The following is a 60,897-nucleotide window of genomic DNA, read 5'->3' as shown; positions in this document are numbered from 1 at the left end:
ATCATTACAAAGACCACTGAAACTTACAAAGATTGGCACGAGAAGTTACCTTTTGCTTTATATGCATACCGAACTACTGTTCGAACATCTACTGGGGCAACGCCTTTTTCTTTAGTCTACGGGATGGAAGCAGTCTTACCAATTGAAGTTGAGATTCCATCGCTTCGAATTTTTAGAGAAACAAAATTGGATGAATCTGAATGGATCCAAGCTAGATTTGATCAATTGAACCTTATTGAGGAGAAAAGATTGAGAGCTATTTGCCATGGACAGATGTATCAGAAACGGATGATGAAGTCTCATGACAAGAAAGTACATCCAAGAGAAGTCCAAGAGGGTGATCTAGTACTAAAAAAAGATCTTGCCTATACATAAAGATTTCCGTGGGAAATGGATGCCTAATTGGGAAGGGCCATACGTTGTAAAAAAGGCTTTTTCCGGAGGAGCGTTGATCTTGGCAGAAATGGATGGAAAAATTCTGAGAAATCCAATAAACTCGGATTCTGTCAAGAAATATTATGCTTGAAGAAAAAATGAAAAAAAAATGAAAATGAAAAAAATGAAAAAAAAAGAAAAAAAAGAAAAAAAAAGGAGGGTCAAGATGAAAACCCACAAAGGGCATCTTGTAACCAAAGGAAGGATTTGAGTTGAAAACCTGAAAGGGTGGCTCAAATGCATGTTGATATTAGGCATCTGGCAATTGAACCTTCTTAAGATTTTGATAGTTTGGGAGGAACTTCACATCTACAAGCATTCTGACAACGTTTGAGATCTTTCAGACAAAAGCTTACATCAGTACTCTAAATTATGTCAATTTGATTAATTTAGAAATACTTATGCTAATAATTTGTTGAGTCATTTGAATTTTTATCATTCCTATGCTTGCCATAACTTTGAATACAATTCTATATATTTATTAATAAATTCTAAGTTTATTTTCTCTAAATTCAATTTATTTTCGAAAATTCAACTTATTCTTTTATTTTGTAAATAGATTAACATAATTTTGAAATAAGTTAAAGATTTCTGAATATCACTTTATGTTAATACTTTTAAAGGCATGGAATACAAAGCAAATCTTATCAACGTCTGCAATCATTGTTAAAAAGCAAACAAATTATTACCATCATAGAGTTATTTGGAAGCGGAACAAGAAGAAATTTGTTCTCAATTGGCAGATTATGAATATAGCCCCTTTTCAGTGTAGCAGCATGAAAATGCTTCAAATCTACAAATTCTGGCTCTATATCGAATAAGTACTGTGATACTCCAGTCCAAACATCAACTGGAGCAAATGCCACGTTATCATGGTAGAAATAAGGAGACCCAATAGCATCTTCTGGAAGTGTTCTTTGAGTTATCTGATCTGGTTTGGTATGAACCCCAAAACCAATCATTAGATTTGAAAGATGAATTTGCTCATAGTAGAAATAAGGAGACCCAATAGCATCTTCTGGAAGTGTTCTTTGAGTTATCTGATCTGGTTCGGTAGGAACCCCAGAACCAATCATTAGAATTGCAAGATGAATTGCATGATCGTCTTCAGTAAGAAGCTTCTTTTCAAGCTTCCTCTGCTTCTTTTTTAAGAAAATCATAGCCCAAGTTTCGCTTTTTCTTGTAATTGGGATCATTGTATAATGGCTTCCTATCTTTTACCGGAAGAAGTGTGTCAGCAGCCTTAGCCATTTGAGCAGCACATATAAAATCTGTCAACTCTGCAATTGATGAATCAGGATTATATCTCTATGACTATTGAAGACATAGCATTTGAGTATCCCATTTTCGTCAAGTATAACAGTTTACTCTCCTCATCAGAATCAGAATTCAGGATTTTCTCGGTATAAAAAAAAACTATCGATATCTGTGAAATCATCTTGATAGATCACTTCATAATTAGATGAGTAGTTATCAGAATCAACATGTTACATGAGTGCAAACTTTTCAAGAGCCTATGCCATTGAGTTTTGTTCTCAAGAGATTTTGTGACATTATATCTACATCTACATTTGTCAAAGATGATAGATTCTCCGATTTGAAGAAGAAAGATTTATTGGATTTCTACACAACTGAAGAAATACTCAGTTCACTAATTTGAAATCAAATAAACTTAACATTCATGCATCATATTTAGGCATTTGCAAAAATAGGTGCATTTTCATTCATTTTATCCATGTTGAATTTTAACAGGAATTTCAAAGATTTTAGCAAAGATTAAAATCCATCATTCAATGGATCAACATTTCCAGTTCGAGTTCATAATGAGAAGAACTCATCTGAAGAAGGAAGAAGAAGTTCATAATGAGAAGAACTTGTTCAACTTTTTGCTTAAATTCATCACTCGATGGAACAGCAGTGCCAGTTAGAGTTCATAAAGAGAATAACTCATTTGAAGAAGGAAGAAGAAGTTCATAATGAGAAGAACTTGTTCAACTTTTTGCTTGAATTCATCATTCAATGGATCAGCATTACCAGGTCGAGTTCATAATGAGAAGAACTCATTTGAAGAAGGAAGAAGAAGTTCATAATGAGAAGAACTTGTTCAACTTTTTGCTTAAATTCATCACTCGGTGGAACATCAGTACCAGGTCGAGTTCATAATGAGAAGAACTCATTTGAAGAAGGAAGAAGAAGTTCATAATGAGAAGAACTTGTTCAATCTTTTGCATGATTCTATCACAGAAAGAGATAGATCAACATCAACATTTCCAGATTACATCACAGAAGGAGATAAATTGTCATCCCTAGTGGAAAAGTTTATAATTAGAAGAACTAATCCCAAAGAAGAAATTATTCAACATTACCATTATAATCAAGTGAAGTCAAATGGATAAAAAAAATTTATTATCTTTTCGTCTTTGCCCTATTCTTATTAACACAAGAATGAGCAAAGAGGGGCAGCTGAAGATACTAATTTTTTACCCATTTTATTTATTTATTATTATTATTATAATAATAATTATTATTATTATATATTATTATTATTATTATTATTAAAAAATAATTACATGCCCAATGAAAACTGGACCGGCCCAGTTACAAACAACCAGTTGGCCCAAACTAGATGGAAACCCTAAAACATTTAGGGTTTCAGCTAGGGTTTTCTAACCCTAGCTCCGTGCGCCAGCCGCCTCAATCTCAGCCGTTGGATCTGAGAGATCCAACGGCCCACACTCATTCAGCACAAACCCTAGGGTGATGATACCCTAGGGCCACGCGGCCGCCGCAGCTACTCCCACCATCTCCACCGCTACCACGTCTCGTCGAAAGCTTCCAGAAGAGCCACTCCAGCCGCACACATGTCGCCCCAATGGTGAGTCACCACTGGAAGTCCGGTGACTCACCAGACTCCACTCTTTTACCCGGTCCGATAGCCACACCGGTGATGGCTATAAAGCCATTGACAACCTGCAAAGAAAAAAAAAGAAGGCAACCACGGCAACCAACAGAGAGAGAAAAAGAAAAAAAAAACAAGGAAAAAGCGAGCAAACCAACAACCACAAACACCACAATAAGCAAAGAGAAGACGGAGAGATACTTACTGAGGAAGCTGCAACATCACATGAGCCTTCACACGTCATCGGAAACCTTCGAAAACCGAAGGTATTTTCGAAGATTTGCTCCGATCGGGAATGTTTTAAGGGAAACGGTCATCGGAACCATCAATAGGATGGTCCGATCTATATTTAGGTGTAAATTTTTTTTTTCGGCCACCGGATGCGGTGGCCGGCAGCGGGGTTAACGTTGGCAAACGGCTGCCGGCCGTTGCTTCTCTCTGTTTTAGAGAGAAGCGAGAGAGTTTTTAAAACTCTCTCAAAGAAGAGAGAGAGTGAAGAGGAGAAATGAGAGCTGGCCCTTCGGGCCAGCCGATTATAGGACTTAAATAGCCCTCCCCAAACGACGTCGTTTTGGGGAGGGGTCTGTCTGTAATTAACTAAAAGTTAAACCCTTTCCGCAGCCATCCTAATTTATAATCCTTACATTTTAGTCACTAAATCAATTTATAATCCTTTTAATTCGGTTCTTTAACTTTAATTTTATTTATTTTAGTCCTTTATATTAAAATAATATATTTAGGATAAATATCATATTTAGTCCTTTAATTTTAATAATTGATATTTTAAACCCCGAACAACATATTTCAATTTATTTTAATTTGATATATGAATTTTATATAATTTTATTTTAGTCACCAAATTAATAAATAAGGATAATAGCATGTTTAATCCCTATAATTTTAAATAATTAATTACGAATTAGGTATTTAATTTTATTAGATTATAATTTAGTCACTAATTTTAAATATTTTCATTTATTATAAAGTTTTACTGCTTTTAAATATATAGTTCTAATTTTATTTTTATTATTGTTTATTTATGTTTTAATTTTACTTGTTTATATTTAAATATTTTTTATTATTATATAGTCATATAAATATATATAATAAATAATAATTTATTTTAAATATTAATTTGATTTTACATAAATTATGTTTTTATCATATTTTAATATTTATTTATTTTTCAATATCAAAGAAAATGACAGTCTTAATACAACTGAATGTCCTATTCTTGTATTTTAAAATTAAATATTATGATAAAAAATTATAATTTAATTTTATTATTATAATATTTATTAATATCGAAGAAAAGAGCTGTCTTAAGGCACCTAGAAGTCATTTTCTAATATTTCTAAATAAGTAAATATCTTATTTATGTTTGATTTATTTTCTTAAAAATATTTGAATTAAATAGGATTATAAATTTAATATATTTTGAATTTTTAATAATAGAGACAATTTATAATTAAAAAGTACCATTTTTGGGCGTTGTAGGGTTGCTAATCCTTCCCTAAACGTAACCGACCACGAATCCCTTTTATTATTAAAAAGAATGAATTTTTGCTTAAAACGCAGATCAATTTATCTTTTAATCGATGTTTTCTTAAAAGCTCTTTTAAAAGATGATTTTTAGGTTTTCGACCTACCTGACCCAAAAGGCCGATGGCGGCTCTCAAAATATTTTAAAAAAAAATCAAAATCATTAATTTATTAACATCACTTTTCCCGCCAAGTAAAAATTTGTGCCCGGGCGAAAACCGGTTACGACAAGCATATTGTTGTACCGCTTCAATTAATGTTCTTGTTTGTTGCCCTGAAAAAGTAATGATTTTACCATAAGTGTACAAAGTAATGTCACAACAACATCAAGATCCATCATAAAGAGAGCCTGTGAAAAAGACAGAAACAACAAAAGCCACCATAGCAAACCTTTTCAGTTCTAGCTGCTAAAATTTTGTAATATTTTTATCTGATTAGAACGAGATCCCATCAAAGATATTAAAGAACTTTAAGAAATAGTAAAAAGAGGGTGGCAAACTCTAAACATGGGTTAAAGTTGATACATTCCCAGAATTTTCTATAAAATTAAGTTCATGATGTAACAATCATAAAATAATTAAATCACGCAGACATACAGGCGTCAATAATCTTATCAAGAGAAAAACATGCAGCCACACTGCCAACAAAGTCAATCACCAAACAAATAGATTGAACTAAAAAAATACCAAGATAAGCATTGAATAAAAACATTATCAGCACAAGCATAAGGAAGAATTGCTTCATCAGCACCTTTCAAAAAAAGTAAAATTTTTCCCTTCTGGCAATCTTTAACAACCACTGACATTCTTTTCCTATCAGAAGTGAACTCCAAAGTCTCCAACACTTCATACTTAATTACTGAACTGTTGAACCTGATCTCTGTACAGTATTTAATACACGAAACCATAAATGATCATCTGTAACATCTCAAATATCGGGTCAGTGACCAAATTGTAAGAATTCAAAACTTAGTGGTTTAATTGGAATAACTTGAAAAGTTTAAGGATTTATTGTGGAATTTTGTTTAGGACTTGATAGCAAAATTGGATTATTAGAAGGTCATTATGGTCTTTTCACAAGAAGAATTTTTTATCTTCTGTAACACCCCCAACTCGTACTCGACCCGAATACGAATCCGAGGTGTCACATTGACATTTCAAAATATTTACTTGTACAAAATAGTGAATAATTTTAAAATTTTTATTAACACACAACTATATTTACATAAATTACAATCATATGATTTTACAAAACCGATTAGAGCATATCAGATTCAAACCTTTATTTACATGCCAACTACAATCTATATTATAAAATACATACTATTTGTTTCTCTTCTGATCTGACCTTCAGTAAGGAGAAATTGACCTGTCTTGCTCTTTATCGTTCCCTAAGCTTGTCAAAACCTACGTATGAAACACTCACACACTAAGTCATATAATGCAAAACCATATAAAACATATAATTTAAACTCTTACTTATAACAATGCATATACAATTAATACTATCATATGCATGCAAAACCATATAACATTTCATATAATCCAATATATTCATATACATAACTCATCTTTTCCATCTTTACCTCATTCCATTATCATTTATATCTTTTAGTCATTCTTAATTAAACAATACACACAAAACAACTTATATTCTATCATGCATAGCATCATATAATCCTTGTAATCCATTCCTCATAACATGTCACACATACATATATCACATATAATATATTTATATTATTGCTTGATTAGCCCTTGTATATTGTAGAGAACTTAAGGTATGTGAGTACGTTGAGGTTGTGCACAAATACTGTCACCACAGCTCGTATAAATGCACCGAAGTGCCACGTAGAATTTGCACCAAAGTGCCGCGTAGAAATGCACCATAGTGCCATATAAGATTGTCCATAAGGACCACATAGAAATTCCTTAAGAATCATATGCATATACCAATGATCAAGTAGGTGTCTCAAAAGACCTCATACATGTTCCAAAGAATACATATATGTCCCGAAGGACCACGTAGAATTGTCCCGAAGGACCGCGTAGACCCTCGACTCTTGGCATGCCAACTATACCTCTAGATCTCATGACACATAACATGAGCATTATCTTTATACTTATCATTTCACATAACACGTAGTTCACTTTCACATATCACGTAGCTTATGTCACAAAACTTGGATCACATATACATATAATCACGTAGATCACTTTTGCATAGCTTATATTTTATTATTATGACTTCTCAAAGTCATAAATTCATGTGTTCATTTTCTTCTTCTCATAATCTCATCTAGTCACGTAGTTCATTTTAATATAATTCACATATACCTATATTATTTTTCATACAATCACATAGTCGTATAATATTTCATATGACCTCATATATCACATCACATAGATACATACTCCAATACTCATAGTTACATATTACTTAAATTATTCATATTTACATCATTCAAGGTCATATAGCTTCTATCACAAAATCACTTGTTTTATCTGTTGTTCTCATATGTTCATATTTATTATAAAACACATAACCTATGTCATATTTATAAACATATATGTTATATTATATGTGCATATCATCACTTTATATTCAAGTTTCATAAGTGTTATATTATTCTTAGTTCATTCTATAATTCAATCTTCTCTAGTTTTCTTCAATTCTCCATAAATCATATAACTCTAATGCACTAATTCTCATAATTAATCATACCACTATGTACTTGTCTCATCCATGTTTCTATTATTTGTATAACCTTTACACATGTTTAAGTTCCTATTGTTCTCAGGAATTCACTTTCATCATATTCTCATATTATTACACACTTTATTGTTGAATGATGTTCGTTATAACAAATTTAAGGAAAGAAACGTTTTTATGAATAGTACTATACGGTATGAACATTACCGTGAACAATAATAAACAATACTATAAACAGTAATGAACAGTACCGTTAACAGTAATAAACAGTACTATAAACAGTAATAAACAGTATCGTGAATAGTATCGAATGCTAAAATTTTCCAAAATGCTACAGGGGTATCGATACCCTGCTACAGTATACCGATACCCTACTACAGTAATTTTGGCAAAACATGTATAAAACTCATAAAATTTAAACTTTCATCACAATAAATTATCATTTACATAAATACGATTAAAACATTACGAAACTCCATCATATAATTTATATTTATTCTCTTATAACTCTTAATACTCATATATTTTCATTTCCATATATCACATAGATTTTATCACATGACTTATCTTTTATACTCACATAAAACACATAACACATACCATAACCTATCAACTCATATAATCAAGCTTACATACAAATCATGTCATTCACATACTTATAATCATAAATTCATGCATTCTAATATAGGAAATAGACTTATCGAAAGTCTTAATTCCATAGCATAACTTACCTTTATTATCATGTACTCACCTTAGCTACTTGCCAATACCAATTTTGTTCTCTCTTGAATCTTACTCTGATGACCCATTCGAACTTTACTGTCGTTTTAAAACTTGCTTGTACTCGATATCTACATAATCATACATTTTTAAGGTAATTATCAGATATCTACACCTTGTAATTTGATGCTAATAACTTAAACAAATTTAATAGACCCATATTCATTTTTCCTTTAGGGTTATCGATACACTCCTTAAGATATCGGTACCCTTATTGTATTCTGAAATTTTTCGTTCAAGAGGGTATCGGTACACATACATAGGGTACCGATACACTCTGCCCAAAACATGTTTTTTCACCCGAAATTCATCATTTTCAGCTTAAATTCTTCATGTTTCATTCCCTTTTCCATTCTTAACTCAAGTACATATATTTAAACTAATTTCTACTCATTCAATACATCCTTAACCTCAAAATTCCATATTTCATGTAGAAATCAATAATCATACCAAATTTTCAAGATGCTCTTAATCCAATTCTATCACTTCATTTCTCTTAATTAAGTTGATAACAAGTCAAATTTAGTTTCAAATTCAACTTATCAACTCTTTTCCATAAATTCACTTAAAAACTCATTCTCTTTAATCTTTCATAACTCTTTTATCTTTTGATTTTAAGATAACTTAAGCTTTCATTAAGCTTAGTTATCATCTAATGATCAAAACCCGACTTAAATTTCAGCTAATAATCAACAACAAAGAAATCTTACCTTTGCCTGGCTTTCACGGGGAGGAGGAAGAAGAAGGGAGAAGAAGAAGAGAGTTTTCCAGATTACTCTCACCCTACGTGTTCTCTCCTATTAAAGGAGAAAAAATATCTTTCATGTCAAATGACCAATTTGCCCTTTACTTCATTTAATAATTACTAAAAACTTTCAAGAAATATTTCCAAATAAATCATTGAACTATTCAACTTTTCTACTTTAATCACCAACTTCTGAAATTTTTACAATTTAGTCATTAATCCGGTATTGAGGATGTTACATCTTCCTTTTTAGGGGATATAAAACACGTGGAAAAGGGAGAAAGGAAAAGAAAAGTCTGGAAACCCTGTAGCATATGCCAGTAGCATAAGCCAATATACTGGAACGAACCCGCATCGCCAAAAGAAGGAAGTAAAGAACAAAAGGGTATTTCCCCAATATGATAGTTTTCATATCAAGACATGCATGCAGCATTATAATCAAAGCAGCAAAAGCAGTCCTGCTTGATAACAAAAGAAAATCATGTTTTTACAAGGTCAACTAAAATGAAGCACATACTAGCATTTTACGGAAAGAAAACCACTCCCCCCAAGTTGACTGTGAACCTATATCATTTTGTGAATCTTATTTTATCATTTCAGTGAAGGCTCGTGTATGTAGAACAACTACTTACGGTGATAGTAATAGGCGATCACAATGGTAGGGATCTAGTGTCAATAAACCCTTCCCCAAATGTACTAACCTTGAGCAATTTGTACCTGTGAAAACAATGAAGACTTGGCTTTTATAGCAAAAGCACAAGAATCGTACAAGAAACTATTAAGACAAGCACAAAATGACGTACACAGAATAAAAGGCAATCAACTCCATAGTAATAACTTGAAAGATTGCCAAGCATGAAAACTATGCGAACATGGTTGGTTCCAGCGCCTATCAAACCCAAGGAGATAACAGCAGCCTGTAGCATCCATACATTAGTGCAAGCTGAGGGGAAGAACAATAACTTAGAGTCTACTATTACCGTCTTACCATTGCAACTTCTAAATCTGTATCATGACTAAGCCTACTTAAAATGTCCATCACATTAACCTGTAGAATAAATGCACAACCAGTAAAAAATAGTGAGAGATAGAGTCTTTTAAAAAAGAAAAGAAGATAAATAATCTCTCTGCAGCTTTCTAAACATATTGAACTTAAATCTAGGATTTTGGAGCTGGGTTAGCAAATAGTGAAATAAGTTGTTCAGCAAAATTTAACAAGGGTACCTTTGGGTTTGATATACACAGAAGACCAAGAGCAAAAGGAACTGCACGCCTGATATTCAGTTCACTGTACTGCAAAAGACGCTCCAGTAAACGAATTGACATCTCAAGGCCCAACTCTTCAGCTATTGCTACCATGGCAATTCCAAGCACAGCAGGACCCTGGTGGGTTTCACCATTATTGAGATGATCAGAACAATGATTGAGAAATTCCTGGACCTTTATATAAAATAGTTTAGCCAAACTTGTAGACTAATTTTAGTATTGAACTGCATTTTAATGGATTTCAGAAATGACTTTTAAGGTGCGTTTGATTCACGAAATGTAAGATTACCAATGAGAATAAATGATTACCAGATAATAGGATTATTGAAAATGTTGTATTTTGTGTATGATTGGTTTAGCAGGAATGTAAGATTAACGTATTTGGTTAAAAGAATAAAATATTATTAAAATATATATTTGACCAAATTGTCCTTATTATATATTTATTTTTTTAATAAATTGAATTCTACTATAATTAATTTATATATATATTTTTTAAAAATTTAAATTCATAAAATTTATATAATTTTTTTTTACAAAATTAAAAATATAAATAGATTTAATGAAAGAGTAAAATTTTATTTTAATCCCTGAACTTCATTTAAAATTTTAATTATAGATTTTTTTTGTAAATCTAAAATAGTTTAAGGATAAATTTTTAATTTAACTTTCGTAGAATTTTTATTATCAACGACAGAAGAATGATATTTTTGAAAACAAAAATTAAGGGCATTTTAGTCCAAAACGCCAATAATTTAAAAATACTTAAGGGAAGGAGTAATCACATTCCCGGTAATATACCTAAAAAAATCTACAAAAAATAAGATACTAACCAACCCAATAGGGGAATGAGGATTTCATTCTCTCGGTAATACAATATTCTTTGAACAAAACAGGGCTCAGAACATTCCGTGTTCCAGCATAGGCACAAGAAAGCAGTGTTACATCCCAGTACTTTCTTATCTTTTTATTAAACCTTTCTAAGAAATCAGATTTAGCCTCCAAACGTTCCTCCTGTTAGAGTAGCATTTGCTGAACAGTCAGGAGCAGACTACTGCTTTCTGAAAAAGGTCTATCAGGAACCGAGAACAACTTATTTACCTGCTTCCCAAGGAATATAAGACCACGACTAAGGGAAAGAAGTCGAGTTAGGGGACCTCCAATTCCGGCTCGCTTCTGGCAATTAAAGCATCTACAATAGCATCTGCAACCTCCGCATTGCTGGAACCCACATAGATCAAACCCAATGAAATTGCAGTAAATGCTATCACATCAAGGGGGTTTTTCCATCGTTAAGTATGGCAGTCAGTCGCCTACGTATCTATAAATAACAGTGGTAAGTTTTCTTTAGAAACAAATGTCACATCCGCATCAGCTCCCCACTTCCCCCCCCCCCCCCAAAAAAAAAAAAGCAAAAAATCGATAGAATTGTTAGATGAATCTCATCCAATGAGAAAATAGCACCCGAACTGCATTTCTCATAAAAGTGCATAATGGCCAGATCCATGACCTACCAGGTTCGCAGACAGGAGAGAGAAATGTATACCTGCTCGCTTTGGGCACCTGAATATGCAATTCCCAAACCCATAATTGCGCCAATTCGGATTGAAGAATCTTCATTACCTATGTATTCGCGCAGAATTCCCCTTGCCTGAAAAGAAAGACAGATAATAGCAAACGTTATACTTTGTGAACAAACATAGAGATGAAGAGGATAAGGAACTCACTGGATCAAGATCATTATTAACATTGCAGTTGACGAGTCCAATTCCTAATAGTGCTCCAGCAATCACTAAGTTATCATTGCTATGGATATACTTGTGAATATGAGCAAGCCCAAAGTCGACATCCCACAATAGAATCATGCCCTGTTATAGAGAAAGTGATGGAAATTTAAATTTAACTAAATTCCTAACAAGTAATCAAGTAATGGCTTATGGCCTTATGCATGCCCATACCGAGGCAATTTTTTTTTTTGGCTAATCAAATTTACCGAGGCAAATTTTGCAATCCGATAAACATACCAAACTTGCTTCAGCACTGCTCTTCCCATGTTCTTTGTTTTTGCAATTTCCAGATGAACCACCACTTGAAGAGTCTGCTGGGACTGTCATTAACTTGTCCTGCAAGAGAAAAATATTAACTGATATAAAACAACTAAGCTCCTATGCTTTCATATTTTTATGTTTGCAAACAATACCTGGTGCAAGCCTGCATTGACAAATGCATTGACGAATGTAGCAGCCAAGACTTTTCCAGCTGAACCAAAACTTGCACCAGCACAAGCGTGACCATCAAGAAAGTCAGCCTAACAAAACCATTCACGTAATGCATCAATTTGATGAAGTGAAAAATAGTAAACACGGGCAATGACAATGTAAAGTGAATAGATGTCACTGTAATAACTAAGCATGCAAGTAAGCGCTTCCTCCATTAGGAAAAAGAATCAATAAGACTACAGGGAGAAAAAGAAGGGGGCAGGGGCATTATACAGCGCCAGATTTCATCCACTATCCCAAAATGTTTACCAAGTCTTGAAGTCGAAACCTTATAGATTTCTTCTTGATATTTAGGTTCCATAACCTGCATATCACGGGCAAGAGATAGATAACTTTCACTTAATTTAGAATTGTTGATGATATCCTGTAAAAGTATTCTGTCGTCATCAACCCTACACATCTCATCATCAAGCTGAAAATCAAACCCTGCCAAAAACAAATAAAAACCCATACTCATACACATGCATACATGGGCTAACAATTCTAAAGAAATTTCAACTTAAATTCGAAGTACCCAATTTTGACCATGAGAAAATAAAACTTCGATCATCCATAATTAAAAGAAAATCTAAACCAAGTGACGTACTTGGCTATAAATAGTTCAAATGCTTTTAGACACAGAGAATAAAGCCAGAGAAAACCTAATACTTACATGTCGAGCAAGAATGTAGCAAAATTGTTTCTTCTTCAGCAGATCATCACAAGAAGTGAACACTTGTTCCACATGCTGCAAGAGCACGTTCCAACTTGTTAGGAAGAATTAAATTTGTTATAATCTAAGGAAATAAACCAAATGAGAGGGAAAGAATAAAAGAGGCAATGGAAGAGAAACTGATTATTGAATTTATGAGATTACAATAGTTTAAATAAACCCACATGATGACTTTTAATAGGACTTTTTCTGCTAAAGATAAAATTCTATCTAGAAATAGAGATTTCAAAGACTCCTAAGACTTCTTTTTTCTTATCATAAAAGACTCCTAAAAAAACAAGACTTCTACATTGCCGATTCTAATAAAATTCACAAATGAAACACACACTGATATCTTAAGAAGGGAGTTTCTCAAATATGCCATGGGGAATGAAGATAGGAACATAACAGAAGAAAACCTGCAGGTCGTCAAAGAAAAGTGCAATCTTAAATGCATTTGCAAATTCCGCAAACTGAAGAAATGTTGTGTATGCAATATTCAAAGCAAACTCGTCATTTGTTCCAGTAAGATATCTGCGAAGTATTGTCAGTATGAAATGTCAACACAGGGAGAGAACAGGAAGAACAACATCTACGGATAACGCTACATGATATCAGGATGTCCAGTTGAATTTTTTTACTTCAGCATTAACATTTGATGAATTTCAAAGATGATTGATGGGGAATACTCAATTAGAATTTACCAAAGAAGTGTAAGCTAGGGGAACAATATATAACATCAGCTAGGTGTTTCTATGATGAGTGTTCTGAATCGATAATATTTGCTCGTTAATTCTTCGATCTTATGGATTTATTGCTGTTGATTTGGTTGTGTTATGCTTATTTTCATGTAGGGTCTTACTTTCCAGAATTAGTAGTAAAACGGGTGCATTCTGTATTTTTTTATTATTTAGTCACAGTTGGAGACATGAGGACGACTATGAGCATGACACAGTCTGACGTGACAGTTTATAGAAGGTCCAATCAATAATAGTTTTCTAGAAGATCTAGTCAGTGCCTTCTGGAAGGTGGACGGGCAAAATATATTAGGAGACTTATTTTTAAATTTTTAAAGTTTGAATTTAAAAAACATTTAGAATTATCTTTAGGATTATTTTTATTTTAATTTCTATGTTTATCTCTAGGGTTTTAGAGGTTATAAATACCCTCTTGGGGTAAGTCTAAATTCACAACTCATAATTTACTCTTCTTCTTCTTTCTAATTTTATAAAGTTATTTCTTTTCTTTTCAAGTTTTCGTTTTCGTTTTCGTTTTCGTTTTCGTTTTCATTTTTATTTTAAATTTTATTTTTAAACATGCTAAGTATGACGTTTTCATGCTTAGCAAATTTTCTCATAAGCCGAGAGCTGAAGTGATAACTTAATTCCAACGTGAGAATTGAAAAGCACTTGAATAACTTCGGAATATCTCTCTTAATCTCTGCGCTTATTTTCAAAATCAAAACAATTTTTAAAATCAAAGATTGACTTTGGTCAAGATGTTGTTGCAATTAAATGTGTGAGAGGAATGATCGACTTATTGAAAGCACATTCGACTTCCTAGGAACACACTTGGCTAGATTGTCTTGCCAAGATGGAATTAAGATCGGAATTAGTAGTTATTGAAACAACAATCCGAGTCGATCTTCACGAACTTAAACAGTTATTGATCTACGACAATTGATGTTGATCAGATCAATTTTCGAAGCCAGAATCAAAGATTGCTTTGGGTATTCGGTATACAAAATAGAGTCACGAGGATTGCTCTTGTAGACAAAGTAACCGACGTGAATCCCAAAGGGAAAATCTATTTCGATGATCCGAAGGAAATTGATTCAAAGCGAGGCTTGAGGCTGTTTTACCATATTCATTTTCAACCTTCAATTTTTATTTTCTTTATTTTTCTTTAAATCAATTTTTATTGTTTAATCTTTTTACCAAAACCCCCTTTTTATTACTTATCGCTTAGTTTAAGCAATTCAAACAAAAATTTAGAATTATCTAAGTCCCTGAGGATCGACCCTTACTTCTCTTTAGTACGTATTTTCTTTATTTATTAATTGAGAAGAAGGAATTTATTTTGACATCAAAACAACAGTTGTTAAATTGGCACCGTTGTCGGGGATTTCGCCAAAGTTACTAATTTTTGTTTGCTTTTGATTTATGATCGGGACAAACTCGGGTGAATTAGTGGAGTACGACTCGAAAATCGAAGCCAGAGCTAAGAGACTTCACGTATAGACACTTTGAGAAAATAATGAGACAATAATCAGATCCAAAATCAAATTTAGAATCAAATTCAGGTGAAGTTGTTAATACCGAACCAAATCCGATGGTCGATCCTACTATCAGAGAGCTAGCCGCATCTCGTACTAAACAAGAGCCTTTGTGCATTGATTTTTCTCAAGGCGAAACTCCATACTAGTTAAAAAATTGGCCTTATTCATCTCATTCATACCTTCCACGGATTACCAAATTAGAATCCACATAAACATCTCACAAAATTTCACATGGTCTGCTCCAGCATGAGACCACAGGGTGTAACTGAGGATCAAATCAAACTTAAAACTTTTCCTTTTCCCATAGCTGATTTGGACAAAGAGTGGTTATTTTATCTATCGCCAAATTCTATTACTACATGGCCTCAAATGACTCACCTTTTTCTTGACAGGTTTTTCCCTGCGGCGAAAGCAAATGAGTTACAAAGAAGAATACTTGGAATCAAGTAACTTGATAGGGGAGTCACTCTATGACTACTGGGAGAGATTTTAAAAATTATATGCTAGTTGCCCATAACATGGGTTAACCAAACAAACACTCATTCAATATTTTTATGAAGGATTAACTCCACTGGAAATAAAGATGATCGATGCTACCAACGAATGAGCTTTGGTGAACATGACTACTGCTGTGGCTAGGGATTTAATTTCCACAATGGCCATAAATTCCCAGTCGTTCTGCCCAACTAATGAACCTCCTCGAAGGGTTCATGAAATAATTTCATCTTCTTTAGAAAGTAAAATAGATAAATTAACCGAATTAGTCAACTCTCTTATTACAGGAAAAATAGGACCCAACAGATTATGTGGAATATGTGCACTACCTAATCATCAAACAGACGTCTATCTATTGATTCAAGATGACACAAAAGCTTAAGTTAATGCATTAGGGAACTTTCCAAGACCTTCCCAGAGGGCTTATAATCCCTACAACAACACTTACAACCCATGATGGAGGGATCATCCAAATTTTAGTTACGCTCAAAACTCAAGGCCAAAACAAGTTTATCAACCAAGGCTACCTCTACCACCCCAACAGCTGCAGAAGTCATCTTTATAATCAATTGTTGAAAGATTAGCTCTTTCCTAGGAAAAGTTCAAGATTCGTAAAGAAGCCCACTTACAATAGATGAACAAGAAAATGAGCCAACTGGCTCAGATCGTAAGACATTTTGAATCACAAGGTAAACTTCCATCTTAAACCGAGGTAAATCCAAGGGAGAATGTCTGCGCCATCACTCTTTAGAGTGGTATAATAGTCGCACCACCTATTCCAAAACATGAAGCAATCCAAAAAGGAAAGAAATCTGTTGATTCAGGATCTCAGAAGAAGATTGACGAAGTAAAAACAAATCCAACACCATCTCCATATGATGTTCCACCACCTTTTCCATCAAGGTTAGTAAAAAGAGAAAACAAGACGAGGAAAAGGAAATACTAGACGTGTTTCGGAAGGTGTAAATCAATATACCTCTCCTTGAGGTTATCCGAAGGGTTCCAAGATATGCCCAGTTTCTAAAGGTTATTTGTATGATAAAGAGAAAGCTTTTTGGGGTCGAGAAGGTGAATTTGGGAGAACACGTCTCAGCTGTCTTCTAACGAAAGTTACCACAGAAACTGAAAGACCAAAGTATGTTCGCAATACTCTGTTTACATTATGATTACTAACAAACCTTTGAATGATACAAAAATATCAATTCAACTTGCCGACATATATGTGATCTATCTGGAAGGACTCTTGGAAAATGTGCTGGTGGAGGTAAACGATTTAATATTTCCCGCTGACTTTTGTATAATTGATATGGAGAATGATTGCACAATCACATCTTCTGATATTTTATTGAGGCGTCATTTCCTAAGTACCACACTCACAAAGATTGACGTAAAAAGCGGGATTTTAATCATGGAGTTTGATGTTGAGATCGTGAAGTTTGATGTGTATAAGGCAATGAGATATCTTGACAAAGTGGAGAGTATAAATTATGTTGATATAATGGATCCATTGGCTGGTGAGTTTTTAAGGACTATTTTTTCCTTTGATCTATGTAGGAAGTTAGAAGATCATAATGAGGAAATCAGGAAGTTGAAAAAAATATATATTCTGATTGTGTTGAATTAAAATTGATTTTTTCTAAGCCTAAGGTTCTGCCTTCTGTTTTGCAGGCGCCTAAAGTTGAACTGAAAATGTTGTTGGATCACTTGAATTACACTTTCCTTGGGGAAAATAACATTTTTCCAGTGATCATATCGAAATGATTATCCAAAGAAGAAGAAAAAGATTTAATAATGGTTTTGCGCACACACAAGGAGGCTATAGGATGGACCATCGCCGACATAAAATGATTAAGTCCATCTATATGTATGCACAAAATTAAAACTGAAGAAGATGTAAAACTAACTCATGAAGGTCAACGCCAGCTAAATCCACCAATGATGAAAGTGGTAAAAAAATGAGATACAAAAACTCCTTGATGCAAATATTATATATCCAATTTCATATAGTAAATGGGTAAGTTCGATAAATGTAGTTCCTAAAAAATAGGAGTTATTGTGATAAAAAATTCTGAAGGAGAATTCGTACCAACACAAGTTCAGAATGGATAGAGGGTCTACATCGATTACAGGAAGTTGAATTCATTAACCCAAAATGACCATTTTCCTCTTCCATTCATAGATCAAATGATAAAAAGACTAGCCGGTAAGACTCACTATTGTTGTCTTGATGGATTTTTAGGTTTTGTCCAAATTCTAGTAGCACCTGAAGATCAAGAAAAGACGACATACATATGCCCCTTCGACACATTTGCTTATCGACGAATACCTTTCAGACTTTGCAATGCACCTGTTATATTCCAACGGTGTATGATTAGTATTTTTTTTATTATATTGAGAAATGTATTGAAGTTTTCATGGATGACTTCACTGTTTATGGTAATTCATTTAATGAGTGTCTATTAAACTTAGCAAATGTTTTGAATTATGAAAAATGTAATTTTATGGTTGACAAGGGTTTAATTCTAGGCCATATAGTTTCTTCAAAAGGAATTGTAGTAGACAAGGAGAAAACCAATATAATACGTTCACTTCCATACCTCACTACTGTGAGGGAAATCCATCTTTTCTTGGTCATGCAGGATTTTACCGCAGGTTCATTAAGAATTTTTCCAAGGTGGCGCAACCATTATGTGAATTGTTACAGAAAGATAAAACCTTCAATTTCGATCAAGAATGCAGAGAATCATTTGACGTTTTAAAAGAAAAGTTGGTTTCGGCACCCATAGTCCAACCGCCAAATTGGGACTTCCCCATTCGAAGTAATGTGTGATGCTTCGGATGAAAGTGTTAGAGCTGTACTCGGACAAAGAGTCAGAAAAGAACCTCACATTATCGCCTATGCGTCACGCACCTTAGATTTCGCATAACAGAATTATTCAACAACAACAAAAATATTATTCGCTATCATTTTTGTATTAGATAAATTTAGATCGTATCTTCTTGGCACTAAAGTTGTTGTTTTCTCTGATCATGCAGCCTTGAAGTATTTGCTTAGCAAAAAATAGGCGAAACCACAACTAATTCGTTGGATCTTACTCCTCTAGGAATTTAATTTGGAAATCAAGGATAAGAAAGAATATGAGAATTTGTTTGCCGATCACTTAAGCCAGCTTTCAATCACTACAGTTGATCCTCCCATTCGTGAGGAATTCCTGGAGGAAAGCTTGATGATGGCGCAGAAGTCAATGCATTGGTTCGCAGATATAATTAATTACTTATTTACAGGTAAATTACCATCTGATTTAACGAGAGTCGAAGTAAACCACATTAAAAGAGAATATTGATTTTTCATTTGGGATAATCCGTATCTTTGGAAGAATTATTCAGACCAGGTAATTCGACAATGTATTGCTGAAAGTGAGGTAAACTCAATTTTAAAATTTTGCCAATCTTATTCGTGTGGTGGATATTTCGGACCAAAGCAGACTTCTCATAAAATTTAGAATGCAATTTCTTTTGGCCTCATATTTTTCGTGATACTTACTTGTTTTGCAAATCCTGTGATAATTACCAACGTGCAGGTAATTTGACTCGAATAAACAAAATGCCCTTTAATCCTATTCATATATGTGAAATTTTTGATGTTTGGGGACTTGATTATAAGGGTCATTTTGTTTCTTCATTTGGCAATTATTATACAATTCTTGTTGTTGACTATGTTTCGAAGTGGGTAGAAGTTATAGCCGCTCAAAACAATGATGCCAAAACTACTGTTCAGATTCTAAAAAATTGTATTTTTTCTAGATTTGGCACACCGAGAGCGATAATAAGCGACCGAGATATACACTTCATCAACCGGGTAATTGATGCTCTTATGAAAAAGTATGAAGTAAATCACATAATTGCCACAAACAAGCAGAAATATCAAACCGTGAAGTGAAGACAATTCTTTAAAAGATAGTCAAGCAGAAATTAATTGATGGCTTATGGGATTATCGAACTTTATATAAAAGACCTATCGGCATGTCGCCATATCGCCTTCTATTTGATAAGCCATGTCATTTTCCAATCGAGCTGGAATAGAAGGCATATTGGGTTGTAAAGCAATGCAATATGGAATTGGAAGCGGTTGACGAAGCACGGAAGTTACATATACAGGAACTTGAGGAAATCCGGAGAGATGCTTACGATAATGTCGGGATATATAAAGACAAAACAAAAGAATTTCATGATCGAAAAATTGCTTTTAAATCTTTTTCTGTCAGACAAAAATTTCTACTTTTTAATTCATAGTTAAAACTTTTTGCAGATAAACTTCAATCAAAGTAGAGTGGACCTTATATGGTAATTGAAATTTTTTCTCATGGCGCAGTCGAACTTGAAGATGATTCAGGCACTCGATTTAAAATTAATGGACACATAATAAAACCATATTATGTGAATAGTCAGGCTTACTTAATTGAAGATCTAGACTTAGAAGAACCTATAGTCTGAATCAGGTCGTCGAGCTATCGATGTTAAATAAAAACACTTTATTGGATGCAACCCATTTTTTAATTTTGTTGCATTTATATTATTTTATTTTGATTGAGCAAGTTTCATTTAATTTTTATTTTTATTTTTCAGGAAATAAATGTTCTTAATCAAGCTTAGACGATGAAGGTTCGCACAAATTACATTCGAACAGTGCAAAAATTAGACCTCAGGAGTAGTAAAAATCGCGCAAAGCATTGGAAAAATTCGTCTCAGTGTTGTGCGCACCGTTTCACTAAAAACGTCACACGTTAGCATTCCTCTCTTCACCTTGGATCGAGCACTGTTCGTCGTCCATCCCCGTCGTGCTTACCTTCTCCATCATTCCAGTCCATGCCAACTATGGCCACTTAATCATCTCGTCCACAACAACCGATTTTCCTGACGTGTTCCATGACTTCGGCGGTATCGAACAATACTCTGGAGGTAAATTCTAATCATATTTCCATTCAAATATTGTCGAGATTACACATGAACTTGATGTTTAAAAATGATTTGGGCACTTTAGGATTAACCACTCCATTTTACCCACTAAATTGCCTACCCATGCATTTCCCCCTAGTTAACCACTCTTTAGCCTATTCTCACTTCTTTGTTTTTCACCACATTTATAAACTCGAGCCTTTTTATTTTATCTCTATTTTCTATCCTTTTCAGTACAAGTGAACAATTTATCCGGTGTATGCTCCATGGATAGAAGATTTTTATTTTTTGTATGGTGTGATGTGAAAAAGAAAAAAAAAGGTTCTTCTTTCATTTTTGAAAAAAAGAAAAAAAAACACAGTTCGAAAAAAAAATACATGAGAAAAAAGTGAGAAAAAAAAAACAAAACAACAACAAAAGTGTGAAACATTCAAATTCAATTCGAAAGGAAAATGTGTTGTTTGATGGGTATTGTCTTCTTATATTGTTGTACTTAGTTGATTGATGGAGTTGTACTTATTATTTCTAGTTCATTGTCTTGAATTTTAGCCATATTATTGTTGGGACCGTCGGCGCACCCTATGGCGCAGCGGAAACAAAACTTGACGGTCTCACCAGCGATCCAAGTACGAAAAACTGAAATCGGGAGGAAGAGATGCGAATACTTACAGTGGGTTCCTTGAAAAACAACAAGGAAAACAGTGAATATTGGTTGTGTAGATCGGTTCGAATCTTAAGCATCCACAAAATCACGTCTCAGCCTCTACTCAGTTCACCCGATTGAGAGCTATCTTTGTTTTCCCTAAAACTTTTTTGAGAGAAAACAGCAGAATGTTTTGAGTGTGTGTTGTACAATGGCTGCTAGACCTAACACACCCTTTTATAGCCAAGTTACCCTAATCATATTAGGGTTTTATTATTTCAAATTAATTAAATCTATATTTAATTAATTGGAATTTAATAATCCTCTTATATCCAAGTTACCCTAATCATAGTAGGGATTTTATTATTTCAAATTAATTAAATCTGTATTTAATTAATTGAAATTAAATATTCAGGATTATTAAAACATATATTTAATTAACTCTAGATATATATTTTAGTAACATACAACAATTGTACATCTTTGCTCGTTTCAATCCTAGGGTGTGACCTTTTAGGTTCTTGTAACGTTAGCAATAATTATTAGAACAATTCTAATATTACATACAATGAGTGACATCTAGCAATATATCATTGTCACCTAAGTTACAAGAAAATATGATTCGACATATCATCTTGGTGATTACTCTTTTATGTATTACATCCTTATGTCCTTTATATCTAGAATAGGCACAAATCTTGGAATAGTCACACTTGTGTAGCCCATCTATTGTTTCTTGATATCTAGAGTAGACTTTAATTAACGAATAGTTTATGATATCTCATATCAACTTATTCGAGCATGGCCATGCATTTCTAGTCTTACTCAATCAAGTGGCCTGTGATATATTTCCTATTATGTAGGAAGGACAAATCCTATCTTAATCATACACACCTACTGCATATATTGAAATATATTCAATAGCAGTCTTTATAGAGCAACCAGTTACGGAGCTTGTTTAGCTGCATCAAAACATACAACAAGATATGTTGGGATAGTATTGATCTCAAGTCTGAGGTTCATACATATAGTCATCACCATGAGCAATGTAATGACTGTCACATAATAATCCAAGACATATGCTCATGGTCGGTCAATCCAAATCTAATACATTGTTCTCTAACAATATAATCATGTATCAATTCTGACATATCTATGTCAATAACAACTCATTGTCATCAATCAATAACATGTTAGTCTAAAGCCTATTATTATTGTTCGTGCCCATAATAATACTTGACTAGGGATCTTTTAATAATAACAATTATGTCTTTATATGGACTTTATTATCTTTTAGTTTATGTTAAACACATATATATAAATGAAAATAATAGTGGCAATGCCTTTATTCAATAAAATCGGTAAATAAAAGTATTATTACAATTATAATATGATTGGTGTTTGGGCATACTCTAACAATCTCCCACTAGCACTAAGTCCAATCACTCACATATCTAATACCGAGTGACTCAGTGTGACGATCATGCCTCTGCTGTGTAAGGGGCTTCATCAAGGGATCAGCAATGTTGTCATCCGTGTGTACTCTACATATTTCCACATATCCTTGATCAATGATCACTCGAATGAGATGAAAGCGCCTAAGAATATGTTTGGATCATTGATGAGATCTTGGTTCCTTTGCTTGTGCAATGACACCATTATTGTCACAACGGAGTTCTACAGCATCTGATATGCTGGGAACAACCCCTAATTCCGATATGAACTTCTTGATCCAAACAACCTCTTTTGCTGCTTCACTGGCTGTAATGTATTCAGCCTCTATTGTAGAATAAGCTACTGTGTCTTGCTTCAAACTTTTCAATCTCAGAGTACCTCCATTAAGACAAAACACAACCCGATTGCGATCGTGAGTTATCCTTGTCAGTTTGGAAGCTGGCATCAGTATAACCTTTTATACTAAGCTCTTCCTCTCCTCCATAGACAAGAAATTTATCCTTAGTTCTTCTTAAGTACTTAAGGATATTTTTAACCGCAACCCAGTGATTTTCACCAGGGTTTGCTTGATACCGACTTGTCATGCTTAGAGCATACGATACATCTGGTCGAGTACATATCATGACATACATTATAGAACTAATAGCCGAAGCATATGAAATCTTATTCATCTGTTCTATTTCTAGTGGAGTTGAAGGACACATTTCCTTAGAAAGAGAAATGCCATATCTAATAGGCAAAAATCCTTTCTTGTATTCTTCCATACTGAACCTTTTCAGCACTTTGTCTATATATGTACTTTGACTCAGACCTATAAGTCGTCTTGGTCTATCTCTATAGATCTTAACTCCTAAGATATACGCTGCCTCACCCAAATATTTCATTGAAAAACAGCTACTTAACCAAGTCTTAACAGACTGTAAAGTATATATATCATTTTCTATGATGAGTATGTCGTCTACATACAAGATTAGAAAAGAAACAATGCTCCCACTAGCCTTCTTATAAACACAAGGCTCATCTTCATTTCTGATAAAACCAAACTCTTTGATTGCATCATTGAAACGAAGATTCCAGCTTCAAGAAGCTTGCTTTAGTCCATAAATAGACCTCTGTAGCTTACAAACTTTTCCAGTATTTCTTGGAAAGACAAAACCTTCTAGTTGTGTCATATACACATCCTCTTCAAGTTTTCCATTAAGGAATGCGGTTTTGACGTCCATTTGCCAGATTTCATAATCATGGAATGCATCTATTGCGAGCAGGATCCGGATGGACTTAAACATAGCTACAGGGGAGAATGTTTCGCCAAAGTCTACACCATGAATTTGTCGAAAACCTTTAGCGACTAATCTCCCCTTGTTTGTTTGTACATTACCATCTATGTCGGTTTTCTTCTTGAAAACCCATTTACACCCTATAGGTTTGACCCCTTCAGGTGGTTCAACCAAAGTCCATACTTGGTTTACTGACATGGAATCCATCTCAGATCTCATGGCTTCAAGCCATTTCTAAGAGTCTGGGCTAGAAACTGCCTCTTGATAAGTCATGGGCTCATCTTGATCTATAAGAAGAACATCTCCATGTGTCGTAACGAGAAATCCAAATCTCTCAGGTGCACGATGTTCTCTTGTGGATCTACGCAGTGATTGTGTTTCTAAATCTGTTGAATGCTCCTCAACAACTTGTGAAACATGCTCAATTTCAGGTTCATTTATTTGTTGTTCTTGAACTTGTCCAAGTTCAATATTTCTACCATTCCCTTTCTTTGAGAGGAATTCTCTTTCGAGAAAAACACATGTTCGAGCAACAAACACTTTGTTCTCGTTAGGGTTAAAGAAATAATATCCCTTAGTTTCTTTAGGATATCCAACAAATATATGCTTATGAGATTTAGGTTTGAGCTTTGTAGACATCTGATGTTTTACATAAGCTTCACAACCCTAAATCTTTATAAAAGACATACTGGGACGTTTCCCATTCCATATCTCGTATGGTGTCTTTTGAACCGATTTAGATGGAACACGATTTAGTGCGAAAGTGGTTGTTTCAAGTGCATGTCCCCAAAAAGAAGTTGGAAGATCATTATGACTCATCATCGATCGAACCATGTCTAACAGTGTTTGATTCATTCTTTTAGAAACTCCATTCCACTGTGGTGTACCAGGCGGTGTAAGCTGTGAGACAATCCTAGTTTATTTTGTACTTCATTTTTAAATTCCTTAAACTTTTCAAGGGCTTCAGAGTTATGGCGTATAAGATAAATATACCCATACCGAATGAAGTCATCGGTAAAAGTAATGAAGTAATAGAATCCACCTCTGGCTTGTGTATCATTGGTCCACATATATCACTATGTATTAACCCCAATAAATCACTTGCTCGCTCACCTGTACTATTAAAAGGAGCTTTAGTCATTTTTTCCAACAAGCAAGATTCATATACATCATATTGTTCGAAAACAAATGAATCTAAGAATCCATCTTTATGGAGTTTTGATATGCGTTTCTTACTTATATGGCCTAAACGACAATGCCAAAGATAAGTTTGATTCGAGTCATTTGTTTTTTATCTCTTAGTATTTATGTTATAAATGGTGTTATCTTGATCCAAAATATAGAGACCATTAACCAGTTATGCCGAACCATAAAAAACACTATCGAGATAAAAAGAAGAACAATTATTCTTAATAATAATCTCAAAGCCAATCTTGTCCAAACAAGAAATAGAAATAATGTTCTTAGTCAAACTAGGCACATAATAACAATCATCTAAATTTAAATCAAGTCCACTAGGCAAAGATAAAACATATGTCCCTATAGATAATGCAGCAACTCTTGCTCCATTTCCCACTTGTAGGTCCACGTCTCCTTTAGCCAGATTCCTTCTCTTTTGCAGTCCCTGTACAGAAGTACAAATATGAGAACCACAACCGGTATCTAATACCCAAGAAGTAGATGTTGAAAAATTAACATCAATAACATAAATACCTGAAACAAACGTTCCGTTTTCTTTTGCCTTATTAACCTCTTCAAGGTAAACATGGCAGTTTCTCTTCCAGTGTCCGGTCTTATCGCAATGGAAACATTTTCCTTCTTTGCTAACTCCCCCTTTGGGTTTCAATGCATTTTTCCCTTTTGGTTTGGTCCTACCATTTCCCTTAGACTTTGCCACTACTTTTTTCTTTCCCTTTCCTTTGTCCTTGTGGACCATCAGAATGGCTTAGGTCCAACCTTTTTCATGTTACTTTCAGTAGTTCGTAATATGCCAAGTAACTGTGGCAAAGTTTTGTTAATTTCATTCATGTTGAAATTAAGGACAAATTAGCTAAAGCTATCTGGCAACGATTGCAGGATAACATCGGTAGCCAATTCATCTTTGAGAGAAAATCCCAGCTTTTCCAACATTTGGAAGTAGCCCATCATCTTGATGACATGAGCTCCTACAGGAGTTCCCTCTTCCATTTTGCATTGAAATATAGCTTTAGAGGTCTCATATCTCTCTTGACGTGCTTGCCCTTCATATATTTCTTTGAGATTTTGAATCATCTCATATGCAACCATGGCCTCATGTTGCTTCTGAAGCTTAGGAGTCATGGTGGCAAGCATTAGACATCCAACATCTAACATATCATCCATATGTTTCTTGAATTTGTCTTTGTCAACTTTTGAATCATTAGCTCCCGGTTCATCAGGAACAAGTTCCTCAATCACATATTCCTTTCTTTCCTGTTTGAGAATAATTCTCAAATTACGAAACCAGTCAAGGAAGTTTATGCCATTAAGTTTATCCTTCTCAAGGAGTGATCGCAGTGATAAAGTGTTGTTTGTCATTAAATCTACAACAATGAAAATATTAAAGTAAGTAAATTTACCGAATTTAAAATTTATAAATAGGACTTTATTTACAAATTACTCCCACTATTTTATTCAAAATTAAAAACCCTCTTTGTTTTAATTTCGAAAAAATTCAACGAAATTTTTCTAGTGGGTGAGAATCCATAATACATCAATTTCCTAAATCAGCTTTGGCTTTTAGGATAATGATTATTTAGGTAAGTAACACTTGACTAGTTACATCTAATGTAACTCCTCATTTTTGGTGAACAACTTTTGTTCAAGTCATCTCATGACTTATCCAAATATTTAAACTCTAGGTTTCTAATCCTATTAGAATAACCTAGCTAAGTTATTACCAATATTTCAACCGATGAATATCACTTGTTTATTCTTCGCGTTTAACCAAGATAGATTTTTGTGCCAATGTTTTGGCAAAGCCCGCACAATATCGATCAAAGCCTTAACGAGGGTAAATATTGGACGGTTAAGTTAACTTAGATTATAAAGAGGGATTTGCGTAATTATCTCATCATTGTTCGTTTTAATATTAGGCTCTTATTGATCTTGATCTCATCAATATTTATTCTTATTATATCATTTGATGCATTGCATACATAACAAATATAGCAATAAATAAGATGCAATGGTTATAGCCCAAGCCAATGACTAAGGTGGCCTATCCCAAGCCAATGGGAGAACCAAGAAACCTAAAGCCTAAGAATGCTCTCTAGGCATGTTCTCGCCATTCTTCTGCTCCTTGTGAATCTTCATAGATTTACAATTTTAAAAGAAACTCGTTTTACTTACAAGGGAGTAAGATGAGAAGAGAAATACAATAGAGATATAGAAAGGCAAAGCTCGCAGACCGTATTTCAAAATAAACCATTGTGAATTGAACAAGGGATATAACCATTCATATCAAACACCGTGCAAAACAAACATAACATATATATATATACACACACGTTGTTACGCCTTTGTTAATTTATTTTTTTGAAAAACAGTACTTCTGTTTCCATGGAAAAACTTCACGATTTGATAACAATTATCAACAGAATCGTTCTTTTGGGATTTTCAATCCCGAAGGTTTTCTGTATCAGAACAACCATTGTTCCACTGCTAAACGCGATCTGCTATCGCACTCCCATAGATCATCCAGCAACAAATCGATTGAAAAACATATTAACAAATTAACATATTAATCATTGTGGGTATCGATTCGAACAATGATATCATCATATTTATCGAAATCGATAAAACTAGAACATGCATCTCATATATATCGTATCAACCAAAAATTTAACCCAAAATCAGATCGTACAAGTGGCTCTGATACCACTGTTGGGACCGTCGGCGCACCCCATGGCACAGCGAAAACAAAACTCGACGGTCTCACCAGCGATCCAAGTACGAAAAACTGAAATCGGGAGGAATAAATGTGAATACTTACAGTGGGTTCCTTGAAAAACAACAAGGACAACAATGAATACTGGTTGTGTAGATCGGTTCGAATCTTAAGCCTCCACGAAATTACGTCTCGGCCTCTACTCAGTTCACCCGATTGAGAGCAATCTTTGTTTTCCCCAAAACTCTTTTGAGAGAAAACGGCTGAATGTTTTGAGTGTGTGTTGTACAATGGTTGCTAGACCTAACACATCCTTTTATAGCTAAGTTACCCTAATCATATTAGGGTTTTATTATTTCAAATTAATTAAATCTATATTTAATTAATTGGAATTTAATAATCCTCTTATATCCAAGTTACCCTAATCATATTAGGGATTTTATTATTTTAAATTAATTAAATCTATATTTAATTATTGAAATTAAATATTCAGGATTATTAAAACATATATTTAATTAACTCTAGATATATATTTTAGTAACGTACAACAATTGTACATCTTTGCTCGTTTCAATCATAGGGTGTGACCTTGTAGGTTCTTGTAACATTAGCAGTAATTATTAGAACAATTCTAATATTACATACAATGAGTGACATCTAGCAATATATCATTGTCACCTAAGTTACAAGAAAATATGATTCGACATATCATCTTGGTGATTACTCTTTTATGTATTACATCCTTATGTCCTTTATATCTAGAATAGGCACAAGTCTTGGAATATTCACACTTGTATAGCCCATCTATTGTTTCTTGATACCTAGAGTAGACTTTAATTAACGAATAATTTATGATATCTCATATCAAATTATTCGAGCATGGCCATGCGTTTCTAGTCTTACTCAATCAAGTGGCCTGTGATATATTTCCTATTATGTAGGAAGGACAAATCCTATCTTAATCATACACACCTACTGCATATATTGAAATATATTCAATAGCAGTCTTTATAGAGCAACCAGTTACGGAGCTTGTTTAGCTGCATCAAAACATACAACAAGATATGTTGGGATAGTATTGATCTCAAGTCTGAGGTTCATACATATAATCATCACCATGAGCAATGTTATGACTGTCACATAATAATCCAAGACATATGCTCATGGTCGGTCAATCCAATACATTGTTCTCGAACAATATAATCATATATCAATTCTGACATCTCTATGTCAATAACAACTCATTGTCATCAATCAATAACATGTTAGTCTCAAGCGTATTATTATTGTATATGCCCATAATAATACTTGACAAGGGATCTTTTAATAATAACAATTATGTCATTATATGGACTTTATTATCTTTCAGTTTATGTTAAACACATATATATAAATGAAAATAATAGTAGCAATGCCTTTATTCAATAAAATCGGTAAATAAAAGTATTATTACAATCATCATATGATTGGTCTTTGGGCATACTCTAACAATTATTAGCATTTTCCTCCACCTTTACCTAAGCTCCGTTACAACTAATAAAAGACCCTTTGATTTATGCATCTTGTTCTTATTAGTAGTGGAGATTTGATTTACTTGCATGTTTATGGTAATGTCGTGTCGGTTCTGATATTGAGTGTTTCTATACCCCCAAACACATTGAGTGAATCCCGGTAAGGTGTTGAGTTATGAGCATTGAGATTGATGAATGAATGGATATTACAATTGCATTTAACTTGTCCCAATTGGTGATGTTCAATTGATTGGTGTCTCGACTTGAATAATTATTGTGGTCTCTACCTTGCTTCCTTGAATGTGAGACTTGACAAAGAAAGGTAAATGTAAATTTTGGCTGATTTGATTATATCATACTTCAGGACAAGCATGAGATAAGTGAGGGGGAATTTGATGAGTTTTCTAAATCGATAATATTTGCTCGTTAATTCTTCAATCTTATGGATTTATTGTTGCTGATTTGGATGTGTTATGCTTATTTTCGTACATGGTCTTACTTTCCATAATTAGTAGTAAAACGGGCACATTTTGCATTTTTTATTATTTAGTCACGGTTGGAGACATGTGCACGAATCTGGGCATGACATGGTATGACATGGCAATTTCTAGAAGGTCCAGTCAGTAGTAGTTTTTTATAAGATCTAGTCAATGCCTTATGGAAGGTGGACAGACAAAATATTTAGGAGACTTATTTTTAAATTTTAAAGTTTGAATTTAGAAAACATTTGGAATTATCTTTAGGATTATTTTTACTTTAATTTCTATGTTTATCTCTAGGGTTTTAGAGGTTATAAATACCCTCTTGGGGTAAGCCTAAATTCACAACTCAAAATTTACTCTTCTTCTTCTTTATAGTTTTATAAAGTTATTTTTTCTTTTCTTTTCTTTTCAATTTTTCATTTTCTTTTTTATTTTAAGTTTTATTTTTAAACATGCTAAGTATGACGTTTGTCATGCTTAGCTAATTTTATCATAAGCCAAGAGCTGAAGCGATGAATCGATTCCAACGTGAGAATTGAAAACACTTGAATAACTTCGAAATATCTCTCTCAATCTCTGCGCTTATTTTCAAAATCAAAACAGTTTTCAAAATCAAAGATTGACTTTGGTCAAGATGTTGTTGCGATTAAATGTGTGGGAGGAATGATCGACTTATTGAAAGAACATTCGACTTCCAGGGAACACACTTGGCGAGATTGCCTTGCCAAGAGGAAATTGAGATCAGAATTAGTAGTTATTGAAACAACAATCCGAGTCGGTCTTCACGAACTTAAACGTTTATTGATCTACGACAATTGATGTTGATCAGATCAATTTCTGAAGCCAGAATCAAAGATTGTTTTTTGTATTCGATATACAAAATAGAGTCACAAGGATTGTCCTTGTAGACAAAGTAACCGACATGAATCCCGATCGATGATCCGAAGGAAATTGAGTCAAAGCGAGGTTTGAGGTTGTTTTTACCATATTCATTTTCAAACTTCAATTTTTATTTTCTTTATTTTTCTTTAAATCACTTTTTATTATTTAATCTTTTTTACCAAAACCCTTTTTACTACTTATTGCCTAGTTTAAGCAATTCAAACAAAAATTTGAAATTTTCTAAATCCATGAGGATCAACCCTTGCTTCTCTTTACTACGTATTTTCTTTATTTATTAATTGAGAAGAAATAATTTATTTTGACATCAAAACGAAAGTTGTCAATATGGAGAAAAAGAATATAGGAAGGAAATGAAATTCGTTAAACCAAGAGAAATTCTCAATTCGTAAGAATACACCTAATTCTAACCTGAAAAAATTCAAGATTTTATAAACTTAAACCAATGAACAAACAAACCTACCTAAATTTTATACAGAAAATAATAATTCTACCCATGAGATATATATTGGGAAGTCCCAATATTAAATGACGCCTCCATCATATTCATCCTTCCCTGCATTGCTCAGCCCAAATTATACTTATAAAATACGAATGCAATCATTATAGCAAAACAAGTAATACCTTAAAATCTGAATCGGGCACTGTCTCAAAAAAAACCTTTAGGCTTCTATAATGATGACGGAGAAACTTCAATGGCTTCGGAACAGAAGTCATGGAGCTTGCTGAGGGGATGATTGCTTGCCTAAAAATGATATCAAGTCGAACTGTAAACAAATGATGCTGTATTTTGGCATTGCAACTGCTCCCACTAACAGTAAAATTCACACACACTCCACAGTTTGATACATTGACAACTGCAATTTCACTTATGACATGACACATCAACTTGATATAATATTAATGAAACTCACAAACATAAAATAAAAACTGATCAACTGTAGAATAAACTCCAATTTTCCTCTACATTTAACTCTGAAATTCGCAAATAATTGATTACCTCATGCTCTGAAGAGTTGCTTTATGGAGTTTAGGATCAGGGTTCTGAATTCCTTCTACATATAACTCTAGCCGTTGTTTCAAATTTCAGGGTTTCAAAAAACGATCCGCGACCGCGATTTCGTCCACGATATAGCGATTTCGCCGCCGTCCGAGTTACCCGCGACGGCCGCAATAGCATCTGCGACGACCGTAATAGCACCCGTGATGGCCGCAATCACGATAAATCTGAAATAACCGAAAACATGACCGCGACCGCGATTTGAAACCCTGGCTTCAATGCCAAATCCTCTTCCGACTGTGCATGCAAGAAAACGCAAGAATCCGCATAATTTATTAAAAAAATGCGGATACAAATAACTAAACCTTAATCTCCGAATGGCGACTCACCAGATGCTCATCCTTATTCCTGTAGAAAAGTCAAAAAACCGAAAGGTGCAAGTTGAAATTTGAAAGAAAAAATAAATAAACAAATACACCGAATGATGCAAAGTCAAAAAGGTGTAGCAATTTGTTGAAAAAAATGAAAGGGGAAATTACAAACTTTAGTCACTAAACTTTAGGGTATTTACAAATTAGTCCTTAAAGCTTCAACTATAAATACCCTAGCTCATTTAGCTTCAAAATCATTCCAAAGCATTCTAGCTTTCTTCCAATACTAGAGAGAATTTAGAGAGTTTCTTGAGAGTTGTTTTCTCCTTTTTATCAAGAGAGAATTATCATTGTTTTCTCCTTGGTAGATCGAGAGAGGTTGTAATTCCTATTTTTCTCATAGTGAAATTCTTCTACCGTTGCCTGTGGTTTTTACCCTATATTATTTAGGGGTTTTCCACGTAAATTTTGTGTCTCTTTTTATCTTCATTTTTATTTTCTCAAATTATCAGTTGCGATTTTGCTCTATCCGATAGCCGTCTTCCGCAATAATTGGTATCAGAGCCAGATTTGAGTGTGTAATATCTGCTTATTGTCTTTGTGGTTGCCACCAAAAGGTGGATCCTCCAACATAAGAAAATAAGAAGGTATTACCCATTCTTTGAGGTTCTAGAGAACTATTCACGATAGTGAAATAGTGGGAGCTATCAATAATAGAAGTTATGGCAACAAAATTTGATATTGAAAAATTCAATGGGAGAAATTTCTCACTGTAGAAATTGAAGATGAATGCCATCCTGAGGAAAGACGGGTGTCTAGCGGCTATCAATGAAAGGCCGGTGGATTTCGCAGATGACAACAAATGGAACGAGATGGACGGAAATGCTATGGCAAACTTTCATCTAGCATTAGCAGATGAAGTATTGTCAAGCATAGAGGAGAAGAAGACATCTAAGGAGATATGAGATCATCTCACTAAATTGTATGAGGCCACATCGTTGCACAATAAAATTTTCCTTAAGAGGAAATTGTACACTCTTCGGATGCCAGAATCTACTTCAGTGAAGGAGCACTTAAACACGCTGAACACTTTATTTTCTCAACTTACATCCTTAAGCTATAAAATAGGAGAACAAGAACGTGCTGAACTTCTACTTCAAAGTCTACCGGATTCGTATGATCAACTCATCATCAACTTGACAAATAGTAATGTCACCAGTCTAGTCTTCGATGACGTTACAGCTGCTGTTCTACAAGAAGAAAATCGGCGCAAGAACAAGGAAGACAGACAAGTAAATCTGCAAAATGCAGAAGCATTGACAACGATGATAAAGATGAGAGGGAGATCAACAGAACGTGGCCAAAGCAGCAGTCACAAATATGGTAGATCGAAGTCGAGGAGCAAAAAGAATTTAAAGTGTTACAATTGTGGAAAGAAGGGTCATTTGAAGAAGGATTATTGGAGTCTAAATAAAAACTCCAATCCACAAGGCAATACCGTAAACACTTCAGATGATGGAGATGCTCTATATTGTGAAGCGTCAACCACAGTGGAAGGTAGAAAGAGATATGCAGACATATGGCTCATTGATTCGGGAGCAACATATCACATGACATCAAGAAGAGAATGGTTCCATCATTATGAACCTGTCTTAGGAGGATCTGTGTATAGTTACAATGATCATTCCTTAGAGATCATTGGCGTGGGAACCATCAAATTGAAGATCTATGATGGAACAATTAAAGTTGATCGAGATGTGCGACACGTGAAAGACCTGAAGAAAAATTTATTATCCTATGGATTGTTGGATAATAATGCAAGCAAGATTGAAACACGAAAAGGAATCATGAAGGTGTTCTGTGGAGCGCTTGTGGTGCTGAAAGGTGAAAAGATAGCTGAAAACTTGTACATGCTGAAGGGAGATACTTTGGTATAAGCAGAAGCCTCTGTTGCCTCATGTAGTTCAGATTCGGCAATTTTATGGCATCAGAAATTTGGACACATGTCAGAATAAGGAATGAAAGTCCTTGTGGAGGAAAAACTACTTCCAGGCTTAACAAAGGTATCACTTCCTTTGTGTGAGTATTGCATAACAAGTAAGCAGCACCGGTTGAAATTCAACACATCAAATTCTAGAGGCAAAAGTGTTCTAGAATTGGTTCACTCGGACGTATGGCAAGAACCAATTACATCCCTAGGAGGAGAAAAATACTTTGTCTCATTTATTGATGACTACTCCAGGAGATGTTGGGTGTACCCTATTAAGAAGAAGTCAGATGTGTTTTCCACTTTCAAAAACTTCAAAGCGTGGGTGGAACTTGATTCTAGAAATAAGATCAAGTGTTTCAGAACAGATAATGGAGGAGAATACACAAGCGAAGAATTTGATGACTTTTACAGGAAAGAAGGCATCAAAAGACAGTTCACAGTGGCGAACACTCCTCAACAAAGTGGAGTGGCAGAGCGGATGAATAGAACCTTGTTAGAAAGAACAGGAGCAATGTTGAGGGATGCAGGCCTAAAAAAATTATTATGGGCAGAAGCAGTCAATACCACCTGTTATTTGGTGAATCGAGCTCCATCAACTGCAATAGAGCTGAAGACACCAATGGAGATGTGGACTGGTAAACCAACTGATTATTCAAACCTCAATATATTTGGAATTATTGTGTATGTGATGTACAACTCCCAAGAAATCTCAAAGCTGGATCCAAAATCCAGGAAATGCAAATTCTTGGGGTATGCTGATGGAGTAAAGAGGTATCGCTTGTGGGATCTCACTGCTCTCAAAGTGATCATCAGTAGAGATGTTATCTTTGTAGAAGATAAACTACAAAGAAAAGAAGACGACGATAGCGCTGAAAAGTCAGAGACTACTCAGATACATGTGGAAAAAGAGGTTGAACAAGGAGATTCTTCTGAAGCAGAACCAACACAAGATGAACAAGAACCAGAGAATTCTGAAGCTCTAATAACTCGTCAATCAGATCGTGTGAGAAGACGTCCTAATTGGCACTCAGATTATGTTATAGAAGGTAATATTGCATACTGTCTTTTAACAGAGGACGGTGAGCTATCAACATACCAGGAGGCAATAAACAGCTCAGATGCTTCACTGTGGATGATGGCGATACAAGAAGAAATCGAAGCCCTTCATAAAAATAATACATGGGACCTTGTGCCACTACCACAAGGAAGGAAGCCAATTGGTAACAAATGGGTCTTCAAAATCAAGCGAAATGGTGACGATCAAGTTGAGAGGTATCGTGCAATACTGGTGGTCAAATGATATGCTCAAAAAGAAGGTATTGATTTCAATGAAATATTTTCTCCTGTGGTTCGACTAACAACAATTCGAGTAGTTTTGGTAATGTGTGATACATTGGACTTACATCTAGAGCAGCTAGATGTTAAAACAGCTTTTCTTCATGGAAATCTTGAAGAAGAAATTTATATGCTCCAGCCTGAAGGTTTTGAAGAAAAAGAAAAGAAGAACTTGGTTTGCAGGTTGAACAAATCTCTGTACGGTCTAAAGCAGGCGCCGAGGTGTTGGTATAAGAGATTTGATTCCTTCATTATGTGCCTTGGATACAACGGACTTAATGCTGACCCTTGTGCTTATTTCAAGAGGTCTGGTGATAACGATTTTGTTATATTGTTGTTGTATGTGGATGACATGTTGGTTGCAGGACCCAACAAAGATCATATTGAAGAATTGAAGGCACAACTGGCTAGGGAATTTGAAATGAAGGACTTGGGATCGGCAAACAAGATTCTAGGGATGCAAATTCACTAAGACAGAAGTAATAGGAAGATTTGGTTTTCACAAAAGAATTATTTGAAGAAGGTCTTGTCACGATTCAGCATGCAAGATTGTAAGCCAATTTCTACCCCTCTTCCTATTAACTTCAAATTATCCTCCAGTATGAGTCCTAGCAGTGAAAAAGAGAGGATGGAGATGTCTCGAGTGCCGTATGCATCAGCAGTGGGAAGTTTAATGTTTGCTATGATATGCACAAGACCAGACATTGCACAAGCAGTGGGAGTGAATAGTCAGTACATGGCGAATCCAGGCAAAGAGCATTGGAATATTGTAAAGAGGATCCTAAGATACATCAAAGGGACCTCAAATGTTGCATTATGCTACAGAGGATCAAACTTACTTATAAATGGGTATGTCGATTCTGACTATGCAGGGGATTTGGATAAAAACAAATCTACTACATGATATGTGTTCAAAGTTGCTGGTGGAGCTGTAAGCTGGGTTTCAAAATTGCAGTCAGTTGTGGCTACATCCACAACAGAAGCAGAATATGTAGAAGCTACACAAGCCAGTAAAGAAGCAATTTGGTTGAAGATGCTATTGGAGGGGCTTGGGCACAATTAAGAGTATGTCTCTCTATTTTGTGACAGTCAAAGCGCCTTGCATCTAGCAAAAAATCCAGAATTTCATTCAAGGACAAAGCACATACGAGTTCAGTACCATTTCATTCATGAAAAGGTGGAAGAAGGGACGGTAGATATGCAGATGATCCATACCAAAGACAACATAGCAGATTTCATGACAAAGGCGATCAATGTTGATAAATTTACTTGGTGTAGATCCTCTTATGGCCTGTTAGAAACATAAGCAACATGAAGGTACAAGGTAGAAAGAATGGTGTGAAGATATGATTGTTCTAATCAAATCTTCAAGTGGGAGATTGTAGAAAATTCAATGCACCGAAAGGTGCAAGTTGAAATTTGAAAGAAAAAAAAATAAACAAATGCACCGAATGATGCATAGTCAAAAAGGTGCAGCAATTTGTTGAAAAAAATAAAAGGGGAAATTATAAACTTTAGTCACTAAACTTTAGGGTATTTAAAAATTAGTCCTTAAAGCTTCAACTATAAATACCCTAGCTCATTTAGCTTCAAAACCATCCCAAAGCATTCTAGCTTTCTTCCAATACTAGAGAGAATTTAGAGAGTTTCTTGAGAGTTGTTTTCTCCTTTTTATCAAGAGAGAATTATCATTGTTTTCTCCTTGGTAGATCGAGAGAGGTTGTAATTCCTATTTTTCTCATAGTGAAATTCTTCTACCGTTGCCTGTGGTTTTTACCCTATATTATTTAGGGGTTTTCCACGTAAATTTTGTGTCTCTTTTTATCTTCATTTTTATTTTCTCAAATTATCAGTTGCGATTTTGCTCTATCTGATAGCTGTCTTCCGCAATAATTGGTATCAGAGCTAGATCTGAGTGTATAATATCTGCTTATTGTCTTTGTGGTTGCCACCAAAAGGTGGATCCTCCAACATAAGAAAATAAGAAGGTATTACCCATTCTTTGAGGTTCTAGAGAACTATTCACGAAAGTGAAATAGTGGGAGCTATCAATAATAGAAGCTTTGGCAACAAAATTTGATATTGAAAAATTCAATGGGAGAAATTTCTCACTGTGGAAATTGAAGATGAAGGCCATCCTGAGGAAAGACGGGTGTCTAGCGGCTATCAATGAAAGGCCGGTGGATTTCGCAGATGACAACAAATGGAACGAGATGGACGGAAATGCTATGGCAAACTTTCATCTAGCATTAGCAGATGAAGTATTATCAAGCATAGAGGAGAAGAAGACATCTAAGGAGATATGTGATCATCTCACTAAATTGTATGAGGCCACATCGTTGCCCAATAAAATTTTCCTTAAGAGGAAATTGTACACTCTTCGGATGCCAGAATCTACTTCAGTGACGGAGCACTTAAACACGCTGAACATTTTATTTTCTCAACTTACATCCTTAAGATGTAAAATAGGAGAACAAGAACGTGTTGAACTTCTACTTCAAAGTCTACCGGATTCGTATGATCAACTCATCATCAACTTGACAAATAGTAATGTCACCAGTCTAGTCTTCGATGACGTTGTAGCTGCTGTTCTACAAGAAGAAAATCGGCGCAAGAACAAGGAAGACAGACAAGTAAATCTGCAACAAGCAGAAGCATTGACAACGATGACAACGATGAGAGGGAGATCAACAGAACGTGGCCAAAGCAGCAGTCACAAATATGGTAGATCGAAGTCGAGGAGAAAAAAGAATTTAAAGTGTTACAATTGTGGAAAGAAGGGTCATTTGAAGAAGGATTGTTGGAGTCTAAATAAAAACTCCAATCCACAAGGCAATACCGCAAACACTTCAGATGATGGAGATGCTCTATATTGTGAAGCGTCAACCATAGTGGAAGGTAGAAAGAGATATGCAGACATATGGCTCATTGATTCGGGAGCAACATATCACATGACATCAAGAAGAGAATGGTTCTATCATTATGAACCTGTCTCAGGAGGATCTGTGTATAGTTGCAATGATCATTCATTAGAGATCATTGGCGTGGGAACCATCAAATTGAAGATGTATGATGGAACAATTAAAGTTGATCGAGATGTGCGACACGTGAAAGACCTGAAGAAAAATTTATTATCCTACGGATTGTTGGATAATAATGCAAGCAAGATTGAAACACGAAAAGGAATCATGAAGGTGTTCCGTGGAGCGCTTGTGGTGCTGAAAGGTGAAAAAATAGCTGCAAACTTGTACATGCTGAAGGGAGATACTTTGGTAGAAGCAGAAGCCTCTGTTGCCTCATGAAGTTCAGATTCGGCAATGCTATGGCATCAGAAATTTGGAAACATGTCAGAATAAGGAATGAAAGTCCTTGTGTAGGAAAAGCTACTTCCAAGCTTAACAAAGGTATCACTTCCTTTGTGTGAGCATTGCATAACAAGTAAGCAACACCGGTTGAAATTCAACACATCAAATTCTAGAGGCAAAAGTGTTCTAGAATTGGTTCACTCGGACGTATGGCAAGCACCAGTTACATCCCTAGGCGGAGCAAAATACTTTGTCTCATTTATTGATGACTACTCCAGGAGATGTTGGGTGTACCCTATTAAGAAGAAGTCAGATGTGTTTTCCACATTCAAAAACTTTAAAGCGTGGGTGGAACTTGATTCTAGAAATAAGATCAAGTGTTTCAGAACAGATAATAGAGGAGAATACACAAGCGAAGAATTTGATGACTTTTACAGGAAAGAAGGCATCAAAAGACAGTTCACAGTGGCGAACACTCCTCAACAAAATGGAGTGACAGAGCGGATGAATAGAACCTTGTTAGAAAGAACAAGAGCAATGTTGAGGGATGTAGGCCTAGAAAAATTATTCTGGGCAGAAGCAGTCAATACCGCCTGTTATTTGGTGAATCGAGCTCCATCAACTGCAATAGAGCTGAAGACACCAATGGAGATGTGGACTGGTAAACCAGCTGATTATTCAAACCTTAATATATTTGGAAATATTGTGTATGTGATGTACAACTCCCAAGAAATCTCAAAGCTGGATCCAAAATCCAGGAAATGCAAATTCTTGGGGTATGCTGATGGAGTAAAGGGGTATCGCTTGTGGGATCCCACTGCTCTCAAAGTGATCATCAGTAGAGATGTTATCTTTGTAGAAGATAAACTACAAAGAAAAGAAGACGATGATAGCGCTGAAAAGTCAGATACTACTCAGATACATGTAGAAAAAGAGGTTGTACAATGAGATTCTTCTGAAGCAGAACCAGCACAAGATGAACAAGAACCAGAGAATTCTGAAGTTCCAACAACTCGTCAATCAGATCGTCTGAGAAGACGTCCTAATTGGCACTCAGATTATGTTATAGAAGGTAATATTGCATACTGTCTTTTAACAGAGGACGGTGAGCCATCAACATACCAGGAGGCAATAAACAGCTCAGATGCTTCACTGTGGATGATGGCGATACAAGAAGAAATCGAAGCCCTTCATAAAAATAATACATGGGACCTTGTGCCACTACCACAAGGAATGAAGCCAATTGGTAACAAATGGGTCTTCAAAATCAAGCGAAATGGTGACGATCAAGTTGAGAGGTATCGTGCAAGACTGGTGGTCAAAGGATATGCTCAAAAAGAAGGTATTGATTTCAATGAAATATTTTCTCCTGTGGTTCGACTAACAACAGTTCGAGTAGTTTTGGTAATGTGTGATACATTGGACTTACATCTAGAGCAGCTAGATGTTAAAACAGCTTTTCTTCATGGAAATCTTGAAGAAGAAATTTATATGCTCCAGCCTGAAGGTTTTGAAGAAAAAGAAAAGAAGAACTTGGTTTGCAGGTTGAACAAATCTCTGTACGGTCTAAAGCAGGCGCCGAGGTGTTGGTATAAGAGATTTGATTCCTTCATTATGTGCCTTGGATACAACGGACTTAATGCTGACCCTTGTGCTTATTTCAAGAGGTCTGGTGATAACGATTTTGTTATATTGTTGTTGTATGTGGATGACATGTTGGTTGCAGGACCCAACAAAGATCATATTGAAGAATTGAAGGCACAACTGGCTAGGGAATTTGAAATGAAGGACTTGGGATCGACAAACAAGATTCTAGGGATGCAAATTCACTGAGACAGAAGTAATAGGAAGATTTGGTTTTCACAAAAGAATTATTTGAAGAAGGTCTTGTCACGATTCAACATGCAAGATTGTAAGCCAATTTCTACCCCTCTTCCTATTAACTTCAAATTATCCTCCACTATGAGTCCTAGCAGTGAAAAAGAGAGGATGGAGATGTCTCGAGTGCCGTATGCATCAGCAGTGGGAAGTTTAATGTTTGCTATGATATGCATAAGACCAGACATTGCACAAGCAGTGGGAGTGAATAGTCAGTACATGGCGAATCTTGGCAAAGAGCATTGGAATATTGTAAAGAGGATCCTAAGATACATCAAAGGGACCTCAAATGTTGCATTATGTTACAGAGGATCAAACTTACTTATAAATGGGTATGTCGATTCTGACTATGCAGGGGATTTGGATAAAAGCAAATCTACTACATGATATGTGTTCAAAGTTGCTGGTGGAGCTGTAAGCTGGGTTTCAAAATTGCAGTCAGTTGTGGCTACATCCACAACAGAAGCAGAATATGTAGAAGCTACACAAGCCAGTAAAGAAGCAATTTGGTTGAAGATGCTATTGGAGGGGCTTGGGCACAATTAAGAGTATGTCTCTCTATTTTGTGACAGTCAAAGCGCCTTGCATCTAGCAAAAAATCCAGAATTTCATTCAAGGACAAAGCACATACGAGTTCAGTACCATTTCATTCGTGAAAAGGTGGAAGAAGGGACGGTAGATATGCAGAAGATCCATACCAAAGACAACATAGCAGATTTCATGACAAAGGCGATCAATGTTGATAAATTTACTTGGTGTAGATCCTCTTGTGGCTTGTTAGAAACATAAGCAACATGAAGGTACAAGGTAGAAAGAATGGTGTGAAGATATGATTGTTCTAATCAAATCTTCAAGTGGGAGATTGTAGAAAATTCAATGCACCGAAAGGTGCAAGTTGAAATTTGAAAGAAAAAAAAAATAAACAAATGCACCGAATGATGCATAGTCAAAAAGGTGCAGCAATTTGTTGAAAAAAATAAAAGGGGAAATTATAAACTTTAGTCACTAAACTTTAGGGTATTTAAAAATTAGTCCTTAAAGCTTCAACTATAAATACCCTAGCTCATTTAGCTTCAAAACCATCCCAAAGCATTCTAGCTTTCTTCCAATATTAGAGAGAATTTAGAGAGTTTCTTGAGAGTTGTTTTCTCCTTTTTATCAAGAGAGAATTATCATTGTTTTCTCCTTGGTAGATCGAGAGAGGTTGTAATTCCTATTTTTCTCATAGTGAAATTCTTCTACCGTTGCCTGTGGTTTTTACCCTATATTATTTAGGGGTTTTCCACGTAAATTTTATGTCTCTTTTTATCTTCATTTTTATTTTCTCAAATTATCAGTTGCGATTTTGCTCTATCTGATAGCCGTCTTTCGCAATAATTGGTATCAGAGCTAGATCTGAGTGTATAATATCTGCTTATTGTCTTTGTGGTTGCCACCAAAAGGTAGATCCTCCAACATAAGAAAATAAGAAGGTATTACCCATTCTTTGAGGTTCTAGAGAACTATTCACGATAGTGAAATAGTGGGAGCTATCAATAATAGAAGCTTTGGCAACAAAATTTGATATTGAAAAATTCAATGGGAGAAATTTCTCACTGTGGAAATTGAAGATGAAGGCCATCCTGAGGAAAGACGGGTGTCTAGCGGCTATCAATGAAAGGCCGGTGGATTTCGCAGATGACAACAAATGGAACGAGATGGACGGAAATACTATGGCAAACTTTCATCTAGCATTAGCAGATGAAGTATTATCAAGCATAGAGGAGAAGAAGACATCTAAGGAGATATGGGATCATCTCACTAAATTGTATGAGGCCACATCGTTGCACAATAAAATTTTCCTTAAGAGGAAATTGTACACTCTTCGGATGCCAGAATCTACTTCGGTGACGGAGCACTTAAACACGCTGAACACTTTATTTTCTCAACTTACATCCTTAAGCTGTAAAATAAGAGAACAAGAACGTGCTGAACTTCTACTTCAAAGTCTACCGGATTCGTATGATCAACTCATCATCAACTTGACAAATAGTAATGTCACCAGTCTAGTCTTCGATGACGTTGCAGCTGCTATTCTACAAGAAGAAAATAGGCGCAAGAACAAGGAAGACAGACAAGTAAATCTGCAACAAGCAGAAGCATTGACAACGATGACAACGATGAGAGGGAGATCAACAGAACGTGGCCAAAGCAGCAGTCATAAATATGGTAGATCGAAGTCGAGGAGAAAAAAGAATTTAAAGTGTTACAATTGTGGAAAGAAGGGTCATTTGAAGAAGGATTGTTGGAGTCTAAATAAAAACTCCAATCCACAAGGCAATACCGCAAACACTTCAGATGATGGAGATGCTCTATATTGTGAAGCGTCAACCACAGTGGAAGGTAGAAAGAGATATGCAGACATATGGCTCATTGATTCGGGAGCAACATATCACATGACATCAAGAAGAGAATGGTTCTATCATTATGAACCTGTCTCAGGAGGATCTGTGTATAGTTGCAATGATCATTCCTTAGAGATCATTGGCGTGGGAACCATCAAATTGAAGATGTATGATGGAACAATTAAAGTTGATCGAGATGTGCGACACGTGAAAGACCTGAAGAAAAATTTATTATCCTACGGATTGTTGGATAATAATGCAAGCAAGATTGAAACACGAAAAGGAATCATGAATGTGTTCCGTGGAGCGCTTGTGGTGCTGAAAGGTGAAAAGATAGCTGCAAACTTGTACATGCTGAAGGGAGATACTTTGGTAGAAGCAGAAGCCTCTGTTGCCTCATGAAGTTCAGATTCGGCAATGCTATGGCATCAGAAATTTGGAAACATGTCAGAATAAGGAATGAAAGTCCTTGTGTAGGAAAAGCTACTTCCAGGCTTAACAAAGGTATCACTTCCTTTGTGTAAGCATTGCATAACAAGTAAGCAGCACCGGTTGAAATTCAACACATCAAATTCTAGAGGCAAAAGTGTTCTAGAATTGGTTCACTCGGACGTATGGCAAGCACCAGTTACATCCCTAGGCGGAGCAAAATACTTTGTCTCATTTATTGATGACTACTCCAGGAGATGTTGGGTGTACCCTATTAAGAAGAAGTCAGATGTGTTTTCCACTTTCAAAAACTTTAAAGCGTGGGTGGAACTTGATTCTAGAAATAAGATCAAGTGTTTCAGAACAGATAATGGAGGAGAATACACAAGCGAAGAATTTGATGACTTTTACAGGAAAGAAGGCATCAAAAGACAGTTCACAGTGGCGAACACTCCTCAATAAAATGGAGTGACAGAGCGGATGAATAGAACCTTGTTAGAAAGAACAGGAGCAATGTTGAGGGATGCAGGCCTAGAAAAATTATTATGGGCAGAAGCAGTCAATACCGCCTGTTATTTGGTGAATCGAGCTCCATCAACTGCAATAGAGCTGAAGACACCAATGGAGATGTGGACTGGTAAACCAGTTGATTATTCAAACCTTAATATATTTGGAAGTATTGTGTATGTGATGTACAACTCCCAAGAAATCTCAAAGCTGGATCCAAAATCCAGGAAATGCAAATTCTTGGGGTATGCTGATGGAGTAAAGGGGTATCGCTTGTGGGATCCCACTGCTCTCAAAGTGATCATCAGTAGAGATGTTATCTTTGTAGAAGATAAACTACAAAGAAAAGAAGACGATGATAGCGCTGAAAAGTCAGAGACTACTCAGATACATGTGGAAAAAGAGGTTGAACAAAGAGATTCTTCTGAAGCAGAACCAACACAAGATGAACAAGAACCAGAGAATTCTGAAGTTCCAACAACTCGTCAATCAGATCGTCTGAGAAGACGTCCTAATTGGCACTCAGATTATGTTATAGAAGGTAATATTGCATACTGTCTTTTAACAGAGGACGGTGAGCCATCAACATACCAGGAGGCAATAAACAGCTCAGATGCTTCACTGTGGATGATGGCGATTACCACAAGGAATCGAAGCCCTTCATAAAAATAATACATGAGACCTTGTGCCACTACCACAAGGAAGGAAGCCAATTGGTAACAAACGGGTCTTCAAAATCAAGCGAAATGGTGACGATCAAGTTGAGAGGTATCGTGCAAGACTGGTGGTCAAAGGATATGCTCAAAAAGAAGGTATTTATTTCAATGAAATATTTTCTCCTGTGGTTCGACTAACAACAGTTCGAGTAGTTTTGGTAATGTGTGCTACATTGGACTTACATCTAGAGCAGCTAGATGTTAAAACAGCTTTTCTTCATGGAAATCTTGAAGAAGAAATTTATATGCTCCAGCCTGAAGGTTTTGAAGAAAAAGAAAAGAAGAACTTGGTTTGCAGGTTGAACAAATCTCTGTACGGTCTAAAGCAGGCGCCGAGGTGTTGGTATAAGAGATTTGATTCCTTCATTATGTGCCTTGGATACAACGGACTTAATGCTGACCCTTGTGCTTATTTAAAGAGGTATTGTGATAACGATTTTGTTATATTGTTGTTGTATGTGGATGACATGTTGGTTGCAGGACCCAACAAATATCATATTGAAGAATTGAAGGCACAACTGGCTAGGGAATTTGAAATGAAGGACTTGGGATCGGCAAACAAGATTCTAGGGATGCAAATTCACCGAGAAAGAAGTAATAGGAAGATTTGGCTTTCACAAAAGAATTATTTGAAGAAGGTCTTGTCACGATTCAACATGCAAGATTGTAAGCCAATTTCTACCCCTCTTCCTATTAACTTCAAATTATCCTCCAGTATGAGTCCTAGAAGTGAAAAATAGAGGATGGAGATGTCTAGAGTGCCGTATGCATCAGTAGTGAGAAGTTTAATTTTTGCTATGATATGCACAAGACCAGACATTGCACAAGCAGTGGGAGTGAATAGTCGGTACATGGCGAATCCAGGCAAAGAGCATTGGAATATTGTAAAGAGGATCCTAAGATACATCAAAGGGACCTCAAATGTTGCATTATGTTACAGAGGATCAAACTTACTTATAAATGGGTATGTCGATTCTGACTATGCAGGGGATTTGGATAAAAGCAAATCTACTACAGGATATGTGTTCAAAGTTGCTGGTGGAGCTGTAAGCTGGGTTTCAAAATTGCAGTCAGTTGTGGCTACACCCACAACAGAAGCAGAATATGTAGCAGCTACACAAGCCAGTAAAGAAGCAATTTGGTTGAAGATGCTATTGGAGGGGCTTGGGCACAATCAAGAGTATGTCTCTATGTTTTGTGACAGTCAAAGCGCCTTGCATCTAGCAAGAAATCCAGAATTTCATTCAAGGACAAAGAACATACGAGTTCAGTACCATTTCATTCGTGAAAAGATGGAAGAAGGGACGGTAGATATGCAGAAGATCCATACCAAAGACAACATAGCAGATTTCATGACAAAGGCGATCAATGTTGATAAATTTACTTGGTGTCGATCCTCTTGTGGCCTGTTAGAAACGTAAGCAACATGAAGGTACAAGGTAGAAAGAATGGTGTGAATATATGATTGTTCTAATCAAATCTTCAAGTGGGAGATTGTAGAAAATTCAATGCACCGAAAGGTGCAAGTTGAAATTTGAAAGAAAAAAAAATAAACAAATGCACCGAATGATGCATAGTCAAAACGGTGCAGCAATTTGTTGAAAAAAATGAAAGGGGGAATTATAAACTTTAGTCACTAAACTTTAGGGTATTTACAAATTAGTCCTTAAAGCTTCAACTATAAATACCCTAGCTCATTTAGCTTCAAAACCATCCCAAAACATTCTAGCTTTCTTCCAATACTAGAGAGAATTTAGAGAGTTTCTTGAGAGTTGTTTTCTCCTTTTTATCAAGAGAGAATTATCATTGCTTTCTCCTTGGTAGATCGAGAGAGGTTGTAATTCCTATTTTTCTCATAGTGAAATTCTTCTACCGTTACCTGTGGTTTTTACCCTATATTATTTAGGGGTTTTCCACGTAAATTTTGTGTCTCTTTTTATCTTCATTTTTATTTTCTCAAATTATCAGTTGCGATTTTGCTCTATCCGATAGTCGTCTTCCGCAACAATTCCGATATTTCTTCTTGGGATACTTGGGTGGAGGCTTCGTCTGGGAGATTACCGCGCCGCTTCCCGTCGCCAACTTCGCGACTAGGCTCATTGCGTCTCTAGCTTTACTTAGCAGGTTCTTTATTTCGATATTTGCGGGGATTTCGTTGGAAGGGGGTTTAAGGAAATAGCATAACATAAAGGAAAGAGCGACCGTTGTAACTGTCTCCAACTACTTGGACCGGAAGGAGACGAGCTGGACAATATTATTCAATTAGGTAAAGTATATTAGAGGTTGTTGCATTATATTTAAATGATTATTTTGGTCACTTACTTTGTAAAAGTTACACAATAGTCATTAAATTTATAGAACTGTTACAGAATAATTATTATAGTTTTATAATAATTGTAAAAGTTAGATAAATTATATGGTCAATTTGTAATAATTTGATAAAAAATAATAATTATTTAGTAACATTTTGATACAATTTACTGATATTTTATAGTTGTTCGATTAATTTAAAGATTATTTTATAGTTTTGAAAAGTTTTACCAAAATGATTATTGAATATAATTTAATAAATTTAGTACACTCTATTTTAATTTTTTTTTACCATTTTAAATGTATACCATATTTTCATCTTTTAATTTTTTAACATTTTACATTACTTTAAATTGTTAACAATTTATAAGCAAAAAAGATAAACAAAGTTAAAATCAACATGAAGCAAATAGCAAATAAAAAGTGAGATTTAAAGTAATTTGGTTTTGCTTATCTCCACGGGTGAAAAATAATACTAAGCCACTATAAACATAGAGTAGAAATACACTATATCCCAAATATCTCAAAATTTAATATATATGCCAAAATTTGATATATCTCAAAAGACTTTATCAATTTTCCTACAAGATTATCTCTACAACTAAAATCTTAAAAATATACCAAAAAGGATTATATTTCTCAAAAATATTTTTCTCTCGTAATTATAAAGACTAAGACATACTCTCTATTTATAAATCTAAATACTTGATCAACAATAATTTGTATTCCGTAAAAAATTTAACTAAATAATTTTAAAGTCCAATTAATCTTTAATCACTAGAATTATAATAAAATATAACTTAATTTTTAATTAGAGTGTAAGTCAATATATAATCTAAACTATTTTTAGAAAAAAATTTACACATTATTTTTGTGTATTATAATACACAAAGTTTGACTGGATGTAATTAAATATAAAAATTGATTTGATTGAAATATATATAATTTTGATTTTAATTTAATTATACATAAAATTAAAAATAAATACACTTATCTACTTTTTTATATTAGATAAATATAATAATGCGTATATGCAATATACAAACGTCACTTGGTGTCATGTTGACAATAATATTAGTGATATGTGTAAACTGAATCAAATTAAATTTTGTGGATAAAAGTATAATAAACCAAAACTCATGTATAATATTATATTAGATTAAAATTTATAATTGAAGGTACACAAATATTATGTACAATGTTATTATAGAGTATGATAATAAACTAAGTGACCAATTATATTATATATGTCATAGGTATTAAAGTGTCACAGAGTTAAAGTGCATAAACCATAAGTTATATTTATAATTTGATGAAGAGCATAATTATAAATACTTAAACGACTGATCTAATATTCAGTCTAAATAAAGATATAATGATACACGTTTTGGAATTATACCGTGAATCCATACATAAATAAAATCTTCTTGCTTTCTGCTTTTATATTCATAATCTAAATTTTATATGAATCGGTCCATAGCCTAAAGTTCTCTATTTAAATCCAACTCGGATCGGACGAGTCACTTAACCATGAAATGTCTAAAATTGGGGCCGAAAATTTCTATATACTCTCTGTAGAAATTTTGTCTTAGTTATTAATAACATTCATGCTATTCTACTTATATTCCATTGCTTTTAATGAGATTTTGACTTAATTATGAGAATTTAAATATAAATTTTATCATGTGTAAATATGTTATTTACATTTGAAGTCGATTTAACCCCAATTATATATGAGGTATATTTGAAATATATTCTATTTATGAGTTCAATTATGTTTTAGAATGATTGATTTTCGTTGTAGTTATTATAATTTAACTTGTTACACTTTTTCTTTTAAAAAATAATTTATAATAAAAATAATCTTAAAAGTGAGATTTTTAGATATCAATAAATAATGACATGTAATACATTTTAAAGGTATAGTATTGTGATTATGCTTATATATTCATCAATATTCGTTCGATTTAAGGTTTTGAGTTCTAGAAAATATAGATTTCTATTGCTAAATGGTGAGGGAATAATATTCCAAAAAAAATGAAATTAGCGTTACTTGTATATATCAAATTAGATGGTATGCTCTCATCTTGTCATGTAGACATTAGGAGACAAGGGAGAGGTTTCTTGCATTGCATGAGAAGTGTAGGCGAAGAAATATAATTATGGGTTTATATATATATATATATATATATATATATATATTATAGTGTATAATATTAGAATGCAATTTTAGCTTTATGAATACTCCAGGGTGACATTGGACCTTAAACCTTTCTCTTTCTCTGTGGTGGTGAAATATAGCTCTGCCAATTACTTCGATTGCCCCATTTCCACTCTATTCTTATTATTCAATACGGTCTCTTAAGTTTTAGCTTTCTTTGATGTTCAACTTAGCTATTTTAACAATCCAAAAATGCAGCCTTTAGACAAAGGTTAAAACACACACCCACACACAAAAAGACATAAAAACTACATTTATTGTATTACAAGTTTCCCATATGCTGATACACAAGCAAAAACCTTAACTTATGGTCCAAGCAACCCCTGCTTCTTTTGCTTTGAATGGAACCTACGGTACAATAATACTCAAGTGAAAATGGAGAATTTTGTTAGTCTCTTTAGATTTTTTAGGTACCTCCCGTAAATACTATTAGGGTAGTATTTATTTAGAATTTTTTTAAATCACACAATATTCCATTAACATTGCTACTTGAACTTAAGAACTCAAGAAAAAAATAACACTCTTTTTTACTACCGAGTTTGTTTAATGGGTTGTACTCAATGACATTTGAATGCAAAGTATTTGCTAAAAAGTGAAAGGAGAATTTAATTCCCTTCTCAACCCTCAAGATCACCAAAGCTTTAGAGGAGACAAGCCAACTTTATTTCCTTTTAATTCTCTCTCCTTCCCTCTTCCTCTTTTACTCTTCCTTCGCATAGTATCGTTTATATTTTGGAGTAGCAGCGAAGGAAAAAAGAAAGGAAAAGCAAAGATCTCCTCCATTGTGGAATGGGAAAAAGATAAGAGCAAAGGGAAATGACTTGGTGCAATGATTGCAGTGATGTGCAAACAATCGAGAGAAGCTCCCCTCCATCGTCTCATAAAACTGTGATTGCTCAAAGGCACAAAGATTGCCTCCTTAGAACATGCCCTTCCTGTGGTCATCAGATCAAATATCGTGATCAGGTTCATTGATCTACTTCATTATATATGAATCTCTTTGTTACATTTAGTCATTTACTCGTTGAATATTCCTGCAAAAATCTATACGAAAAGTTGTTATGTTATAGGGTGGAATCCATGATTTGCCTGGTTTACCAGCTGGAGTGAAGTTTGATCCAACTGATCAAGAGCTTCTTGAACATTTGGAAGGGAAGGTGCGGTCTGATGCTCGTAAGCTTCATCCTCTTATTGATGAATTCATCCCTTCCATTGAAGGAGAGAATGGGATTTGCTACACTCATCCTGAGAAGTTGCCAGGTGATCTTAACACATACGTGTTCGGAATATGTATATTTTATGATTCATGCGCGCAGTTCAGAATACGAAACAGACCCTTCAATTCAAATAATGTCTGGGAAAACATTCTGAAAATTCATTTGAAATTTGAAATGATGGAAATGGTTAACCATTCTCCTTGTTTGAAGAAACCTGCCAACTAACCTAATGGCACCAAGCATTTCCCATAAGATACAGGTCACGAAGAAAACCTTCCAACTAACCCTGGTAGCCTTTCCCATTTGCAATATTAATGAAGGAATATAACTAAACCAGCCCTAATATTTCATCTTAGTTTGTATTATTTGTCAATGACGTTGACAAGAACCCGGGTCCTTTTGTGTAGGAGTAAGCAAAGATGGCCTGGTTCGCCACTTCTTTCACCGGCCCTCCAAGGCGTACACGACGGGGACAAGGAAACGAAGAAAGGTCCACACTGACACGGAAGGTGGCGAGACCCGGTGGCACAAAACCGGCAAGACGAGACCGGTTTTCATCGGCGGAAGGGTCAAGGGGTACAAGAAGATTCTGGTGCTTTACACCAACTACGGGAAGCAAAGAAAACCGGAGAAAACAAATTGGGTGATGCACCAGTACCATCTGGGGAACAACGAAGAAGAGAAAGAAGGTGAGCTGGTCGTCTCGAAAGTTTTCTACCAAACGCAGCCTAGACAATGTGGTTCGATCAAGGACACCCTAAAGGCACAGAGCGGACACGAAGGTCCTCACCACCTCAAGAATAATAGCAACAATGGGCTCGTTGAGTTCTATAATCCTTCTTTCATTGCCTTCGATCAAGGTGGCCAAAGCAGAGCCAACCCTAGCCAGCTACTTCCCCACTATTCTGTCCATGACGGGTCTTTCATTCCTTGATAAATTACAAGGTAAATAACATGCATAATAAGCATTAATGATGACATAATAATAAATAAATATATATATCATAATCCAAAAAGATTGGAAAGAATAAGGAATGATTTTTATAGCTAGTTGAAGAGCAGAAGAAAACATTCTTCGCCATGGAAGAATATCAAGATTTCACCATAACCACCTTTTGTTTTTGCTCTTTCGATTTCTGCTTTAATGGATGCTTTGTACAGTGTAAACAACAAGATGTAAATGTGTCACATGCTTCATCAAACTTTAATCTTGGACAAATTTAACTTTTGGAAGCTCTACAAAGGTGTGATATACTAATTACCACTTGTAGTAGTCTATTAGATTTTTTTATTCAATGTATCCTTTAAAATGTATTTTGAACTTTTTCAATTCCATTTTATCCTTATATTATATGCATGGATTATTCACAACAAGTGATGAAACTTGAATTTTCATTTTATCTATAAATTCTAAATATAAATAAAAAAATTAATCAAAAAGATATAAAGTTAAGTATAATATTCATTTTAAATCAGAAATAATTGTATTTTAACACACTCGAATTCACAACCTTCTAAGAATTATAATAGTAATGACATCAATCGAGTTTTAAATAATAAAGATTTTTTTAATAATTATGAACTGCTTTTAATATGTATATATTTATATAATTCGACCATATTTTTAATGAAGTATCCACATTTAAATCCGTCAAGTTTCGTCTATTTTTTTAGTAAATAAAAAATATATTATTATATTAAATATTAATAACAATTCAATAAAATTACATGATATAATACATGTTTTTATTTTAAATTTAAATTTAAATATACACTATTTGTATATTGGTTAGTGTTTATTCAGTTTTTAATTATATAAATATAAAATATGTTAAATAAATATTGATAATAATTGGGTAAATCCAGACTTATACAGTTTTATCAAAGCCTGACCCAATTCAGAAAACGGCCTCTAATTTGATTCTAAATCCACATTATATATTAAATATCTAAATCCACATTAATTTGATTCTAGTAAAAAAGTTTATTATTAAAGTTCAAATCGCCTTAGAAGAAAACATATTTTTTATTTTATAATCTGGAATCGGTTTTGAATATATGAATTTTTAACTTGCATTTGCATGAGTAACATAGATTCAATCAACTCTTAATCATCAGCGGATAGTGATTTTGTATGGACCTATAAATTATATGAATCTGAAAAAACAGATCTAATATTAATAAATATTTGAATCGTTAATTCGAATCCTCATCCCTACACTAAAACATTTAATGATGATATTCTATTCTTTATTGATGTACACATTGTAAACATTCAAATTCGAGTTTGAGTCATTGTGTATGCAGAAAATCTTCAATGACATTTATCCATTAAAGTTAAATGTGTGACTCAGATCGATCTAAATTAATGATAACTAAACTTTGAGAATCGAGAAAGCAACAAAAAAAAATCGTTCGTGCTCGAGTCTAAATCCCAAACTCAAATTGACCATCTCAGACCCAATCTAAGCTCTAACCAGAAGCCCTAGCACCCATTTGACCTCTCTGGTCGTCAGTGGCACCCTAACTGTACCCTATTCTCACATAATCAACGTCTGTCACTGTTGCATTATCCCTTATCTCTAATTACAATTATCATCTATATCATTATCTTTTCTAAACCTAAAAAAGCCGACTATTTTTTCTTATTAGTCATTTATATACTCTAATTTAATTATTTTCAATCATATAATTTTTAAAATTTAAAATTTCGTTCCTATAATCAAAATGATAGTTATCAAATCTGTTAAGATCTTGCTATTAGCTTTTATAGAATGTGTATGTTGTAAATTTAATTATTGTTTTCTAATTTGATCATTTTAAAACTTTTAATATAATCATATTATTTTTGTATGTTAAACAATCTAAGAAAACTACACAGAGAATATATTTAGAACACTCATAAAACTTTGCTCATCTATTCAAGAACTACTACAACATATTTATACAAGCAATGAAGGCTCTAATTGCATGAACGTTCTCTAACTGCAAGAATGATAACTCCGTAAAAAGACTCTATTTTAGTACTTTTACTTAAATTATTGTTTGTCTAAACATTGTTGTCATAGCATATTAGTTGCATTTAGGTTATAATTGCATGTGGTGGATAAGTTTTGCTTAGGCAAGATTTTTTTGGCTTAACTGATGTTGCTGAGGAAAAGGGGCTTTTGTGGGTTGCGTGTGTGCAGAAATTGACTTAGGAGGAACATTTCAGCCGTGACAATATATTTTGCAAGGGTCAGTGGAACACAGAAGACAAAGATTGTGAGGAACAAAATTTTCTTGCCAAGGCAAGATTTTCCTTGCAAGTATGAAGCGGATCTGACGAATTATTGATGTCACCTGTCAGTTGTACAATTCTGACCATATCCAACCACCTTTCCATCTATACCATGGACAAGTTAACACGTGTATTTAGGGAATATTTAATTACTGAAACCCTAGGAAAATTCTCTTAATAAATACCAGTCACAACCGCCAAAAAAGAAGGGGCAAGGAAGAAGAAAATTTACCTGAGGCGTGGAGTAAGCAGTTGCAATACCTTACCTTCCACCGTTCTCCAACCCGACCACCCTTGGTGCCCTCCATAGCTAGGCTATAGTAGAGCGACGGTCATGCCTCGAAAGTGGATGGCCGCCAGAGCAGGCGCGGCGCTATCACGACAGAGCCCCTGTTTTGGGAGTCATTCTTCTTTTGTTCTTAATTTCTTTAATATGTTTTGGGGTTTGTATTAAATGATGATACTCTTGGATGACACTTTGGGAACACCATTAATTACTTTACTTGGTGGTTGTTTTTGTTTTGCCGAGATAATTATTTTATGGTTCATGAACGATGCATTATGATTTTGCTTATATCTGTTTTGTTGATTGTTTTAATATTTTGCCTTGTCATTATAAGAGTTTTCGAGAGATGGCCTGATGTCTAAGCAAAACACTTCTAGACCTTGTAAGAGCTTTCAAGAGATTGTCATTTTTCTAGAAATTGATTATTAGATTCTAGAGAATTAAGATAGATCTATGTGAACAATGGAATGGATCCGGGATGGTGATGTTCTAACCTACCTACCTTAAAGATAAAGAGAGGGTTTCAATCGACTAAAAGGGATAGACGCTTGAGTAGGATAAACAATGACTATAGTTCACGCTGAGGGGTACAACAACAGTCTGACAAACCAAGGGTTGTAGTTAACGCTGAGTAGTATTACCATAGCACCCATCTTATAATACTCAGTAATCATATCGGCCAGCCTAAGCATATCATAACAAATCCTTCTAGACTTAGAATAATTTCTAGTCATAGAAAAAGACTAACCTGAGTGATCTGTGAAAAGTCTGAACATGTGAGGTTATTCTGAATATATTTGAGTCAATGTTTTTCTTTATCTTGGTGATTTTTATTTGTTACTTTTGCATATTTTATTTTCCTCGACCAAATATTTCTATAACCATACTTCACAACATTCTTTTGCTTTAGCAACGCTTTGACACATGTTCGTATAATCCATTGGTAATTGTTTTTTCTGTTTTGACAAGAATTCAGGAACTAGCTCGTGCACCTACTTCTAGTTGTGGTGAAAAATCAAAACCCCTACCAATCCCTTAGGAGACGATAACTCACTTACCCTTTATTACTTGATTCGACAGTGTATACTTGCACAGATTTTCTTTCCTTATCATACATGTTTATCAAGTTTTTGGCGTCGTTGTCGGGGATTGGAAACTGATAGAATTTTTTAAAAAAATTTGCCATAACAAATTTTTATTTCCTGTCACATTTTACTTAGTGTAACATGTTTAATTTTTTTTTTAATTTTCCTTTGAAGCTTTTTATCGTTGCATGACCCTGAGATCTGCTGGTAAACCAATAGAACCATTTGAACCTGAGATTAAATAGTCATTCAGAAAAAGACGGCGTAACCAACGAGCCAGAGAGTATATGAATCGACTACAATATCAAGGAGACAACAATATAGGAGATCAGGTAGATCCTGACGTAGTGGCAAATAATCTTCCTAGAGAAACTGTAAGACCACGAGCAATACGAGACCACTTAAATCATATTCTTGATGATGTCAATCCAGGCATTGTGGCACCTAAAATACATGCAACCCATTTTGAACTTAAACTGGTGATGTTTAACATGCTAAATTCCATCAATCAATTTGGTGGCTCGCCTAATGAGGATGCTAGACAGCATGTCCATGCCTTTCTCGAAGTGTGTGATTCATTTAGGAAACAAGGAGTGCATGAAGATGTGTTGAAGCTTAAACTTTGCCCTTATTCCCTACACGGCCGAGCAAGAACTTGGCTCAGTAGAGTCCATTCGGGCCAATGAAATCTTGGGCAGACCTATGTAAAAGTTTTTTACTTCGATACAACCATCCCAATATGAACATAAAGTTACATAATGACATTGCAAGTTTTCTCCAAGGCGACGATGAATCCATGTACAAATGATGGGACAGATACAAAAAGTTTGCTTCGCAAGTGCGTGAACCATGGATTTCTCGACTGGACTCAAGTTGTGATGTTTTTATAATGGAGTCAATGCACATACTCGAATGATGTTGGATGCCTCAGCGAATGGTACTTTGCTTGATAAATCACTCAAGGAAATCTTCGATATCCTCGACAGGATAACTAATAATGACTATCAATTCCCGACTACAAGTCTGGGAACCGGTAGAAAAGTATCTAGAGCATATGAAATTGAGGGTAAGGATTCAATCTTTGCTTAAATTTCTGCCATAACTAATATATTGAAAAATTTGTAGTGTCCTAATGAGGTGAGAGAAGTCAAGGCAACTAGTCATGTATGCATTCTTTGTCGCGACAACCATCATGAAAGTGAATGTCCATAAAACCAGGAATCCATCAATTTTGTGGGTAACTACAACCAAAGAAATAACAATCCTTATCCTAATACATATAATCCTGGATAGTGACAACATTCAAATTTTTCATGGGGTAATCAAGGAACTAACAACAACAATCATGCAAACAATTAAAATAGGCCACAACAGAATAGTTTGGAACATCAAAATTTTCAGCATCAACACCAGCATATGCCCTGGCAACATAATAAAGGCACAACTTCTTCCTCTAATACAAACTCTAATTCTAACTCCTTGGAAGCGTCATTGCAGGAATTTATGGCCTCTACAAACGATTTCATGGCTTCAACAAAGACTTTGATTCATGAACACTCATCGACAATTAAGAACCAAGGCAATTTGTTACAAAGCCAAGTGGTTATTTTGCAAAGCCATAGTTCATCATTGAGAGCATTAGTGAACCAAGTGGGTCAAATCGCCACGACATTACATTCTCTCCCACAAGGAAGTCTCCCTAATGATACCGAGGTCACTAAACATTATGGAAAGGAGCAGTGCAGTGTAATTACACTGAGGAGTGGTACTCAGATTAATCAGAATGACAAGTTTGGGGGAAAGAAAATAGAAAATTCTAGCCAAGGTGTACTACGCAACCTTGGGATCGAGCTGAAATTGTTGAACTAGAGTGATTGCCCGAGAAGAAAGAAAATGATGAAGGTTTAGAAATTCATCAAGTAGATAATGGGAAATTTATTGCCAAGGAAAAAGTCTCCTTACCACCTATAGCAGATGAAGTCAGACCTCCACTGCCCTTTCCTCAACGATTGAAGAAACACAATGACGAGATCCAGTTCAAGAAATTTGTTGAAATCATGGACAAGTTGTATATTAATATGCTCTTGCTTGAAGCCATCGAGCAGATGTCTTCCTATGCTAAATTTCTAAAAGACATTGTCACGAAGAAGAAGAAGGTAAAAAAAAAATAGAAAATGTTGCCACGTTGAAAGAGTTTTTCTCTGCATTAAGCAAACCTCCTCAAAAGAAAAAAGATCCTGGAAGCTTCATGATACCATGTTCTATCGGTGACAACTTTATGGGATGAGATCTGGTTGACTTGGGGCCAAGCATAAATTTGATGCCCAAATCTATATTTTTAAAACTAGAAATGTGTAACGCTTGCCTAACCACCGTTATCTTACAGTCATTTCATGTAACAGTTTAATACATATTTTCAATCAATCTGAAGGTTCATTCATTGGATTAACTGACACCTCAATCCAGAATTTTAGATTCCATGATATTTATATTTTATTTTCCTTCTTAATGCTAAATTATAACTTAAAAAATCTTAGTTTGAACTAATTGAATGAAGATTCTACGATGTGACGTGTAATTAATTGAGTTGTTCTCTTATTTCCTATACAAATTCAGAAAAGTAAAAATTATCGTGAATTGCTTCTAAAGTTATAATTTTGTATTTAAGTGACAGGCTTGTAACCGCTATTGAGCTCTGTAATGAGCTTGGGGGGGAAATTGGAGAGTTGTCATTTATTGTTTTTGAGGCAGAAATGAAGCGATTTGTTCATATTAATGATAATGAATCATCACAGGAGCTTTACTGTGACAATCGAATATCTAACTGTTAGGTATGACTCATAAATATACCAGTAAAGAGGACAGGAGATGGAGCAGAGTGAGCGAAGCGAACATCAATTGTCCATACAAAGAAAGTCTCATTGTGGGGTTACGAATTATGTGGGTTGGGGGTGCGGGGTTTTGTAATTATGTACCAGGGTTTTCTATTATAAATAGAGATGTAACCTAGACCTAAAATATCATTGAATAAAACTTCTAGCGCCGCCTAGGCACCGAGGACGTAAGCACATTGCCGAACCTCGTAAAATTCTCGTGTTCTTTTGTTTTCTTTACCCGTTTTCGTCAACAATTGGTATCAGAACCAGGTTGAGGAGATAGAGTCTTTGAATCACAATCGCACATGGGAGTTAGCTCCCCTTCCTGAGGGTAAGAAGCCGATTGGTTGCAAATGGGTGTATAAGAAGAAACCAGCAGTAACAGAAAAAGAGGGGGAGAAGTTCAAGGCTCGTTTGGTAGTGAAGGGTTTTTCACAGCAGAAAGGAGTTGATTATGATGAAATCTTTTCTCCTGTGGTCAGGCACACTTCAATCCGAGCAGTACTTGCATTGGTGGCTAGTTGGGATTTGCATTTAGAGCAGATGGATGTTAAAACTGCTTTTTTGCATGGTGATTTAGAGGAGCTGATCTACATGCGGCAACCTGAAGGTTTCACTCAACCTGGAAACGAGCATTTAGTTTGCAGATTGAAGAAATCTTTGTACGGGTTGAAACAGTCTCCGAGACAGTGGTATAAACGGTTTGACTCCTATATGATCAAGATTGGCTACAACCGATGTGAGTATGATTGTTGTGTCTATGTTAAGAGCCTTGATGATGGTTCTTTTATTTTTCTATTACTGTATGTTGATGATATGTTGATTGCTGCGAAGAACATGGATGATGTTATCGGTTTGAAAACTTTATTGAGTCAAGAATTTGATATGAAAGATTTAGGTGCTGCAAAGAAAATTCTTGGAATGGAAATTTGCAGGGACAGAGACTCAAGGAAACTGCGGCTATCTCAACGGGGTTATGTTGAGAAAATGCTAACTGGTTTCGCGCTGCTCATCGCAAATCTTTCTAGAATTTTCTCAACATAACCCCGTTGAGATAGCCGCAGTTTCCTTGAGTCTCTGTCCCTACAAATTTCCATTCCAAGAATTTTCTTTGCAGCACCTAAATCTTTCATATCAAATTCCTGACTCAATAAAGTTTTCAAACCGATAACATCATCCATGTTCTTCGCAGCAATCAACATATCATCAACATACAGTAATAGAAAATAAAGAACCATCATCAAGGCTCTTAACATAGACACAACAATCATACTCACATTGGTTGTAGCCAATCTTGATCATATAGGAGTCAAACCGTTTATACCTGTCTCGGAGACTGTTTCAATCCGTACAAGATTTCTTCAATCTGCAAACTAAATGCTCGTTTCCAGTTTGAGTGAAACCTTCAGGTTGCCGCATGTAGATCTGCCCTCTAAATCACCATGCAAAAAAGCGTTTTAACATCCATCTGCTCTAAATGCAAATCCCAACTAGCCACCAATGCAAGTACGCTCGGATTGAAGTGTGCCTGACCATAGGAGAAAAGATTTCATCAATCAACTCCTTTCTGCTGTGAAAAACCTTCGCTACCAAACGAGCCTTGAACTTCTCCCTCTTTTTGTTACTACTGGTTTCTTCTTATACACCCATTTGCAACCAATCGGCTTCTTACCCTCAGGAAGGGGAACTAACTCCCATGTGCGATTGTGATTCAAAGACTCCATCTCCTAAACCATGGCTGCCATCCACTTGTCGTTTTCCTGACTAGTAACAGCATCATGAAAAGTAGTTGAACCACCAGAGTCGGTTGAGAAGTTTCTGGTTTCTCAACTAGAAACTGCTCGAAATCCACCACTGTCGTGTCTTGCTTCTGCTGCAACATGGATTGTTCATCAAAAACGACATCTCTACTAATCACAACTTTCTTCGCAACTGGATCCCAGAACTTGAATCCTTTGACACCTTTCTTGTAACCCAGAAAAATGCACTCATTCGATTTTGCATCAAGTTTGGATCTCTCATCAGCAGGTACATGCACATAAGCAGGACAACCAAAAATCCGTAAGTTATCAAAACTAACATCATGACCAGTCCATACCTCTTCTGCAACTTTCCCAGCCAGCGATGCCCTTGGCGATCTGTTGATAAGGTAACACGCCATGTTAACAGCCTCATCCCAGAAGTGTTTGGGAAGCCCCACATTCAACCGCAAACATATGGCTCTTTCATTCAACGACCTGTTCATTCGTTCCGCAACACCATTCTGTTGTGGTGTCTTGCGCACTGTAAAATGCCTCTGAATCCCATGCTCCTTACAGAATTGTAGGAACTGTGAATCTGTGTACTCCGTACCATTGTCAGACCGCGCAACACTTGATTTTTCGTCCTGTTTGGTTTTCCTACCTCAGCTTTCCACCAGCTTGAACTTTCTCAAAACTTCAGATTTCTGTTTCA

General features: G+C 34.9%; 2 protein-coding genes and 2 long non-coding RNA genes across 9 annotated transcripts; 2 read left to right on the top strand and 2 right to left on the bottom strand.

Annotated features, from left to right (window-relative positions):
- The first annotated feature begins 5,321 nt into the window (after positions 1-5,321).
- On the top strand, positions 5,322-30,248 carry LOC120117282. Its single transcript, XR_005515610.1, has 3 exons — positions 5,322-5,435; positions 13,901-13,908; positions 30,236-30,248. It is a non-coding gene; the product is annotated as an uncharacterized LOC120117282 (long non-coding RNA).
- Positions 9,457-13,873, bottom strand: LOC120117252 (26S proteasome non-ATPase regulatory subunit 2 homolog B-like). Of its 5 annotated transcripts, XR_005515608.1 has the most exons (8): positions 13,769-13,860; positions 13,311-13,385; positions 11,934-12,247; positions 10,338-10,439; positions 10,102-10,161; positions 9,917-10,030; positions 9,746-9,830; positions 9,457-9,571 (listed from the first exon to the last, which is right to left on the bottom strand). XR_005515608.1 is itself a non-coding variant. In XM_039137562.1 (7 exons), exons 3-7 carry the CDS (start codon positions 11,997-11,999, stop codon positions 9,810-9,812), a joined length of 363 nt encoding a protein of 120 aa, XP_038993493.1. In that variant the 5' UTR covers positions 12,000-12,247; positions 13,311-13,385; positions 13,769-13,861; the 3' UTR covers positions 9,457-9,809. The 5 variants fall into 5 exon arrangements, 3 of the variants coding, with proteins under 3 accessions (XP_038993493.1, XP_038993473.1, XP_038993486.1); XM_039137562.1 differs by having other exon boundaries at positions 9,457-9,830; positions 13,769-13,861; XM_039137542.1 differs by having other exon boundaries at positions 9,457-10,030; positions 13,769-13,873.
- LOC120117275 lies at positions 27,394-52,166 on the bottom strand. Its single transcript, XR_005515609.1, has 3 exons — positions 52,029-52,166; positions 43,048-43,055; positions 27,394-27,405 (listed from the first exon to the last, which is right to left on the bottom strand). It is a non-coding gene; the product is annotated as an uncharacterized LOC120117275 (long non-coding RNA).
- Positions 50,278-52,144, top strand: LOC120117235 (NAC domain-containing protein 73-like). 2 transcript variants are annotated; one of them, XM_039137532.1, is made up of 4 exons: positions 50,278-50,342; positions 50,445-50,647; positions 50,770-50,959; positions 51,324-52,144. In XM_039137532.1, the coding sequence occupies exons 2-4, from the start codon at positions 50,516-50,518 to the stop codon at positions 51,848-51,850; spliced, it is 849 nt and encodes a 282-aa protein (XP_038993463.1). In that variant the 5' UTR covers positions 50,278-50,342; positions 50,445-50,515; the 3' UTR covers positions 51,851-52,144. The 2 variants fall into 2 exon arrangements, with proteins under 2 accessions (XP_038993463.1, XP_038993456.1); XM_039137525.1 differs by having other exon boundaries at positions 50,445-50,665.
- Positions 52,167-60,897: the final 8,731 nt, after the last annotated feature.

Source organism: Hibiscus syriacus, unplaced genomic scaffold, assembly GCF_006381635.1.
Source record: "Hibiscus syriacus cultivar Baekdansim isolate YM2019G1 unplaced genomic scaffold, ASM638163v2 tig00000916_pilon, whole genome shotgun sequence".
NCBI lineage: Eukaryota > Viridiplantae > Streptophyta > Magnoliopsida > Malvales > Malvaceae > Hibiscus > Hibiscus syriacus.
Note: the sequence above shows the minus strand (reverse complement) of the source record. Positions and strands in the feature narration are given on the sequence as shown.

Coding starts and splice junctions, on each gene's coding strand:
- LOC120117252 (XM_039137542.1), bottom strand. CDS start 11,999: ATGAAGATTCTTCAATCCGAATTGGCGCAATTATGGGTTTGGGAATTG. Junction 10,162..10,337: donor TGTGTATATCAAACCCAAAG/GTACCCTTGTTA, acceptor TTTATTCTACAG/GTTAATGTGATGGACATTTT. Junction 10,031..10,101: donor CAGATTTAGAAGTTGCAATG/GTAAGACGGTAA, acceptor TGGATGCTACAG/GCTGCTGTTATCTCCTTGGG.
- LOC120117235 (XM_039137525.1), top strand. CDS start 50,516: ATGACTTGGTGCAATGATTGCAGTGATGTGCAAACAATCGAGAGAAGC. Junction 50,666..50,769: donor AGATCAAATATCGTGATCAG/GTTCATTGATCT, acceptor GTTATGTTATAG/GGTGGAATCCATGATTTGCC. Junction 50,960..51,323: donor TCATCCTGAGAAGTTGCCAG/GTGATCTTAACA, acceptor CCTTTTGTGTAG/GAGTAAGCAAAGATGGCCTG.